At 41.7% G+C, this 68,849-nt stretch overlaps 6 protein-coding genes and 1 long non-coding RNA gene across 11 annotated transcripts; 5 read left to right on the top strand and 2 right to left on the bottom strand.

The window, feature by feature from the left end:
- Positions 1 to 25,278: 25,278 nt before the first annotated feature.
- Positions 25,279 to 26,290, bottom strand: LOC144716538 (uncharacterized). Its single transcript, XR_013584920.1, has 2 exons — positions 25,748 to 26,290; positions 25,279 to 25,615 (listed from the first exon to the last, which is right to left on the bottom strand). It is a non-coding gene; the product is annotated as an uncharacterized LOC144716538 (long non-coding RNA).
- A 1,559-nt stretch (positions 26,291 to 27,849) lies between these two features.
- On the top strand, positions 27,850 to 28,740 carry LOC144708438 (RING-H2 finger protein ATL18-like). The gene has a single exon (XM_078581764.1). The coding sequence runs from the start codon at positions 27,933 to 27,935 to the stop codon at positions 28,533 to 28,535; it is 603 nt and encodes a 200-aa protein (XP_078437890.1). The 5' UTR covers positions 27,850 to 27,932; the 3' UTR covers positions 28,536 to 28,740.
- A 2,892-nt stretch (positions 28,741 to 31,632) lies between these two features.
- LOC144708432 (uncharacterized) lies at positions 31,633 to 32,572 on the top strand. Its single transcript, XM_078581752.1, has one exon. The coding sequence runs from the start codon at positions 31,920 to 31,922 to the stop codon at positions 32,394 to 32,396; it is 477 nt and encodes a 158-aa protein (XP_078437878.1). The 5' UTR covers positions 31,633 to 31,919; the 3' UTR covers positions 32,397 to 32,572.
- Positions 32,573 to 32,603: 31 nt separating this feature from the next.
- LOC144703698 (ABSCISIC ACID-INSENSITIVE 5-like protein 3) lies at positions 32,604 to 34,718 on the bottom strand. The gene is made up of 5 exons (XM_078575967.1): positions 34,342 to 34,718; positions 34,204 to 34,249; positions 33,618 to 34,109; positions 33,462 to 33,533; positions 32,604 to 32,764 (listed from the first exon to the last, which is right to left on the bottom strand). Exons 1-5 carry the CDS (start codon positions 34,716 to 34,718, stop codon positions 32,684 to 32,686), a joined length of 1,068 nt encoding a protein of 355 aa, XP_078432093.1. The 3' UTR covers positions 32,604 to 32,683.
- On the top strand, positions 34,694 to 39,983 carry LOC144708409 (protein argonaute 4A-like). Of its 4 annotated transcripts, none has more exons than XM_078581723.1 (22): positions 34,694 to 34,922; positions 35,370 to 35,643; positions 35,732 to 35,937; positions 36,028 to 36,246; positions 36,332 to 36,468; positions 36,560 to 36,657; positions 36,729 to 36,826; positions 36,912 to 37,089; positions 37,176 to 37,292; positions 37,381 to 37,488; positions 37,561 to 37,617; positions 37,741 to 37,854; positions 37,924 to 38,089; positions 38,162 to 38,277; positions 38,375 to 38,512; positions 38,622 to 38,752; positions 38,839 to 38,968; positions 39,051 to 39,162; positions 39,237 to 39,310; positions 39,384 to 39,478; positions 39,555 to 39,615; positions 39,710 to 39,983. In XM_078581723.1, the coding sequence occupies exons 2-22, from the start codon at positions 35,371 to 35,373 to the stop codon at positions 39,869 to 39,871; spliced, it is 2,790 nt and encodes a 929-aa protein (XP_078437849.1). In that variant the 5' UTR covers positions 34,694 to 34,922; position 35,370; the 3' UTR covers positions 39,872 to 39,983. The 4 variants fall into 4 exon arrangements, with proteins under 4 accessions (XP_078437849.1, XP_078437840.1, XP_078437865.1 ...); XM_078581714.1 differs by having other exon boundaries at positions 34,696 to 34,922; positions 37,555 to 37,617; XM_078581739.1 differs by having other exon boundaries at positions 34,697 to 34,922; positions 37,555 to 37,617; positions 39,555 to 39,586.
- An 18,531-nt stretch (positions 39,984 to 58,514) lies between these two features.
- Positions 58,515 to 60,678, top strand: LOC144708401 (AP2-like ethylene-responsive transcription factor At1g79700). Its single transcript, XM_078581704.1, has 7 exons — positions 58,515 to 59,025; positions 59,101 to 59,183; positions 59,310 to 59,318; positions 59,383 to 59,471; positions 59,545 to 59,669; positions 59,826 to 59,902; positions 60,117 to 60,678. Exons 1-7 carry the CDS (start codon positions 58,844 to 58,846, stop codon positions 60,644 to 60,646), a joined length of 1,095 nt encoding a protein of 364 aa, XP_078437830.1. The 5' UTR covers positions 58,515 to 58,843; the 3' UTR covers positions 60,647 to 60,678.
- A 204-nt stretch (positions 60,679 to 60,882) lies between these two features.
- LOC144708392 (GDSL esterase/lipase At1g71691-like) lies at positions 60,883 to 63,569 on the top strand. 2 transcript variants are annotated; one of them, XM_078581693.1, is made up of 4 exons: positions 60,883 to 61,530; positions 61,608 to 61,975; positions 62,199 to 62,466; positions 63,216 to 63,569. In XM_078581693.1, the coding sequence occupies exons 1-4, from the start codon at positions 61,326 to 61,328 to the stop codon at positions 63,452 to 63,454; spliced, it is 1,080 nt and encodes a 359-aa protein (XP_078437819.1). In that variant the 5' UTR covers positions 60,883 to 61,325; the 3' UTR covers positions 63,455 to 63,569. The 2 variants fall into 2 exon arrangements, with proteins under 2 accessions (XP_078437819.1, XP_078437809.1); XM_078581683.1 differs by having other exon boundaries at positions 61,317 to 61,530; positions 62,199 to 63,337.
- Positions 63,570 to 68,849: the final 5,280 nt, after the last annotated feature.

Here is a 68,849-nt window from a genome sequence, read left to right as displayed (position 1 = left end):
AAAAACACTACACCTTAAGTATATCTTTTTGATGTACAAAAGAATAATGTATTGCAATCCTTTAGGTGCATGGACTAGTCTAGTTAATGAGTCCAATTGCCTTATAATATCAATTGGTCAACATTATTCATTATTTATATGTCAACGTATATATTAATTGATCAAAAATCAATTTAAGTCAATTAATAGATTTAATTCCCATCCTCGTGCTCTAAAAGATAAAAAGGAGTATATTGACTATCTCGCAAAACCTTAGTCCCAATGGTTACCATATGCACATAATCTCTCATCCACTTGACACTCTTAGGGAGAATTAGGGTATGATAAACAATCAAACCCTAATCTCTCATCCCAATTAGTACCGATGCATTCAAAAATTATTTTTAGAACTCTAATTTTATACAACACTACCTTGGCCATGGACTCTATAACATCACCTTCATTTAGCTATCACTTTTATAAGGGGCAGATGATTCCATCTTGACCACTTAATCATCTTTTTGAATTTCTTGCTTCATCTCACCTAAGATGTTTTGGAATTCCACGAACAGGAATCGGTAGGCTATTGTGAAAACATAAATATATATCCAAAATATGTCTTTAGTGTCTTAAGTATAAGACTTCCAAAACATTGATGTGAAAAATATCATTGATAATACTCAATATCAACATATTTTATATATCAATTCAGTGAAATCATTGATACAATCAATGATTTCACTGAATCATAGACTTCCAAAACATTGATACAATCAACATATTCTTATATATCAATTCAGTGAAATCTTTCCCCTAAAGAATACTCAATATCTACTCATAGTATCTCCACACCAATTGTTCTGTGATCGACCATACTCATCATATGAATGGACCAAATGTATTGTTATATTAAGATATTACAATGTCCTTCTTGAACATAACTGTTATTATATTAGGATATTAAAATGTCCATTTTGAGCATAAAATGAATAGGAATATTGATAACACATGGTCAAAAGACAATGATAACCGTATTATGATTTCATCATAATTTAATCAATCATTGTTTTGTATTTATGGGTTCATTATAAGCATCACACATGCATTAATAATGAATATGCGCTATCAGTTAACATTAAACAAGGTATGGACTGTGAAATTCTCTTGTTGGCCACATATATTTCTATCCTTTTTTAGCTAAATAAATTTAAAATCATGTCCTTTATATGTTCTCCATTATATGGTTCTTTGAATACCTTGAATGGGATTCATTATCTCTTCATTGTACAAGCAATACATATAACGTATCACAATATATCCTAACGACTTTAATCTAAAAGAAGTAAAGCTTAGGAGGTCCACTAAAATAGAAATAATTTCACTTTTGGAATATGAATAAATGATTATTATATTATGTTTTATAGTTTTCCCTATAAATAATCTATAATTTGATAATAGTATTAGCCCGTACCGATACCGGTATTGGATGCCTGTATCGGCACATATGCTACATCGGATACCGGAAAGGCATTTTCCGGTATCCATTTTTTTCGATATGCGGATACCGGATATCGGTTGCTACAGTGCCGATATCCGATATCGATATCCGTCTCGATGTTGGCATCCGTCTACGTCTCGACGGGGCAGATGACGATATCAAATATCAGATGCGGATATTGAAAACATATATCCACATTGAATTATAATAAAAATAATATTAATTATTAAATGTCTCACATTTCGCATAGATTAATGTGAGCACGAGAGTAACATAAGAGCTTTCTGATTGGTCACACATCTCGTTTTTTATATACAGTCGAGTATTTTTAATTTCTTCCGTATGGGATAATAGGATTCTGGTTTTGTGTTAAACTCGGAATCCCTTTATCCCATATGGAAGGAAGTAGAACTCATTGTTTCTATTTATTGGACGGCGTCCTCATGTATTAAATCATGAATATATACACAGGTCTAAAAATATAACGTTAATTGGTATAAATATTATTTTAACATTAAATATATTGTCGGACTCACTTAATATATACAGAGAAACTTTTCTGATATCTTCCATGTGGGATAACGAGATTCTGAGTTTACATTAAACTTCGAATCCTGTTATCCCATATGGAAGAAAAAAAAAATTTGCATTCTATATATCAACCGAGATTGAATATAAATTAAAACCATGCAACATGTATTAAACTAACTCGTCGTATAAGATGCGAAGGTTAATTTTTCGGTGGGACACCAGATATCGATATCTGGATATCGGTTCTGATATCCGGATATTGAAATCTGATATCCAGTATCTGATACCCATTTCATCCTCACCCCCCGAAATCTGGTACTGATATCTGTCTACCCCTCAGAGACGGATATCGTCCGATATCCAAAATCTGATATCCAGCACCGTCCCTTTTTTTCCCGGATATCGGTTGTCCGATACCGGATATCAGACGGATATCGGTTGGGCGAACCCTAATGAATAACATTTTTAAATCTTAATTTCATGATATTAGTAGGTGACAATGAGTATTGAGGCATGCAATCATGCATATTTTCACATCAGTTTATACTTGAAAGCATACACAACGATGTGCGCAGTATTGATTTTTTCGAGAATTTAAATTATAGAAATATATAAAAATTCTGTTTTTAGGAGAATTTCAGACATGGTATGCATAAAGTGAATATTTAATAAATTTTTTTTCAAAATGTTTTAAAAAATGTTAATAAAATTTGCATATTTTATTTTTATGAGATCAATGCCAAGAAATAAAAATCGAGCAAATTAAGAGCTCCACCTTAAAGGATCTTTATAGTTCAATAAATCAAAAGATGATAATTAAGGGTGGTTGATGTATTATGTGTTAAAAAGTGCATGAAAAATTAGAATGAGGAAAAAATGAAGCACATAAGAAATACTACTATCATGATCACCATGGCAGAGAAATAAGTGGGTCCATGACATGTGGGAAGAAAGCTCACTCCCAAATGTAGCCTAGAGAGTACCTTGGCCATTCAAGGGGTACATGAACATAGAAGTGTTGGGTTCTAGAGGCCTTAGTCTGGATAAATAAAATAAAACGATATACAACGGAAGACTTTTACAAAATTGAACAATATCGATAAAACCATTGAACGAAGAATCTGCGCACGGATCATATCCGTGATTTCTTGGATCTCGAAGTGAGATGAGCCGAGCTGCTCAAGTGTGCAACCTCTAGAAGTATCCACGCAGTCCTTGTCACGTTGGATCTCCTCCTTCTCACTGACGAGCCCCGATCAACCTCCATCGTCGTCGTTATGCCGTCTCGATCACATCGGGAGTGGAGAGGAGTCATGGGGAGAAGGGAGAAGAAAGGGAAGACCCCTGAACAATTCTAGAATGGGCGAATTTTTTTAAGGCCTTCGACTATTTATACTAAGTGGTATTTTTTATAAAACCCCCAAAACTTAAGTATATATTTCGACGTCCAAAGACCATTTACGTGTGCCCCTCTAGGCTCATGTATTAGTCTAGTTAATGATGGCAGCGGCCCAATAACCTCTATTGGCCTTCTAAATTAATTAACTATATCATCATATAGATTATTTAATGTCGGATCAATTTAATCCAATCGATAGGTCGAGTCTCCAACACTTGGGGTGCCAAGCTACATCTCGTGCTCTAGAATAAACAAAGAAGTGTGATCGACTCACACTTGGAACCTGTTTGTCATCGGTTACCGTGTACATATAATCCCTCATCCACTTGACGCTCCTTGGACGACTTACGGTACCGTCAACAATCAAACCCTAACTTATCATCCTAGTTATTACTGATGCATTCAGAATCATCAGAGAACTCTTCTTTGATATTTCACTGCCTTGGCCAAGGACTTGATCGTATCATTTTCCTTGAGTTGTCAACTCTTACATCGAGGGTGGGCGATCCCATCTTGACCACTCCATTTTCTTCGTGAACTTCTTAATGTACCCGAACTAAGACTATTTAGAATCCCATGATTAGGGACGTGTAGGTCATAGTCAAAGTACAACTGTACGTCCACAAGATTTCTTTGGTGTCTCAGGTCGACAGAACACTTATACAACCATGACGTGAATCAACTTGATTGACAGTTCTGTATAATACCTTTTAGGGATTTGTACAGATCAATTCAATGAACTCTTCCATTAAAGAGCACCCATTATCTATCCTTAGTGTCTCCACACTAATGGCTACGGGAACAACCATACTCATCATATGATTGAGGCAGATAGTGCTATTCTACCCAGATACTTCAATGTCATTCTCGCGTATCCTTCAAATAAGAATATTTAGAACACATGCTTAAAGACTAGTGATCTCCGTATTACAATCTCATCATAATTCATGGACTTCATTATAAGTATCACACATGCACTTTAATGAATATGTTCTACTAATGAACATGGAACAAGATATGGAATGTGTGATTGGCTTGCCAGCCACATATATTTCCATAAAAAATATCAAAAGAATTGGCCAAGGACAATCACTTATACCTGGGACCATATTTACCATCATCTATTTTATTTGTTTTTATCAATGTCTTGGTACCTTGAGATTGTAGCTTCTAGAGTATGAGGTTGAGGTTGGCACTCCAAACCTTAAAAACTTAATCTGATGATTGGGTTAAATCAATCCATATATAATTAATCTCTATGTTGATATAGTTAATTAATATCATTGACTAATAATCATTATCGGGCCGTTAAGTTTACTAATTAGAATAATACATGGCCCTAGAGGGTCACACATATAAGAATATAGAGTCATTAGTGGATATAGTTTACTTAAGGATTTTTGATGAAAAATATTAAGTATAAATAGGGAGGGTGATGTAACACGATGTGCTTGGATCGACGACATGCATTACATCATGAGGAAAGGGGAGAAAATCAAATGCAGTGAGATGGAATGGTTGATGCAAGCTTTAGCAGAAGCAATGGATATATACAATAGACACCGTTGACCTAGGGCGTAAGACCAGGTTAACGACAAGATGGGTCTAGGACAGCAGTAGGCTCCCAATGATCAGAGTATTCAGCTCGAAAGCTGATAGTATTGGAGGACAATCACTGTCTATAGGTGTCCACAACCATCTAAGCAACATGAATCTGACATCAAGAATGAAACTCCCTATCATGAGTTTGGTGGCCAATCCTAAAATAAGAAAATTCCAACAACAGAGCAGACGAGGAAGTCACTAATGAAGGTAATAATAGTAGAAAGTAGAGGGGGGAAAGACGGTGTGACCTGCGGGCCCAGGGCTCGAATGCTCACAACGACACGGGTTCTTGTATGTGGTTGGGGTAGCAAAGGGCTGACTTTAATTGTAGACAGTAGTAATACGATGCTCAAAGCGTGCTGTCTAGGTCCTACGTGCGTGAAACGCGTAGAGGGCGTGTGGAGCACACAGAGAGGCATGCGGGGCATTGAGTGTGCAGAGCGCACGGGCGTGCACAACGTTCACGGAGGTGCGGTGCTTGCAAAGTGCCCATACACGCGGGGAATGCGCGGAGGGTGCCAAACATGCCCGGAGCGTGAGGGGCGCGCACAGATCACATGGCAGCCGAATGATCGCAGGGCGAGGCGGTGGTCAGCGGCCATGAACGACAACGTTCGATGGGCGCGGCTGTTAGCCGATGGGTGCGGTGGTTGTCTTGCGAGCATGGTTGGTGATGTTGTACTAGCAGGGTGAGCTTTGGGCAGCAGCCGTGAGCGGTGGCACCCGAAAGGTGTGGCTATTGTGTGACGGGCACGAAGGCATTCTAACAGGTGTAGCCGAAAATGTTGGACTGGTAGGCTGAGTGCTGGGCGATGGCTCGAGCCTTCGCGATAGACAGCGGCGCATCAGCAATCGCTAGGCGGCGACAACGTTCATCCAATTATGGGCGGCATAGGGAAGCTGAAAGGGCACATCAGTGAAAACAAAGGCGAATGAGGATATGTGAGAGTGGTGAGCGGTGGCGGTGGTTCTTCCAACGACGGCAATGTCTTTGTGATGGTGAATGTAGCGGTGGCGACGGATCGTTCGATGGTCGTCATCTTGGAGGAAATCTAGAAAGCTGAAAAGGAAGCCTCCATGGAGGAGGAGGTGGGAACCCCTCAAGAGAGAAAAACAACAAAACTCAATTTCTCATAAGGAATTCCAACAAACATGAGGGCATACCATTCCTTTTATAGGATAAGGGGCAGTTGCCCTAATAGGCCAAAATAGGGGAGACATCCAAAGTGTCAAGGACATTTCCCTAATAACCCGAATAAAACCGAAAACTCAGAAAAACAAACGTGGGGGGCCAAAACACGAGGCCCCTCCATAAGATCCATAAAAATATGCAGAAATAAAATGAATGCTAAGGACCTATCATCAAGCTTGGTATTTGAAGCTCGCGTTCTTCGCGTCGGCTCAGGGTCCACGACGCTGCTACTAATAAGCTTGTGCTTGGTCTTCCGGATGGTCCTACATCAGAGGGGCACCCATTTTATGCAAACATACTAGCCAAAACTGGATGCGAACCTTTATCTTTTCTCATTTTTTCCCTTCAATCAACAAGAGTGTGTTGATGGTGAGAAGGTTTTCAAGGGCCACAAGAAGAGTTGGAGAAGAGGAAGTGGAGATCCAAGAACATCTTTATAGTGTGGATACTTCTAGAGGCTGGACACATAAATGACTTCAAGACACTCAGAAAGGGAGAAAGTCAATGGTCAAACAAGTTCCTCACAAGGTATGTAAAGTTTGATTTGTTTAGAGATCAATTTGGAATTGATTTAAGTTTCTACTTAGAAAACTATTATATAGTTTTTAATCAATCCCCATAAGGCAACATTGTAAATACTAATAATCACCATATTATAATCTCATCATAATTCACTTAGTGTTTGCATCAATCAATGGTCATTATTCATCATCATCACATGTGCATTATTATGAATATCAATGGAATGTTAAACAAAATGTGGAATGTGCCATTGACTAGCATGCGACATGCATTTCCATGAAATTGACTATTAGAGTTATTGATCAGAACAATAAATTGGTCTAGATGGTCACACATAAAATGTTTATTGGAGGAAATACATTTCAAGTACGTATATTCTTTTTTAACTTTAAAATTAAATGTAAAGAGAGTTAATTTGTCATTGATAGTTGGGGTGATCAATAATAATTCATAACCTTTTCTCATAAAATGATTTGACTAGTTAATGATGAGTAAGGGTGGTCTCCACAGGGAACATATATTACGGTTTAAATACTCTTTAAATGATGATTCAAGGAGATACATATAAAAAAAGAGATTGTGATATGATGAATATGAGGTGGTGAGAGGGTGATAATAATTCTTCAATAAGGAATATATGAATGATAGAGTGAGGAATATGTATGAGGATGTGGATAGATCAAATGAAAATGAGAGAGTGAGATAGATGAATACGTGAAGTGATGATGGATGTAGAAGACAAATAAGAAGATAGGATGATGAAAAAGGTGAACAGATGTGAGTGGACATGGATGGACAATGGTGAAATAGAATGGTAATGATCTAGCTAATGGATTTGACAAAAGAACAAATAGGAGTTTGTGAGATGGAGAAGAGGATGATGGACTAGATAATTTAGGGTTTTTATATGAGACAAAAGTGATGAGATCAAGATCGATATCAGAGATGGATGTAGTAGTTGAGATGATGGAAGATGGTGATGATAATGAGGTGATGAAAATAAGGAAGTAGATCTAACTAAAAGAAAGTAAAAGAGAGAAACCAATGTAAGGCAAGAGACTGACCTTAGATTCCTATGTTTTGCCAGGATCAAGGCATTTTCGTGATGCATATCAGCCTCTCCCATTCTCTATTGATCTTCTCAAAGGACTTAAGGCACCAAGAACACTCTCGTGGATGATGAACCCTAAAATATATGAAATTATACACATTTTAAGGCCATTTTGGGATCATTTTCATGTGGATTACCTTCATCTTTACAATACTTTTCATCGCATGCATTATATAAAATATTTGGTAAAACAATGAATTTTAATTTAATTTTTTACAAGTCCAATTATTTATTAGTAAAAATGTGTTATTAATTTTAATGAGATTAATGCTTCCTCTTGTTTGTAAGTTAATAATTTTGGGGGAAGGAAGTCAAAGTTGAAGAAAGAAATAAAAAGAGAGAGATAGAGAATATATATTAAAAATTGGGTTTTATGTGGGCAGAAAAGGCACGCCAGGGGCGCAGCGGCGCCCAATCCAGCCATAGGAGGGCGAGTCTCAGCGCGTGGAGCAAACCACACCACAATTTACTAAGGAACTTACACAGAGGCTGATAACACCCTAATTTCGGTCTTTATTTCATGTTATTAGCATGATTTATGCATTTAAAAGGCTTAAAATTGGGTTGTTATCATATATTTACATGAAAATAATGCTTTCAAGTAATTTCTGATTTTTCCCTAATTTTCTGTTAATTATATGAATTTGTAAGGATTTATTGAAGCTCAAAATAATTATTTTTGGATGAAAATGGCACATTAAAAATTTTATTTCGACATTTATCAACATGGGAATGAATCAGGGAATTTTCTAGAATTTTCTAGAATTTTTTACGAATTTTTAGGAATTTTATGGGATTTATTTCAAGAAGAAATGCATTTATTCTATTAAAAAAGGGCATATTTATAAGAGAAAAAAATGTATTTATGCAATTTCTAGACTTGTTGGGGCCTTTTTGCAACGTTTCGTTGCAAAAAAAGACCCTGAAAACAGCTCTCAGTCGCCATGGCAGGCTTAAAGATCCAATTTAAAATCATTCAGGGTTTATTTGAAATTGCATTATTAATTTTAGAGAAAATCAGAGGAGAGAGAGTGCCGAAAGGACATATATACAAATACCTCTGGGCGGCGTCAGATATCAATAATCTGTTTTATGAAGGGCTTTGTTGAAAAAGCGCGCCGGTGCCTTCCGCCGCGTCGACATGGCGAAATCATAGCCGTTGGATCAAAATCCAACGGATATGAGATGTGCGCTACACGCAGGAGGTAAGTAAACCGCCCGTGCAGCGCATACAACGCGCGTGCACGGGTGGTGACGTGGCGACAGTTTAATGGATAAGGTATAAAGAAACGCACCGGTACGTGCGTAGCGATGCATATGCGAATCCCGCTTTTCGATTTTCTTTTGTTTTTATTTTTTTGCAGGTGGGGTACGTGGCGCGATGAGGGAGAGCCCGCCAACGAAATTTGAAATGCGGCAACCAATAGGCTGCTGACACGTCATTGTGTGAATTAAGAAATAAATCAATTTTAATCTAATGGTTAAAATTGGTTAAAATTGATTTATTAATAACTTTTGATCCTGAAGTCCGATTGAGATGATTTTTTTATGGATTTGCTCGTCTTGATCCCCTCTTTCTATCTGTATGGTTGGATCATTCAGATCTAGCCTACATTGATAGATAAAAATTAATTACTAAACGGGGGGTAAAATGGTAATTTTCACCATGTAACCTAGGTATAAAAGCTGAATTTCGAGAGGAGGGGCTCATTCTGGAGGGTGCTTCATCACGGCTGCAAGACAGAGAAGAGTCCCAGCCTGGATCAACAGTTTTGGTATTTTTTTTCTTTCATTGTATTCAAACTTTTGTGCATTTTGAATGAAATAGGTTAAGTTGTTTGTTTCTTCATCTCCATTCTAGTCTGAACTTCTAAATCGCTTGGCTTGAGCGGCATGTACAAGCCCTGATTAGGATTGAGAGGAGAAATTGAGAAATTTTACCTGGGCATTCAATTGCATTACAAAAGAAAATTCTAAAAAAATTAGTTTTAATTCTTAGAATTCTCAATTTCCCCATTTTAGTTCTGAATTATCAATCTGCAAAAATCAACCCAACTCATTTTAAGAACCCTCTTTCAACCTCTCTAAATGACTTGTTGGATCCTTTAATTAGGATCAAAGAAGGAAATTTAGAGCCCTTAATTCTTCTAGTCTTCTCATCTCTTCTATCCCTTTCTCTAAATTCTCACCTAATTAGGGTGACTTGATCCTCATTGAAGATCAAATTCACTCTAATTAGGATCTAAAACACCAAAAATAAAATCAAATTGAAATTCCTACTTGCCTCCCTTGGACGACACTCATACTTATCACTATACATATTAAGTAGAGTTTTATAAATTTTATTGCATAAGCCAAAAATTCACAACGACAAGGGCTAAAAAATTTGCGTAATTTTCACCCCTATTTTCGGCTTATCAGAGGCCCAACACAAATAGCCCATGCTTGTGCGTGGATGATATATCATTTTATTTCATTCATCATTTTCTAGTGAAATTTATATAATTTTTATATTTTCTAATAATTTATGATATGGGATTAGATTTTCATGTTTCTTTCAGCTTCACACCAGGCTGAGCCGACAAAGGATGAGATTGATCACAGCCGGACATGCAGGTCTCTCTAGGGAATCCCTTTGACCTGAAGTTCACTTCTAGCACAACCTTAGTACAAGAACAGTGTAGGAACAAGACTTGAATACACAAGCCTTGCACTACTTGAAGGAGCCAAGTCCTGAATCCATAAAACTAGCTTCTTCGACCCTTGAGTCCACAAGGGGTTATGCTTGAAGCCATAAACACTAAAGCACCCTCTAGCAAAGAGAACACTAAGAGGGAACAAACAACAGTTTCAACAAAACAATAGACTTCATAATGATCCTTCAAGGGTACATGGGGGCCTTATATAGGCCACAAAAAGTGCATGGTCGTCCATAATGATTTTACCCATGAAAGGACAACACAAAACATTGAGAAAAATATTTCAAACAAGCTAAAACAAAGGATAAGCAGCCTGACAGGCCTAAGCAGATATATCCTACAGATTTTCAAGCCTGAAGAAATTGTGAGGAGATTTTTGTGTGGCTCAAGAAGATCATGATGCGACAGAATAGAAGATATGCATCTCTGACAAGTTAGACCAGAGATCCTAGAAGAAGAAGAATCTGTTAGAGGACTCTGTGTGATATGAATATGTCAGTGAGTCGTGTTAGAGAAAATCTGTCAGCGGATCCTGCTACAGAAAATCTGTCAGGATTTTGAGAGGCTATTGGTACTTTTCTGCAGGTCATGTCAGTTCTAGAAGAATCTTCTTCTTCGACCACAAGTTGCTAATAGGCTTAGGAAATGGGCTTCTAGGCTACATCAACTCCTCAAGAAAATAAATAAAAATATATCAATCATTTTTATCTTTCCTAGATCTTATAGCATTACAATAATTCTAGAAAATATTTTAAATTAGTATTTATCATTTTAATTATTTTCCTTTGAATTTAACTCAATATAAAATTATAAAATCCATATACATATATTTCCTTTCTAAAATTAAATAAATTTATTTTAAATCATATTTACCAATTTTCATTTTGTTACATTTTTCCTTAAAATAAATTCCATACAATCAAAAATATAATTTTAAATTTTTTTTTGAGTTTTGAGCATATTTATTTCATTAAAACCCTAGAAAAAAATGAAATTAAAATAATGCTTTCTTGTGGATCAATCCCTTACTTGCCCTTTATTATTTATGGATCACTAATGGAAAATCATTACAAAAATTGTTTCTTAAGTCTAAGTTAAAACAACTACATAAGACCCTACATTTTGACTTCTCAATAATACACATACTAATTTTTTGGTGTGGAATTTCATACTTAATGTCTCAAATGCATAGTCATAGTCATCAAATGAACGAAATGTTTTTATTCATGCAGCTACTGCATTCCTAGTACCTAAAAAATGAACTTGCACTTACTGCTAGATCAATATTTACTATTCCTGAATAAAAAAATGAGTCATTTGTTACAAATTTAGACCACCATGATGACAGTATTTTGAGTACATTCAATAGAACTCAAGTGCCTGGAGTACCTCTAGAGTACAGTGGCAAGACAAGAGATTTACTTAAAAAGAGTTGTTTTCAGCTCTAGAATAATATCCTCACGAAATCTCAAGCGACTAACATAGTTTGTAGCTCAGCATCTGATGCCCACTAACATAGAGGTACTTCAAAATACTGTATTGCCAATTCATAAAGAACCTACATTATGTGGAATTATGATGCTGGATGTCGTCAAGGACGTCATTCGGTCAGGTATCGAGACGATGCTCTGATTTTGAAATGATATCGGATGTCGTCGATGGCATCGGCTGACGGGTAATTCACTTGGAGATGTAACTACGTGATGTGAAATAATCTAGGCGAATGTAGGTGCAAGCCCCGACTCGTGGGGTTCGCCGAGCTCCTAGCTCCGAGATGGGCGACCGGTGATGGTGACCTTCTGATCCTCGTCTCAGCGACGATGGCATCTACGCCATCAAGCAGAATAAATCTGTTGGCACTCACACGTAACGTACGGACTTGACCTGTACCTAGGAAATCACTCGTGACTTAGTTTTCTCGATGTAATCTCTCACCTAAACTAACCAGAGCACGGTGGAGTGCAGCCAAAAATACATTGAAAGACATAATATAACTAACGAGCATAAGGAATGACATACCTCGTTGGCGGATACATTCGTCATTGGTGTCTTTGTCGATGCACGGGCCAGTGCGGGAAGGTAGGCAGAGGCGTGCCATTGACAGACATGACTTGGCTTGACTGGCGGTGGTGTTGCAACGCAGGAGCATGAAGCCGGAGGATGGAGGCGAGGAAGAGAGGTAGAGACGGTCAACGACGAGGTGGCTCAAGCAGTCAGCTGAGTACAGGGGGCAACCTTGAGGTGGGTCGGCATGAGCAGAGTCTGGCAGCGAACACGAGCGGCGACCGACAGCTCGTGTGCAAGTGCGGGTTGGTGCACGAACATCGGTGGTGATGCAGTGCTGTGGATCAATGGTGCCGCGAGCGCTGTGGCTCAAGCTACACACGATCAAGCATATTGTGCACGAATTATCGTCCAGACCATTCAGATTGATGTAGTAGAGAACTCCCTTGGCACAGGCACATATGATCAACACTAAAGGCCGGAATCAGGTTGGCCGGCACAGTGGAGCACACTCACCAAAAGTTGGCGGCTGTGTTCTCTAATGCGTTCCCAGTCGGTGTTGTAACGGATGGTGGGGAAAGCGGTTTGGACCGGCTGACCTTCCAAAACGACGCTCGTGCAGCTTGCAAACCCACGTAACTTCCAGCCCATGTGGACTACACGTCGAGTGCAACTTGGTAAGCGCGTGGTGATACAACGTTGGCCCAGTTGACCGATCGCAGGTGGTGCAGATTGTACCAGACAGTGCCCATGAGTGACATTATGCGACAATCAAGCCCCGAGTAACGTCGGGTACAGATTGATAGAACGCCGGGTGCAAATTGGCGAGCACGTGGCAGTGAATTGTTGACCCAGCGGACTGGATCGCAGCAGCATGGATTGTGCCAAACGGCATACCGAGCAGCACTCGTGCAGTGATCAAACCGCGTAAGACGGTCAGGCGCTAGGGGCGTTGACCTATTCACGGGCATCACGGATCGGCGTCCGCAAGTTGCACTTCAATCCGCGGGAGTGTCAACTGGCGGAACCAACCGCACGCAGTGAAGACTCGGCACCGGTTATCAAGCTTGGTGGGGACACTACAAATCAGAGCTCGATGACTGACGACGACTTTCAGGAGGCTTCCACTTCCTCCTATTTCATGCCCTCTCCTAACTCTCTCCCTTCCTCTTCTTCCTCCCTCTCTTCTCCTGTTTTTCTTCTTCTTCTTGGTGAGATCTGGACCTGGAGTAACTGGGAAAACAAAGAATTCCAGATCTGAGAACATATGACGCTAGGCTTTGCCCAACTGATATCCGTCCAATATCCGGTATCGGACAACCGATATCCGATATCCAGGAAAAAATGGGATGGGGCTGGATATCGGATATCAGATATCGATCAATATCCGTTTATAAGGGGTTAGACGGATATCGGTATCGGATATCGGAGGGGTGAGGATGAATAGGGTATCGGATACTGGATATCGGTTTTCCGATATCCGGATGTCAGAGACGGATACTGGATGCTGGATATCGGTTTTCGATATCCGAATATTGGAACCGGTATCGAATTGTTTTATTTTATTTGAATCTCAGTTAATATATAGAGTTTAAAATTTTTATTTTCTTCCATATGAGATAACAGGATTCGAAGTTTAATATAAACTCAGAATCCCGTTATCCCACATGGAAGAATTTAGAGATTTTTCTTTGTATATATTAAATGAATCCGATATTATATTAAATGGTAAAATTATATTATAATACATATTCGATATATGTATTGGCCCTTATATTTGGTCATTATTTAATAAGTTATCACAGCGTCCAATAAATAGAAGTAAACATTTCTATATTCTTCCATATGGGATAAAGGGATTCGGAGTTTACCCTGAATCCGGTTATCCCATATGGAAAAAAATAAAAATGTGTGGATGTATATATTAAATGTGAAGACTTAACACTTAATAGGTTCTCTCCTAACTCTCTGACCCACGATAAATAGACCTTTCGCTGAATAATTATCAATTAATTATATTTCTAACTATACTTTTGATGTGGATATCGAAAACCGATATCCACAACCGATATCCAGTACCGTCATCTGTCCCCTTGAGACGGAGACGAATGCCAATGTCGGGACGGATATAGGTATCGGATATTGGCACTGTAGCAACCGATATCCGGTATCCGGATATCGAAGAAAATGCATATCGGAAATTTCAATTTCCGATATCCGATACAGCGTCCGTCCCGATATCGGCATCGGGACGGGCAAAACCTATATGACGCCCATCATGGCCTTATATAGGGCCATGATGGGCCCTTACAAGAGGGTCCATTGGCCCATTAAGAAGGGTCAAACTTGGAGGGTCCTTTAACACAAGGACCCTCCTTAGAGCAACATTAAAAGAAAGAATGATTCAAAAGACAAATAGATGGCTATGACGAAGATGAAAACGATGAAGGTCAAGATGGGGACGAAATGATAAGACGATGACGAAGACGAAAAAAACTGAAAGAACGATATACTGAAAACACGGCAAAGATATGGACGTGCTTTTCACCTGGGGTTGCTTGAGTCCAGTTGCCTTCTTTTACGCCTTAGCGTGCCGGTCGGGGGGGACACGAGCCGACTGGAGTGGATGAAGACGATGAAGACGGCTTCGAAGACGCGTCGACGACCTCGGGCAAGTACTCTCCATCACATTACGTAAGAGAATCCAATCGCATGCAAGCGATGTCAACTGAATTGCATAAGAACAAATGATATTTTGTTCCTCAAAATCCAAGCTGTTATGTTATCGGTTGGAAGGGGCAGTATAAATTAAATATATACCTACAGGAGACAATGAAAGATACAAATACGGAAGGTCACGGTTTGACAAAAATACGGTCAGACATGGCCGAATTGGACAGTTGGTCAGCGATTTTGGGGCTGACCGAACGTTCAGTCCTGGTTCAGGTTTGCATGTAGAACCAGACTGAATACCACACCTCTCCCCCTCTCATATTCTCTCCCTTGCGCACTCTCATTCTCTCTCCCTCTCTACCCCTCTCTCTTTCCCTCTCTCTCTTGCACCCTCTCTCCCGTTCTTCCTCTTTCCCCCTCTCTCCCCCTCTTATATTCCTTTTCTCTCCCTCTCCCCCTCTCGTTCTCCCTCACTCTGTCCCTCTCTCTCCCACTCTTCCTCTTTTCCTCTCTCTCTCGCCCTCTCTCCCAGTCTTCCTCTTCCCCCCCTCTCCCTCTCTCTCCCTCTCCCTCTTTCCCTCTCTCCCAGTCTTCCTCTTCCCCCCCTCTCTCCCTCTCTCTCCGTCTCCCTCTTTCCCTCTCTCTCTCGCCCTCTCTTCCACTCTTCCTCTTTCCCCCTCTATCTTCCCCTCTCCCGCTCGACCTCTCTCCCTCTCTGCCCCCCACTCTCTCTGTCTCGTTCTCTCTCACACCCTCCACCTCTCTCACCCTCTATCCTGCCCTTCCTCTATCCCTCTCTTCCACTCTCACTCTCTCCATCTCGTTCTCTACCTCTCTCCCTCTCTCCATCTCATTCTCTCCCTCTCTCTCACCCTCTCTCCATCTCTTTCTCTCCGCCCTCTCTCCCTCTTGTTCTCTGCCTCTCTTTCACACCCTCTGCATCTCTGTTCTCTCTCTCTCTCTCTCTCTCTCTCTCTTTCTCTCTCTATCACACTCTCCCTCTCTCCCTCTCTCCCTCTCTCTCTCTCACCCTCTCACCCTCTGATGGGAAATGCCTAGCATTTCCCTCTATCATCTTCTCTCCCTTTTCTTTCTCTCTCTCACATTATTTTCTCTTCTCACTCAGCTTCTTTCTTTGACTTTTCTCCTCATTTTGTCTCATGTTCTTTTTATCTCTCTCCTCACTCAGCCATTTTATTTGAGTTTTTCTCCTCCACCTATCCTCTTTCTTTATATCCGCCCGCTCATCCTCTTAACCGCCCAGTACTATTGACTATTCCACTACTCTTTTCCCTCTCTAATTTTCTATATTTCTCTCTTCCATATATCTTCCAAATTGACTTTTCTCACTAACTCTCTTCCTCACCTTTCTCCCACAACCTTCTCCACGTAAACCCGCCAATCTCACCTCTTCCATCTACTACTTGCACTTAAACTATTCACAGTTTATTTGCTCTGTAACTGCTTGTTTTCTTTTTATTTAAAAGGGCTATGAGCATGTCTATATGAACACTTTTGGTTGAGAATTAATGGGAAGTTTGTTTATGAGAAAAGAGTGATTCTCTGGTGATAACCGCAATGGAACGGCTGTGGCAGCTTCTCCTCTTCAACATCAATCAACTCCTCTTGGGTTTCTCTTTTTCTTTCTCCATACCTTATCTTCTCCATCATTTTCCTTCATCTCACCCCCATAATCTCCATCTCGCTTTTCATTTCCTCCCTTCTTATCTTCATCCATTCTCATGCCTTATCCCATGTACCATGTAAGCTTATTTTCACACTTCACCTCCACCATTTTCCTTCATCTCACCCCCATAAACTCTCTCCATCATTTTACCCCGCTCATGTTACGCATCAACATCTTCTCGTGGCGACCAAATCTTACACTCCCATTATATTCGCTTCCCACACCTTCTCCTCTTGTCATTCGCACCCTTCCATGGAGCTGCAAATCAACATCAATCAAGGCCATTCAACAACAAAAAAATCAAGCTATTGGCTCTCGCCTCTGAGGTACCTTGTGACATCTTAAATTGGAGATAAGTGTTGGCTCATGATAATTTTTGATTTTCTCTAAGTGGTTTTTGACCTTATGAATCCACATGCTAAACTTTGATTGGGTATTTTGAATCTCCTACTTTCATTAAGTCAGGGATATCATATTTATTCACCAATAATTCTTGCTGAATCCCTGCTCCACCGACTTAGTCCCCTTCTATAGGATGTAACCCATTCGGAGAACCCTCAAGAAATACTTAATTAATATTATTTTGGTGTTAATTTATGAATTTCACAAATTCCGCTTCTGTGTGCCACATCACCCTCTCTCCCTCACACACACTCTCTCTCCCCCTCGCCCTCTCCCCCTCTCCCTCACCCTCTCTCCCCTTCTCTCACCCTTGCCCCTCTCCCTCTCTCTCTCTTGCCCTCTTGCTCTCGCCTCTCGCTCTCACCCTCTCCCTCTCTCTCTCACCCTTTCACTCTGCTCTCTCGTTCCCTCTTGTTCTCTCTCACCCTCTTTCCTGCTCTCACTCTCCTCTCTCCCTCTTGTTCTCTCTCACTCTCTCTTCCCACTCTCACTCTCCTCTCTCCCTCTCCTTCTCTCTCTCACCCTCTCTCATTTTCTCCTCTTCCTCCCCCACTCTCTCCTTCTCTCCCGTTCTCACTCTCTCCCTCCTCTCTCTAACACTCTCCCTCTCTCCTTTTCTCACCGTCTTCCTCCTTCATTATCTCTCTAATGCTCTCCCTCTCCCATTCTCATTCTATCTCTCTGGAACTCTCTCTCACCTTCTCTCTCGTTCTCACTCTCGTTCTCACTCTCTTCCTCTCTCCTTCTCTCCCTCTCCCCTCTCTCTCTCTCTCTCACATTTTCACTCTCTCATTCTATCTCTCTCTCTATCATTTTCACTCTCTCATTCTATCCCTCTCCCTCTCTCACTCTTGTTATCCCTTCCTTTTTCACTCTCTCACTCTCTCCCTCTCTCCCTCTCTCAATCTCACACTTTCTCTCTTAGTGTCGCCCTCTCACTCACCCTCTCACTCTCTCCCTCTATATTCTCTCTGTCTTGCACTATCTCAGTCTCCTTTTCTTCCACTCTCTCCTTTTCTCACTCTCTCACAACATTGGCAACATTGTTCTGATGCCTGTGAAATCAAACATTTAGTACAACATTGGCAATACCGATTTGTAATCTGTGATATTGGGACAACTCATTACTTTCTTGGAACTTAATGTATAAAACATTACCAAAGGTTTATATTATCTCAGAAAAAAAATCTTGTTAGTTTGTTACAAAGCTCTCATATGGATAAGTAAACCAGTGTCTACCCTGTCCATTATCATGCTCTACCACAAATAAAATGGGATCGGTTGAAGATTCTCTGCATAGAAAAATTGTATAAGCCATTCAATGCTTAATACTTAAAAGACCTGACATTGCATTTTCCATTAATAAAGTTTTCTAGAAAATGAATAATCTGAATTCAGATGATAGAATTACATTGAAACATTTGTTTGCTATCACATGATCTACTTATTTATAGAAACTCAGATCTTACCACAACTGCATTAAGTGATGCAGATTAGACAGGCGATCATCCCGACATATGATCTATGGGAACATATTTGGTGTGTAGTACTCAACATTTATTATCATGAATCTCTCAAGAACAACCTACAATAGTACGTTAAAGTACAGAAGCTGAGAATGATGCTCCAACAAAATCCAGAGTCAGAGGTTTTTATGGCTTAAATCTTTACTCAAAGAGATTCTATTAGTAACCTAGAATTTTCTGGACTCTTCTAGAATCGTTTAGATGCTTCTACAACCATCAACACGCCTCTAAAGCCTTCTAGATGGTTCTAGAATCTTATGGAGTCCTCTAGATTCTAGAAGCTAATGTATCTTTCTAGAAGCTTGTGCGTCTTTCTAGGTGTTCTATAAAGTTGTGGAAACCTTTTGGAGAAGGAGGTTTCTAGAAGCTTCCAAGGAGCTCTATAAAAGGAGGTGTCTACCTCATTTTGTGGAGGAATTCTGGAGGAGGAATTCTGTAGAAGTCCCAGAAGGAATTATTGAGAGCATTCTGTGAGCATCCTTGGAGGATTCAAGCTTAGCTAATTGGAGAGTTGGAGAAGAGTTGGGGACAAAGCATCTTGCAAAGAGGCTTTTGGAAGAAGGTGATACCAATGGTGTATCTTCTTGTTGGTTAGTGCCTTTGGTGAACTTGTTCTCTTTTCTCCTTTTGTACTTGCTGTTTGTGAACACATATAATCCCATTCAAGAAGGTTATTTTCTCCAAATCAGTGTGTGGGTTTTGTTTACTCTGATCCCTATACGCTTGGTGGAATCTTGAGCTCGGTTGGAGACATACTTTAGGCTCCATTAAACTAAGATCCTCAACACATATCACCACAACTTCACCCATTCTATGGTTTGATAACTTCAGAGCAACCTATTTTGATGGCAAATCCAGTATTTTATGCCATGATGAAGCATATTGAAATCTACTTCTATTTTTTATGAGAACAGGTTGCTGCCAGAAATCTTCAAAAATTTATCAGTAGTAAAGGGCTGCTCACGGACATTATTGGAAAACCACTCTCCAAAAACTGTCATCACCATTACCTATTAGCTCGAAAGGGGGGCGCTTATTGAGGAGCCCTACTCTCGCAGCATCAGACACGTCAGCCTCGGGATCAACCGATAAGATTTAACATAACAGTATAAGACTATTATCGTTACACGTATCCTATACTAATAAGAATAGACGGTAAGGATTCAATATAATGGAAGAGGGCTACGATCAAACATACGAAAATATTAGTGGCTAGGATTTAACCTAGACAGGATGTTAAAAGGGAGAAGATTTAATGGATTTAGACAAGAGACGACAATAAGCCATTACAACTTACTAGATTATTACATATGAACCAATATGTAAGATAATTCTTGGGAAAATTCCATAACGAGCAGAACTGCCCCTGTGTTCTCTCTCTCTCTCTCTCTCTCTCTCTCTCTCATCTTCTTTCTCGTTTTCTTCTTCATCTTCCATATCATAGTTCTTCTTCCTGATCATTGCAGAACGCCGTCAGTTTTCTACAAGTGGTGCTCAATCTGGTACCTAAACTAAAGGTCTCTCGTGAAAGATAAATGGAAAGAGATAGTCAGGAAGAAATCCAGGCAAGCCGATAAAGCTTTTTTGAAGAGGACAAGACATGTGAAAGAGAACATCATCCAAAAATATCATTTTTTTTCGAAAGAGAATTTTTCCATGAGAAGGATGGAGTGAATGGGAAGGTGAAGTGAGGGAGATTGATGGAAAAGGAAGTAGACCCTCCTCACTATCTAAACCCTGGCCGTCGCTGTTTATCGACATAAATATTGGCTCTGGTATCCCATTGAGTGCTTTATATGCAGGGGAAGAGATATCTCATACCTGGAAAGAGATAGTATTACGGTACTGTTCGGTATTGTAGATAAGACTTGCACTTGCTTGACATTATCTCTTTCCACGACTTCAACGCTCATTTAACTTGGAAACAAAACTAGCTAAATTGATTGTTGTGCTCGTGGACCCGCCGAACCGTTCGGCCCTACGTAGACAAAAAAAAATCAAAAGCTGACTCGTCAGCTAATAAAGAGGGTCCTTGAAAACTTCATTCGTATCCTCATTTTTCAAGGTCAAGAAGAATTACATCTCTACGCTCCAATTTTATTTCTTGTGAAGAGAGGTAGAGAGTGAGGATTACATAAAACTCTCCTCTGTCGCGTTCGCGTGCAACTATCTATCTTCTAGTTTTCTCTCTGCACGCTGGTACTCCATGGGAAGGTCGAAGTTGCGGACCGACATTCGGCCATGACGCAGAGAGACCGAGAGGGTGCTGCGTAAACATAGATATGGTTTTGTCCTGTATGTTTATTCGTAAACATAAACGTAGAAAAGTCTCGGTTGAACACGACTCAGTTTCCACTTGATTTCAATGTCTGATTTGACTTGTTGACATTTATCCAATCTGACAACGCCCTGATCGTTCGGGCAAATCAATGGCTGGTTTGATTTCTTCAAGTCACTACCCCTCAACAAATGATCGACACGAAGCTTGACATTGGACATACTCACATCTGGGAAGGGCAGGGAAATAGAGAAAGAGATGTCGTCTCGGCGATCTCAAAGTCGTTTGACCTTTGAAGGGGTACCATACGGGGAATGGCAGTTCTTGGTTGTAACGACATCTCACACCGTCATAGCTCTTCTCCCGCGAAAAACGCAAAAGTTGACTATTAAAAAGTACTGTGATGTTAGTTAGCTTTTATGACCCATCACTAGCGTTAATCTTGGCCCACGGTGAGTGAAAGAAAATGAGGCGAGGGAGATAGATGGAGAGACCGAAGGTTACAATGAAGATGAGCGGAAGGCCTAATTCGCATCAGCCAGACCTTATCTGTTCAAAAAATAGAGAAGGGCAGAGAAATAGACGAAGAGATGTCGTCTCGGTGATCTCAAAGTCGAGGGAGATGTCGTTAACCCTCATGACCCATCTCAAAGTCGAGTGAATCTTGACCCATGGAGAGGGAATGAAAATGAGGCGCGAGAGAGATAAATGGAGAGGCCGAAGGTTGCAATGAAGATGAGCAGAAGACATGATTAGCATCAACGAGACCTTATCTGTTCAAGAGTTCAAAAATACATTGACTTTGCGACAATTACCCTAAAGAAGGGAGGCCCTGGTAGTGCCTTTCTTCATGAGCATGAAGTTCATCAATTAGGGGAGACTCTTCAAGGGATATTCATCACTAGTCTCCAATCCGCCAAAACTTGCGGATATGGGACGTGACTCATATGAGGAACGGGGAGAAAGATAATTTTTTGTAGTCAACTTTCGCGTTTTCAACGGGAGTTAAGTTATGAGCATGGGAGACGACGTTGCACCACGAACCGCCTTCCCCTCTATCTCTTCAAAGGTCAAATGACTTGAGATTTCCTAGACGACTTCTCTTTCTCTATTTCTCTTCCCTTCTCTATTTCCTGAACATATAAGGTTTGGCTGATGCGAATCAGGTCTTCCGCTCATCTTCATTGCAACCTTCGGTCTCTCCATTTATCCCTCGCCTTATTTTCTTTCACTCACCATGGGTCAAGATTCACGTTAATGATGGGCCATAAGAGCTAACTAACATCACCAGAAATTTTAATAGTCAACTTTCGCGTCTTTCCCGGGAGAAGAGCAGTGAGCGTGGGAGAGGTCGTTACAACCAAGAACTGCCGTTCCCCGTATGGTACCCCTTCAAAGGTCAAAAGACTTTGAGATCGCCGAGACGACATCTCTTTCTCTATTTCCCTGCACTTCCCTAGTTCCCTTTCCTCCATTTCGGGTAGTGACTTGAAGAAATCAAACCAGCCATTGATTTGCCCGAACGATCAGGGCGTTGTCAGATTGGATAAATGTCAACAAGTCAAATCAGACATTGAAATCAAGTGGAAACTGAGTCGTGTTCAACCGAGACTTTTCTACGTTTATGTTTACGAATAAACATACAGGACAAAACCATATCTATGTTTACGCAGCACCCTCTCGGTCTCTCTGCGTCATGGCCGAATGTCGGTCCGCAACTTCGACCTTCCCATGGAGTACCAGCGTGCAGAGAGAAAACTAGAAGATAGACAGTTGTACGCGAACGCGACAGAGGAGAGTTTTACGTAATTCTCACTCTCTACCTCTCTTTACAAGAAATAAAATTGGAGCGTAGAGGTGTAATACTTTTTGACCTTGAAAAATGAGGATATGAGTGAAGTTTTCAAGGACCCTCTTTATTGGTTCAAGGGTCAACTTTTGTTTTTTTTTTGTCCACGGTGGGGCGTACATCTCGCAGCATGTACACTGGTGCGTGAATGAAGCTATGCACGTGCCACGGTCCTTGGGCAAGATAGACAAGTCAACTATCAGAGTTGACGATTAGGGACGGATAAAAAAATGAGAAAAAGCATGGGCAGAACGATGAAGGAGAGGGGAAAAACGTAACCAATGTGAGAACGATTAGAGAACGGCACAACCACCCATTAAGTTATTCTTTTGTTTCCATGTTGTGGAATGAGATAAGGTCAAGCAACTGCATCTTTTATCTCCGCATTATGTCTCTATCCTTGCATTATGTATGATGTTTCTCTCCACCCACTTAGAAGTTAGAAGCACCCAACGGGATTCCAGAGCCGACATTTATGTCGATAAATCGTGAAGGCCATGGTCACACAGAGTAAGTCTACTTTTTTTTTGTCTTTCTCTCTCTTCCCCTTCCAGCTTTCCATCCTCCATCAGAAAAGGGTTATCTTCCAAAAACACCATGGTAGAGGAGGCTCTCTTTCACATACCATAACCTGTTCACATAAAGCTCAATCTATACATCTATCTATCAGGGGAGAGAAATAGGACTGGTAGGAGGTCGAACACCACTTTTTTTGCCAACAAATGACCCTTTTTTATTAGGCATTGTCATAGTTGGGCATACGTAAAAGCAAAATAGAGCAATAGACTACTGCTAAAATATCTCTTCCTTTATGGGAATATTCGCATGACATATCATTATCCATCCCTTCTCTTTCCGTCCGCATGTCTCCCTTCTCTCCATTGTCTCCTTAACAAGTGTGGATAAACAACTTATCTTCGAACATAAAAAATTTGGTAACTTTATGCCATTAAAATATTAGTTGATACATCTTTCCCCTTGGATCCATCAAAAATAAAATGTTGTTTGCGCTGGAATGAGGAAATACCTTTTCATATTGTTTTAAAAAATCAAAAGTTCTTCCAAAATTTAAACTTAGACATTCCATTCAATTATTGAAAGGGGGGATAAAATATACTTGAACAATATTGAATCTTGTTGGGAACTGGGAACCGAAGTATTCGATCTTTTAAACCTGACCTGTGGGAGATGATCGAGATGAAAAATAATAATATGCTATAAAATATGGCAGATCTTACTTAGCGTATTTGATCGAAAGATTGATAACTAAAATTAGAATACGGATGAAATATTGAATGTTCTGCCAAAACTTTGACTTATTAATTATGCTTCTTTTGATTTAAGGATTTCAATAATTTCCTGAGTTGTCCAGCTTTCCAATATGCTCATTCTCCTTATTTTCTTGAAACTTTTCAAAGGTTCAATTTGAAGAAAATATATCTACCTGTTTTAAGCATGGGACAGTAAATGAAAAGTGGTTACCTCTTTCAGCTTTCAAATGCCATAGGAATAGTTGTATCATTAGTTTGATTGTAAATAGCTTAATAATTTAATGATTAATTATTCATTAAAAAACTCAACTTATTTATAAATCAGAATTTTATCTACTTATTTAAAGGCTTAGGAGAAAGGGAATCATGAGATTGAGAGATATGACTTATTTCGTAAAAAAATTGGTTTCAGTGGCAACTATCTAACGGGGAATTATTTCTCGATGGCCAGAAATACTAATGAATATGAGCGAAACGAGAACCTGAACCATCAAAATTGGCAGCTGACTTTACTTATAGAATTAGTCAACGGTAGAAACCATGACAAAATAATGATATAATAGCTGAAGATCAACACATGTATGCACATCAAATTCTAATGTATTTCAGGCTTAAATTAGGTTTAAAAATATCAAGTTTTTCGGTATACGGCACTTGCTACAAGTTCCAAATTTTCTCTTTCCAATATTATGACCAATAACCAAACTAGTTGTGAGACCTTATGAGAACATATTTCCTCATTTGAGTGTAAAAGAATTGTATTTTTTGTGAATCGAATGAAACATGCGCAATTTAATATTTTACTGACATGTATTTAGCTTGTTATCATTTTAATGTTTGCAAAAAGTAGTTAATTTATACATGTTGAAGGGAGAGAAGCGGACGGAAAGAGAAGAGATGGAGAAAGATATGTCATGCGAATACTCCCACAAAATAAGAATTATTGTACCAATAGTCCATTACTCTCCTTGCTTTTTCGTTTGCCCAACTTTGACAATGTCTAACAAAAAAGGTAACCTGTTGCTCTCTCTTGATAGATAAAGCCATAGAGATAGATCGAAACATTAATGAATAGATTGGGATCTATGTGAACAAGGCTCGGCATGTGAAATAATGCCTCCTCTACAATGGGAAGAGAAGCCTTTGTCTGTAGGAGGATGGAAAACTGGGAAGGGGCGCTCAGAGAAAGACAAAGAAAACAAAGTGGACTTTTTCTCTATGTGACCATGGCCTTCACTGTTTATCCACATAAATGTCGGCTCTGGAATCCCATTGATGCGTATAAGTAGGTGGAGAGATGAATAATGCCAAGAGAGATGCATTATGCTGACTCTGATGGGCGCAAGAGATAAGGGTTGCACTTGGTTGGCCTTATCTGTCCACAACTTGCTAACAGAAAACAAAAAAGCTTTATGAGTTGTTGTGCCCAAATGTCTTGGCGCACAGAGGATGGAAAAATAGAAAATTGATTTACAAACCAATTAAGAGGGCCCTTGAAACTTCAAGCTCAAGAAAACTCACAGTGCTAAAATTTATTTGTTGAGCAGAAAGGCACAGAGTGAGGGACGTAAAACTCTCCTTTGCTGCGCCCGCCTGCAACTCTCTCTCTCTCTCTCTCTCTCTCTCTCTCTCTCTGTTTCTCTAAACCGTCGAACTGGACGCAGAGATAAATGAAGTTTTCGGAGAGAACCGAGTCATGGACAAAGAAATCCAAGAAGGAGATATGGCTTTGCCCTGTACGTTTGGAAATCCTCTGTTGAACAAGACTCAGTTCCTTCTTGACTTGAAGGCTCGCTTGACTTCTTGACAGATCCATTCTGACAACGCCCTACTCGCTGGGGCAACCCAAGTCGCTACCTCTCAACAAAGAATTGACATGAAAGTTGACACCGGACGCGGACCTCACACACGGATGCGTTATGTACTTTATCTTATGTGTAACGTGCGGGCATTTTACGACAGGTTTCTATGAATCTACCCGTGTCTGATTACTGTGAATCGTCTACTCGGGGTTGGATTCCGAGCAGAAGATCACCGAGAATTCGATGATTTGAACAGGTCGGATCGTGGGGATCCGCGGAATTATTTGCATCAACACAGATATCCGGCACAAGGAACTCAGATCCTATGAAGGATACCTATCCAGGAGTTATGATGGCAAAGCATTCATGTATAATGGAATCATCAAACATATGATCTTTTGAACTCTGTCTGTAACTGACATGAGGCTCCCGGGCACTTGTTGATCTTCGACGTATCCATATCAGTGGAGCGGGTGACTCAGTTGGAACAAGCGAGAGAGAGAGAGAGAGAGAGAGAGAGAGAGAGAGAGAGAGAGAGAGAGAGAGAGAGAAAACAAGAGAGAGAACGAGAGAGAGAGAGAACAAGAGAGAGAACGAGAGAGAGAGAGAGAGAGAGAGAGAGAGAGAGAGAGCAAGAGAGAGAACGAGAGAGAGAACAAGAGAGAGAACGAGAGAGAGAACGAGAGAGAGAACGAGAGAGAGAACGAGAGAGAGAACGAGAGAGAGAGAGAGCAAGAGAGAGAACGAGAGAGAGAACGAGAGAGAGAACGAGAGAGAGAGAGAGAGCAAGAGAGAGAACGAGAGAGAGAACGAGAGAGAGAACGAGAGAGAGAACGAGAGAGAGAACGAGAGAGAGAACGAGAGAGAGAACGAGAGAGAGAGAGAGAACGAGAGAGAGAGAGAGAGAACAAGAGATAGAACGAGAGAGAGAGGGAGAGAGAGAGAGAACAAGAGAGAGAACGAGAGAGAGAGAGAGAGAGAGAGAGAGAGAGAGAGAGAGAGAGAGAGAGAGAGAGAGAGAGCACGGCAATTGGCGGTCTGACGACGTATGCCACGCTCATTGCCCATGTCCCGCAAAAAATAAAAAGATGGTGGCACTAAAAAAATGAGTGCTGAGGATAGTTGGCCCCCGTGACGTATGATTTTACGCCTATCTTGACTCAAGGGAGGCAAAGAAAATGAGACGAGAGAGATGCTTATGAGAACAACGATAGCGCTATGAGGCTCTGAGGACTTGACTAGCACCGGCGAGACCTTATCTATTCGATAAACTAAGCGTAAATTGGACCTCATGACAAATTGACAATTACCCAAAAGAGAGATGGGCCCTGTTGTCACTTTCCCGAATCCTGACGCCCTAAAGTTCATGAATTTGGTACTTATGATGACGCCGATAGCCTTTTCTAAAACGAATCAGAAACCGTGGGAAGAGGGAAGGATCTCTCTTATGGGATACACTAGGAGGCGGACTCCCAACTATCACGTATGAGCCAAAACTTGGAGAGATGTGATATGCGACTCATATGAGAAAGACAAACGAGTGACGAGATAGATTGAAAGAAGAGGGAAAGAGGATAATGGGGGACTCTCTCGCCTTCTTCAATTTGAAGGAGATTAGTTGGCCCGTCAATTCGCTAGGTTTAAAACCCATTATCGTGGAAGTTGAGATCGTCAGTCACCCAATCTCGCTCCTCCCACGCTTGATCTGATATCTTTCAACTGGGGGAGAACGCGCCCTTGAGGAGGGGGAATAGAGGAAGAGCAAATACGTGCCTTCTTCAGCGTCCATGAACGAGCCCATCGAATCGGGCCCCCCGGTTATCGTCATTACTGATGGAGCCCACGTCCAGATGGTACGCTCTTAAATGAGTAATTAAGCCAGATAATCTCCTTTGCCCGCTACCATGATCCGATTTCAAAAAGTTGCCCAGAATCGGGTATATATGGAAACGAAGAGTAGTCGGTTCAGTGGAGCAAACGAGCAAGGAGAAATGGCGCCCGTCGTCGTATCAATCCTGCAACAGTTCCCCGTCTTTCCCCTTATTCTCCTCCCCTTTATTCCTCTTCTGCTACAGTTGACGGACCGCGTGGTCCGGTGCTTCATGGGGGTGGTCTGGGTGCGGTGCGAGGACCAGCTCGTCTGGGGCTCGTCCCGGTCCGGCGCGGGCTCGGCGGAGCCCGAGCCCGGGCACGACGCCATGACCGCGGAGTGCGTGAACTGGCTCTTCGGGAAGAAGCACGGCGCGCGGCGCTACCACGGCGGCGCGCCGAGCCAGTGCGTGATCTGCCTCTGCGACGTGGAGGAAGGGGACGAGATCCGAGAGCTGAGATGCGACCACGTGTTCCACCGGGGATGCCTGGATCGATGGGTGGGATTTGGCCGCGTGACCTGCCCGCTCTGCCGGGAGCCGTTGATTGGGAAGGCGCCGGCGGCGGAGCTTCCCTGTCATGTGGCGGTGGAGTCGGCGGAGCTCGCCTTCGACGTTGGGCCGCCGTCCCCTTGCTGAGGAAAGGGGTTGGAAAGTTGAGGTTTTTCTTCTCTGGGTCGTGTTTAATCTTCGCTCCTCGCCTGTGGGCGGTGGAAGCGTTGCCGGGCGTCGTTGCCCGGCCCTAGATGAGGTTTCCTCTTGTGAAATGTCTACGAAGAGGATCTTTTGTATATACAGTATGCTTTTAGACTCCTTGAGGAGAAAACAATTGGCGCCCAAACTACTTCTGTGGTCTCTCTCTCTCTCTCTCTCTCTCTCTCTCTCTCTCTCTCTCTTCTTTCTTTTTATCTCTCTTTTTTTTCTCTCTCTATTTCTATCTTTTTCTCTCTCTTTCTTCTTCTCTCTTTTTTTCTCTCTGTCTCTATCTCTGACGCTCTCACTTTGTCTCTCTCTTTCACTTTCTCCCTGTCTCTATATCTCTATCTCTCTTTCTCTCTCTTTCATTTTCTCTGTCTCTGTCTCTATATCTTTCTCTCTCTTTCATTTTTCTCTCTTTCTCTTTCTTTCATTTTCTGTCTGTCTCTGTCTCTGTCTCTGTCTCTGTACCTTTCTCTCTCTTTCATTTTTCTCTCTTTCTCTCTCTTTCATTTTTCTCTCTTTCTCTCTCTTTCATTTTCTCTGTCTCTGTCTCTGTCTCTATCTCTTTCTCTCTCTCTCCCAGTCTCTAATTCTTTCTCTGTCTCTCTTCTTCTTTCTTTCTCATCCACTTTCTTCTCCTTTCTCTTTCTTCTTCTTTCTTTCTCATCCACTTCTTCTTCTTTCTCTCTCTTCTTCTTTCTTTCTCATCCACTTTCTTCTTTCTCTGTCTTCATCTTTCTTTCCTTTTCTTCCGCTTTCTTCTTCTTTCTCTGTCTTTCTCTTTCTTTCTTTCTCTTCCACTTTCTTCTTCTTTCTCTGTCTTCCTCTTTCTTTCTTTTTCTTCCGCTTTCTTCTTCTTTCTCTGTCTTTCTCTTTCTTTCTTTCTCTTCCACTTTCTTCTTCTTTCTCTTTCTTTCTCATCCTTTTTCTTTTTCTTTCTTTCTCTCTCTCTTTCCTTCTCATCCACTTTCTTTTTCTTTCTCTCTCTCTTCCTCTTTCTTTCTCATCCACTTCTTTTTCTTTCTCTCTCTTCCTCTTTTTCTTTCTCTTTCTCTCTTCCTCTTTCTTTCACCTCCTCTCTCTTTATCTCTCTTTTTCAATCTTTCTTTCTTTCTCTCTCTCTCTCTCTCTATCTCTCTCTCTATCTCTTTATCTATCCCTATCTCCAAAGTGGACAGTGACGGTGGTCAGATCTGGAGTCACATGAAGACATTTTAATGATACTCTTGACTGGAAGGAAATAACCTACGGAAAGGACGATGCCATGGCCTAAGCCGCCGGACGAGGGCCGTTCGCTGCCGTTGCAACCTCTTGCCGGGACGTCATCTTTTATCCCGGAAGAGAAAAAAACTACTAATAACAATTTTTTTCTACAATTTGTCCGTCGGGTGATATACCCAGTTGAACAATAAGTAGATTTTTTATATTGCTAGTGTAGAGTCTGAGGTACGAATGATTATCTTATCGTTAATTTCATTGAATAGGCTAGTAAAAGAACGTTAAAAAATCGTCCCGGACGGGATGAGAGTAAAATTTTCTTCTTGAAGTAGTCCACCGCATGTTACGCCGACCTAAAGCATAATTAAACTTCGATGTAATTTCAATGAAATCTGAGGTCCGCGGAATTATCTTATGATTCCTTTCATTGAAGAATGAAGGTAAAAGAACTTTACAAAATCATCCCGGACAAGATCAAAGTAGACTTTTCTTCTACAATTTGTCCACCGTATGGCACGCCGAGCTGGACAATAATAAACCTTTTCTGTAGTTTCCATAGAATCTGAGGTCCGGAGGAATTATCTTACTGGTAAATTTTAGAGAGAGAAAGAAAGAGAGAAAGGAGTTGGAGAGAAAAAGAGAGAAAGAGAGGGAGAAAGGCAGACAGGGATAGATAGAAAGAGAGAGATAGAGAGTTAGAGAGTGAGAGAGGGAAGAAGGTAAAATAACGTTCCAAAATCGTCCCGGACAAGATGAAAGTATACTTTTTTCCTAGAATTTGTCGAACGTATGGTTTGCTAAGCCGAATTATATAAGCTTTTACCGTAATTTCCGTAGAATCTGTGGCCGGAGGTATTATCTTATGATTCCTTTCATTGAAGAGGGAAGAAGGTGAAATAACTTTCCAAAATCATCCCGAACCAGATGAAAGTAGACTCTTTTTTCTAGAATTTGTCCAACGAATGGCCCTGCCGACATGAACAATAATAAATCTTTCACTGTACTTTCCATTAAGAGGTAAAAGAACGCTCCAAAATCGTCCCGGACCTGATGAAAGTAGACCTTTTTTCTAGAGTTTGTCAAACAAATGGCCCGCCGGGTTAAACAATAAAAAAACTTTTACTGTAATTTCCATTAAGAGGTAAAAGAACGTTCCAAAATCGTCCCGGACAAGATGAAAGCAGACTTTTTTTCCTAGAATTTTTATCCACCGTATATGATACGCGGAGCCAAACCATGACGAACCTTTTACTGAAATTCGCATAGAACCTGAAGCCCGGAGGTAATCATCCTATCGTTGCTTTCATCGAAGAGGGACGGTAAAAGAACGTTCCAAAAATCTTCCCAGACGTGACAAAATCAAATAATTTAGCGCAACTTTCATACAATATGAGCCCCGAGGGATTATCTTATCGTTCCGATAATAATATCCTATTCTTGGGAGCCACTTGCGGTGGAATCGCTTGCAACGGGCCACCGTCTACACGTAGCCGATATAGACCGGGGACAGCGAGAGACAGCGACGGGGCTCGAATTTCCTCGCGAAATTTCCACGGCTTCCTGATTCCTTTGTCGAACTCGCTCGACACGTCTCCATCGTTCACTCCACACCCACCTCCGCACCCCCGCCAAGCACTCGGCAGCGACCCTCTAACCCCAATCTCTTAAAGAACAAGCCCGGGGGCGATCTAGAGCTGCCGTATGTGAAAGGGCAGAGGCCACAGCCTCGATCAGACTTAACCCATGAACGAAAACAAGACCAAGTGGGCGATGGCGAAAGTTTCAGGTAACGCGCCGCGGTTTAGGGGGTGCTACACCCCGCCTCACATTATCTAATCAAAGAGGTCATTCACCGCATTAAATGGCAGCATGACGAGGACTCGCGGTGCTTAATTTTTAAGGGGCGAGATACGACGATATCCTTTTGCCTTCGCGCTATTCCTGGTCGTGTTAGCTCTGGGCAGAGAGTTTGGTTGGTGGATAGGGAGAGGCTGCGAGAATTATTGCTCGATGACGACGGCGTTGACTGGGGCCCGTCTCGCGTTATCTCCTTCCCCCTATTAGTAGAGAGAGAGAGAGGCGGAGCGCAGCAGCGATTCAGCGGAGATGGCAGCGTTTCTCGTCATCGCGGCCGTTCCCCTCTCCCTGGTTCTCGTCATCGTCCTCGCGCGGCCCGTCCTGGGCTGGATCCGGTCGCTCTTCTCCAAGCAGACGGGCCTGGCCGCGGCTCGGTGGACGCGCCGCCTGCTCGGTCGCCGGCCCGCCAGGCGCGAGCCCGGCGCGAGCCCACTTCTCGAGAAGCTCGCCGCAATTCCCTGCTGTGCCAAGCCCGGCGGCGCCCCGGCGGAGTGCGCTGTCTGCATCTCCGCCGTTGACGTCGGGGACGAGATCCGAGAGCTCCGGTGCCGCCACGTGTTCCATCGGGGCTGCCTCGACGAGTGGGTCGACTACGGCAAGGACACCTGTCCCTTGTGCCGGGTTCCGCTCTTCCCCGCCGTCGGCGAGGCGGATGACGAAGACGCCCCCGATGACGTTGACCTTCCCTTCTCCGCCTTCATCCACAGCTGCTTGCTCCGGTGGTAGTAGCTTCTTCGAGAGTTTTAGAACTTAGAGCAGCGTAGAAGAAGGCTGATTTCCGGTTCCCCGCCGAATCCGAAAGTTTTCTCGGCATGGCCGGCCTTGTAAAATCCCCCCCCCCCTTTTTTTCTTCTTCCGCTTGTAAATTTCGATCTGATGACTAATCTCCCGGATTCCAGACTTGGGTTTTGAGACCAGAAATTTGGGGCAAACTTAGGTAGAGTGCGATTATATTTCACGGTTCCGAGGTTATATTATGTGCACGTGAAGGGGTTGGAGACATGGTGGATCTTTCAGGGCGGCGCGGAGCTTGTTCTTCGGAGGCGAAATCTCGGTCCGGGATTCGAAAGATTCTGCAAAATTATCTCGAATTCCTGCAAAAAAAGATGGAATGCCCTCACATGAGATGAAAAAAACCAGCAAGTTTGGACAGTAATTATCCCTTTTTTAGATGAAAGTTCAGGTTTTAGCGGCATTCATAGATTAATTCGTGCTAATCCGAATGTGGCATGTTTGTCGGAGAATACCTGAAGTGGATCAAGCGGAGTTCAAAATCAATTTGATTTACGACCCATGGGCTTGTCGACGAATGTAAGACAATTCTTAAAATGAATCTAAAGGGGATTAATGAAGAGCAATTGGCAATATTTCCATTTCCCTGCCTGATTAGAGTAATAGACTGTTGCGCCACAACTATATCTCCCAAGGGGATTATTTTGCAGGACATGGACTTTTTGCAGGACGTCTCAATGTGGTAGTTTATAAAGAACTATAGTGTCTGTTCATCTCGATTTCTTTGTGAAAATTGATCTATTCCTCCCAATGGATAGAATATCCAGGAATGGGGGGGTACAATGAAAGGTGACAAGAGGATAAAAAATGGTAAACCGAAACGCCTCAACCAAACATAACTTACCCAAATATAAAACTCAACGTGTGATGCGAGGGGATTATTTTTTCTTTAAGAAAATGATGCAACATGATTATAAAATGCCAATCAATAAGAGAGTTTTAGACGCCAGAAGGGAAATTTCTTCGCGACAGCTCTAGTTCTAAAATAAAAGATTTCACCTTTCGCTTCTTCAACATCCGATTCTCCTCTTCCAAATGAGAAACCTTGTTCTCCAACTCATTGGTATAAGCCTGACAAAATGGGGATCTTTCTCTATTGATAATTTGTTCACGGAAAGAAAAAAAAAAGAAGAAGAAAAACCATCAGAAAGTGACCTGTTTCCGAGCTCTCGATCGAGCAGCCGACTCCCTGTTCTTGATCATCCTCTTCTGCCTCCTCCCCACAATCATCTCCCCAAACTCGCAAGAACTCTCCTGCTTGGCCAGCGCCGGGGACGAGAAGGTCAGCTGAGGATCAGAGTAAACGGCTGACATTCTCTGACGATTCCACTCCCCTCCCGTTGAGAAAACAGGATCAGAGCTCGCAGTAGAGCTCACGTTGCTGGCGCCCTTCTCCGTCGCCTTCACCACCACCCCAACCTTCACAAGAAAGTCCTCAAGCGTCATCTCCCCTTCCGTCGTCTGCACTCTCTCGCCATTGCCCTTTCGCTGCCTCTGATCAAAGCTTCTCTGACTGTCGAGCCCCGAATTGCTCAGAATCTCCTCAAAATTCATGCCGTTCATCGGCTGCCCGAGCTGGTTCTGGACTTCCCCTGCCTGCAATTCCGGCCCATCAACGCCATGAAAGACCACGCTCTGGATTCCCATCTACAGTATCGAATCCCCCTTTGGGAGAAAACAAGAGAGTGCTCAATTCAGCCACAAAAGGAACGAATTCCGCGTTATAACTCTCAGAACGCACCGAGTCTACCGAGATCTCGCGCGAAAGATACCATGCATTGGGGTAGCTGAAATAGGTTTAGAATAAATCAAAATTTCGCCGGAATCTACAACCGCAGATCGCGAAGTAATAAGAACTACGATTGAATCAAGAACATACCGCCGATCTGGGAAGTATTCCCCGATCGAGGATTCTGCAGAGTGATCGATGGAGAGACCGATCTGAAGGCGACTGCGTCGGCAACTCCGCTCAACGCTTTCGTTTGTTTGTTCCCCAGTCGGGAAGCCCCAGCAAGACCCGTTGTGGGCCAATCTGTCGGCCCATTTACAGTAAAAGCCCAGGCCAGTCGTCTCGAATTCCGAGGCTACGTGGCAGCATCCCAGGCGTTCGTCAGGGCGGCAGACTCGCCCCTTGCATGGGTATTCAAAAACGGTAACGTATTTTTCACGTCCGTGGCATACCCGAAATACCCCCCTCTGAGACCTTGTCGAAGGATCGGCACCACGTGTCGGATCGGACGGACGAGATTTGTCCATCTGACGACTGGACGGTTGCTCGCTTCTAGTCGGAAGCTAGTCGTACGGTAGGGCAGGTTAGAGCCGTCGTGTCGAAAGAGGCAGTACATTATAACTACGTGAATCCGAGCTATTTTTTGTTGTTGTTCGTCGATCGGAGATTTTCTGTGTTCGCTGCTTGAATTTTTTAGCGAGCAATCGCTTGGAATATTTCTTCGTCGCAGAGTAAATGCTTAGGCTTTGATTCTTGATGTACTTTGTTTTTTGCTTTCTTTTAAATTCTTGATGCACGGCGTTTGTTGTGATCCTTACTTGGTCGTGATCTTGGCTTCACACTGAGTAGAATATGATCTGTAAGTGCTCATCACAATCTCTTGTATGTGCTCTTGTGCATCTTCTCGGACATAAGATATTGTGTCGTCATTTTACCGTTTTTCTACCGAATCGCGGTACGGTTGTCGGTTTGTGCTCGCATGTCTATTCCTGTTTACTTTTCGTTCGTCTTTCAATTAGTTTTTTTCTTTGCATTGTCATTATACTAGTTATATTTAACTAGTCAGACAATTTAGCCGACCTCTGTTCTTTTCTTTCAAGTTCGATTGTTTCTTTTTTTCTTGAAATATGTCTATCGGATGAACTTTGATTTCATTTCCCTCTTGTATGTCTTGAAAGAATGGACAGTGGCAGAAAAGACGATGAAGGAGAAAAGCCTCTGCCTCCTCCCCCTCCTCCGCCTCCGCGAATTCCTCCCAACGTTCAACCTATCAAAGCAGAATCTGTATTGGTTAGAGAATTGCCAGTGCCTTGCAAATCTAAAAGTTCTAATCCTGAAAGACTACCGATGAGTCGACCGGGAGCGGGAAGGAACGGTCAACGCATACCGCTTCTTGTCAACCATTTCACGTCTGATATGAAGAATATCGATGGAGACTTTTACCACTACAGTGTAAAATCTATCGGCTCAGCCAATCTTTTGTCGGTCGGAAGATTGATTGATCATTCAATATTTTATTTATCCTTTTTATCCCAAACAGGTGGTACTAAAATATGAAGACGATCGCCCTGTTACTGGCAAACGGATTGGTCGGCGGGTTTTGGATAAAGTGCTTGAGATTTATCATTCAGACCTCGGACAGAAGGACATTGCTTATGACGGTGAAAAGAGCTTGTTTACTGTCGGCGCTCTTCCAAAGATAAACAACGATTTTACTGTTGTTCTTGAGGACGTGCTGTCGACTAGGTGATTCATCAAAGACTCATCACCTCTTATTCATTTTTATGGGTTAATTTTACACTTATAGTCCCTGACGTCACATTTCGTCAAAATTAGAACCACGGATGCCGGGAATTTAAGCCCTGGGAGTGATGATTTTGACCGTAAGCGAAGACGAAAGCCCTTTGGAATGAAGACATTTAAAGTTGAGCTGAATTTTGCTGCAAAGATCCCTATGAAGTCTATCCGGAATGCTCTGAGAGGTCAGGAAAACGAGAAATCCCAAGAATCTGTCAGAATTTTAGACATCATATTAAGGCAACACGCCGCTAAGCAGTAAGCAGCCTAACAACACAGTATCTTTTTTTCCCCTGAGCATCAATTTTCTGAATTTTTAGATGGCACTATTACTTCTTGGCAGAGGGTGCCTTCTTGTACGGCAATCCTTTTTCGTCAATGATCCCAAAAATTTTGAAGAAATAGGCGGTGGAGTACTCGCTTGCAGGGGGTTTCATTCGAGCTTCCGGGCCACCCAGAGTGGTCTCTCTCTGAACATGGGTAGTTTTTTCGAACGCATTGAACCCCCGTGCACTTCACTCGTTGAGCTTCACTGTCTGTTTCTTCATCTAAGCGATCATTTTCCATGCAGATTGCTCGACAACCATGATTGTGAAACCGGGCTCTGTGTTAGATTTCCTTAAATCTAATCAAAATGCCCGTTCTACCTCGGAAATTGATTGGGTGAAGGTAATGCATAATTATCTTCTGATACTTGTCCATATCCTATACTAACTTGTCATCAACTTTTCAACGTACAGGCGAAACGGATGCTGAAAGGTCTCAGGGTTAAAATTTTAACTACGAATATGGAATTCAAAATTGCCGGTTTGAGCGATCTGCCATGTAATCAACAAACGTAAGTAACTAAGTTATTGGCGAGCTTTCGATATTTTGCTACTGCCTCCTGACGACTCCATCCCTTTTTTCGACAATGTTGGTAGATTTTCATTGAAACGTAAGAGTCACGGTGATGGAATAGGGGCCACGGACACTGAAAGCATCGAAATTACTGTCTATGATTATTTTACCCGGAATCGCAATTTGCCTTTGTCTAGCTCTGCTACTTTGCCGTGTCTGAATGTTGGAAAGCCAAAACGGCCTACCTACTATCCGTTGGAGGTCTGGATAGGCAACTTATTAAAAAATAATTAGTTTCCTCTTGTCAGCAGTTTAATAATATTCGTTACGGATTTTTGTTGGTTCAGCTCTGTTCCCTTGTATCATTACAACGATACACAAAGGCTTTGTCAACATTCCAACGGTCGTCGTTAGTTGAAAAATCCAGGCAGAGGCCACCTGAGAGGATGAAAATTATAACTGATGTAAGCACGCTGCTCTCCATGGGCAGACTAACGTTAACAACAGTAAAATTAAGGTCTTTGACAGTCTTTTTTTTTCATTTTCTGATAGTCTTTGAGAAAGAGCTGCTATGATGCTGATCCTATGCTGAAAGCGTGCGGCCTTTCTATTAGTACACAATTGATGCAGCTCGAGGGTCGTGTGCTCCAACCACCCAGGGTATTTAATTTTCATTCCATTTAATATTTTCGTTGAATTTAAATCGCGGTGATTATAATGTTTTAGATGAAGTTTGGGAACAACTTCGACTTCACTCCTCGAAATGGGAGATGGAATTTTAACGATAAGGTATCCATATTTATTTATTTTACATTCCATTTCTATAGTCATTAGTTTAAGTATCGATTTTTATTTTTCTTTTAAAACAGTGCTTTTTATCTTTTATATGTCTGATGCCGTGCTTTATATCAGAAACTTTATGCACCTATAGCCATCGAAAACTGGGTAATTGTCATCTTTTCTGCCCGATGCAATGTTGACCTTCTAACTAGTCACATGATGAGATGTGGGGAGATGAAAGGAATGGTAGATATCTATAACTCACTCTTCTCCATTAATTGTCAGATAGTCAGAATCAATACTATTTTCTTTCAGAATATTTCCCAACCTCTTGTGTTGGAGGAGCACGGTCGCATGGGTCGGGAATCACCGCATAATAGAGTCGATGCAATGTTTAGTACAATGAAGGAGAGGTTGAAGAGTGGCCCGCCGCGGTTCATCCTCTGTATTCTTCGAGAGAGGAAAAATTCCGATTTATACGGTAATGGGGACCAATTCCGATTTACACGGTAATACCTTGTTTTTCCTTCATTTTTATGGTTCTCCGTTACAGGCCCATGGAAACGAAAGACTCTTGCAGAATTTGGTATTGTTACCCAGTGCATCGCCGCCCCTAGTAAAATCAGTGACCAATATGTAACCAATGTTCTTCTAAAGATCAATACCAAGGCGAGAACTAAGTGTCATCCGCTTTATTTTAAAGTTTCCTTTATTACGCAACCACCAAATTTTCCATAATTGAGTTTTTTTTTCTTGTGTTTTCCAGTTGGGGGGCATTAATTCCATTTTACAAGTTGAGCATCCGCTTAGAGACCCTGCTCGTTCTGGGGTTCCCACAATCATATTCGGGATGGATGTCTCCCATGGGCCGCCAGGCCAAGCCCATATCCCATCTATTGCAGCGGTAAAAAATATCAGACAATTTATTCGCCTTTATAATTTCAATTTGGAATAATTTCTTCATCTTTACTATTTTCTTTGAGCTTCTGAAAAATAACCTCCAATTTTCTTAGGTGGTGAGCTCACGTGAGTGGCCGATGATATCCCGCTACAGAGCAGAAGTCCGTACGCAGTCTCCTAAGTCCGAAATCATCGATTCTCTGTTCAAACCAATGCCGGAAAACAGGGATGATGGGATTATCCGGTACTCCACGTTATGATCTATTTTTCATTTTTGACTTGAAAAATAATATGAATGTGGTTTTTTATTTGAAAATTCTGTAATTGCAGTGAGCTCCTGGTGGACTTTTACTCTTCGTCCAAACAAGTGCGGCCCCAACGTGTCATCATCTTTAGGGACGGCGTTAGTGAATCTCAATTCAGTCAAATTCTTAACATCGAGCTGGAGCAGATAATCGAGGTTCTTGCCCTCATCTAGTTATATTTTTTTAAAAAAGCTAAGTTAATATTTGTTCTGAGTGGATTTTTTGTGTTCGTCCTAGGCCTGTAAGTTCCTCGATAGTAACTGGCACCCCAAGTTCACTCTAATCGTGGCTCAGAAGAAGCACCACACCAAACTCTTTCAGCAAAATTCCCCAGAAAACGTACCCCCAGGTTTGACCGTTGACTTCCCTCAAAATTTTGAAAAAAAAAATTTTAATTTTCCGACCGAGTCTTCGCAATCTCAGGCACGGTGGTCGACACCGGCGTCTGCCATCCCCGCAACTTCGACTTCTACATGTGCTCTCACGCCGGCATGATCGTAAGTCGCCGTTAATTCAATTAACATCTATTTCTGCGGTGAGAATGACTTCTACCGACCTTCTTCATTGCAGGGCACGACTAGGCCGACTCATTACCACGTTCTGTACGATGAGAATGGATTCTCGGCGGACGATTTGCAAGAACTCGTTCACTCCCTGTCATACGTGTAAGCTTCTATTCTACACTTGAGGGTTTCTGCTTTCTTAATGTAGTCTGACTCTCTTATCTTGATATTTTTCCAGTTATCAACGCAGCACAACCGCTATTTCTCTCGGTGAGATTGATCTCTCTAACACACTAATGGTTTGTTCTTTCTCTTAACTAGCATTTGCTTTTTTAAAAAAAATTTTAATCTGGGTTTAGTGGCACCGATTTGCTACGCCCACTTGGCGGCCAGTCAAGTCGGGCAGTTCGAGAAATTCGAAGAAGGGTCGGAGTCGAATTCGAGCCGTGGCGGGGTGACCACGTCTGGCACTGGAATTACGCCGGAGCTACCGCCGCTTCACAAGAACGTCCGTTCGTCCATGTTTTTCTGCTAAGGTCAGTTCCTCGTTTCTAGTATATTTTGGTTGTTGATTACTTGATATAAGTGTTTTGGTTTTTTGTTATTTTTTGTAAAGGTCGTCACTGTACTTGATCATTAGTGAAAATTTACTGCCTTCGTTCTTTTCTTTTTCTAGTGTCAGTTACTTCTAGTTTTTCTTAGTTGATAACTTGGTAGGAGTATTTGGGTTTTTTGTTATTTTTGTAAAGGTCGTGACTGAACTTGATCATAGTGAAAATTCAACGCCTTGTTTTTCTTGTTTCTTTTGGTTGTTGATAACTTGAAAATGGTATTTTATTTCTGTTATTTTTGTAAAAGTTGTCACTGTATACTTGATCATAGTGAAAATTATATATTTGCTTTTCAAGTATGATCGCCATAATTGAACAAAATCTCCCGGCAGATCCTTTTGGGAAAGTATCTTGGGTTGATTCTTGGAATGATAGCTCTTCCTTGTCAAAAGATAGGATGCAAGATCTTTGAAGATTTTTTCGAAAGATAGGTATTTGCCCTTTTGGGAGTCCTTCTCTGACGTAATCGAATGAATGTACTAGAAGTAGTGGAGATGATGGCCGATCACGGCGTGTTTAATTCGATTGATCGAGTGATTGATTGACAGCATCGAATTTTTAAAGAGCATTAAAATCTATCTATTCTGTAACACTTGCGATGTGGCCTTGTCTTAACAGTCTGTCTGATGTTGAGGGGAGATGTGATTCCATCATGTCACACTTAGTTGATACAATATCAGAAATTGTTTGTAGGCATATTCCCAAACGTCATGTCCCCGCTCTCTTCAATTACCTCTAAACTTTGTTCAGTCTCAATCCGCTTCCTCTCGCCTCACGTTAATATTAAAACAATCCTATATTAATGAATTCAAATGTCCATCACCTACCACTTTAGTTTGTAAATAAATATTTCGACTTTTCGAATCAAATCCACATCTTTTCAGTTAATACCCCAATAAATGGAGTCTCCCTGGAACAAGCGCCTGTCTTTTCCAAGTTCCGAACATCAAATTTTATTCAGCGAAAAATTCAAGGAGGTTTTTCTTCTCGATAAGAGCCATTGAATGGTTGACATTTCGTCACGAGCTATTGGGATTACTTAAGGATCATTTGTAGGGCTTGATGGTCCCAGTCCTCCGTACTTTTAGCAATGGTCTAAATCTTACCTAAGGATCTTTCTGTCTACTCTCATCCGGCCCCGGTCCAATCAAGTTCACTAGTCAAAGTCGAAGAACAAAAAGTCAGTTTAAAAAATAATGACTTATCATCAACGGGAAAGTTTGTTTCAAAGTGATGTGGAGCCCATCATAAAAAATGAAAAGAAGGTTGAAGAAGTATAATTGAATACTAAAAGAAGAATTAAAGAAGAAAGGAAGATCAAAAGGAAGAAAGGTAAAGAAACATAATGAGAGATAAGAAAATCAGGAGAAAAAGGAGGAATAAAATAGTAGGAAAAACTAACGAAGAGAAAAAAAAAAAAGAAGAATAAGGAGAAGAATAAGAAGAACAAAATAAAAAATAAATAAAGTGGAAAGAAGATGGAAAGATGAACAGAATAAAAAGACAATAATACAAACGAAGAGAAAAAGAAAGCAAAAGCAGAACGATGATGAAAAGAAGAATAAAATAAAAAAAGAAGCCTAAAAGAAACGAAGAAAACTTGACATAGTATGGTGAAGAAACGTAACAAAGCTTGAAATACAATGAAACAAACTTGACAGAGTTGGAGGAGAGAACAAAAACAAGGTTAGACTAAACATTCTTAAGATTGAGAGCAAGAAAGAGGGACTCCAAGGGTGGGAGAGAGAGAAGAGAGTGTGCAAGAGAGAGAGAGAAAATCGGAGAAGGAGAGAGAGAGAGAGAGAGTGCAAGAGAGAAAGAGAGAGAGAGAACAGGAGAGAGAGAGTGCGAGAGAGAGTGAAAGAGAGTGAGAGAGTGGAAGGGAGAGAGTGGGAGGGGGAGATAGTGTGGGAAAGAGAGAACAGGAGAGAGAGCAAGCGTGCGAGAGACAGTGAGAGAGCGGAAGGGAGAGAGTGGGAGGGGGAGAGAGTGTGGGAAAGAGAGAACAGGAGAGAGAGCAAGCTTGCGAGAGAGAGAGAGAGAGAGAGAGAGAGAGAGAGAGAGAGAGAGAGAGAGAGAGAGAGAGAGCAGGAGAGAAAGCGAGAGACGGAGGGAGAGAGAAAAGCAAGGGAGAGACGCGGCCAGGCAGGGGAAACACGATCGGTAGAGGGGGAAGCAAGGATTTTTTATTTATTTATTTTAATCTGGTCCTGGTCTGGTTTGACCATCAGACCGGATCCGGCCCAAATGGCCGGTCCACCCTAAAATGGTGGACCGGTGGTCCCGATTCGGTCCGGTCCGACTGATCCCCGGTCCAAAATGTCAAACCCTAGTCATTTGTGACGAATGACGGATGACAAAAATGAAGGACGAACGATGGAAATAATTGATGATGCCAGTGCCGTTGCCCCCCCCACCCCCTTCCCGCACTCCCACCACCTCTGCACAACCCCCGTCCTGCACTCGCCTCCACATCCCCCCCCCCCTCTCGTCTCTGCCCACGCTCGCTGCGCCCTCTCGGTTCTGCCCACGCATGATGTACTTCGAAAGATGATGGAGCGCTGACGAATAACGAAAATGACGAAAATGTTTCCCCCGGATAGATATCGAAATGGAAGTCCATTCCGTTACGTCTGTCCACTCAAAACCATTGTTCGTTTTTGTCCAAAAGCTCTATTCACGATCACGTTTTCTAATAAAAAAGAATTCACCTTTTCAATTAAATCAAATTCCCTTGTCGAAGTTCTCAATTAAATTCACCTTTTCAATTCCCTTGTAGAAGTTGTATTTTTATCCGAATTTCCTTAGGAAACCATGGATTCAAACTTAGCTTGCATTGTATGTAGGGAAAGACACGATCTGACTATCAGTCAGCCTTTTTAGGGCTAACCAAACCCACCAGTCTAGATCCTGTTCACACATCTAACCGGACCGAAGACCATTATTCTCTCTCACTTCTCCCTCTCCCCCTCTCTCCCTCTGTTCTCTCTCATGCTCTCTCTCTCTCTCTCTCTCTCTCTCTCTCTCTTTTTCTCTCCCTCTCTCCCGCTCATTCTCTCTCCCTGTCATCCTCTTTCCCTCTCGCCTGCGCATTCTCTCTCCCTCTCTCTCTCTCTCATTCTCTAGTTTGTCTCTCCCACTTGTTCTCTCTCCCTCTCCTGTTTGTTCTCTCTCCCTCAGTTCCGGTCTCTCTCCCACTCGTTTCCTCTCCCTCCCTCCCTCCTTCCGTTTTTCCCTCTGTCCGGTTCTCACTCTCTCCCTCTCATTTTCTTTTCTTTGTCCGTCTCCCTATCTCATTCTCTCCTTCCTCTTTTCGTCACTCTTTCACCCTCTCTTCCTCTCTCTCTCTACCCCTCTCTCTTCCGGTCTTACTCTCTCTCTCTCTCTCTCTCTCTCTCTCGTTCGCTCTCCATCCCTCTCTCAATCTTTCCATTGCTCTCGTTCTCATTCTCTTCCACTCATTTTCTTTCCCTCTATCCGTCTCTCTATCTCGTTTTCTCCGCCGCTCTCTCACCTTCTCTTCTGACCTCCCTCTCCTCTATCTCGTTATCTCCCTCTCTCTCACCCTCTCGCCAAATCTCCCTCTCTCTCACCCTCTCTCCCCATCTCCCTCTCCACCTCCCTCTATCTCGTTCTCTCCCTCTCTCTCGCACCCTCTCTCCCGCTCTCCCTCTCCACCTCTCTATATGTTGTTCTCTCCCTCTCTCTCTCCCCCTCTCCCTCTCCTCTCTCTCTCTCTCTCTCACTCTCTCACCCCGCCCCCCCCCTCCTCCTCTCTCCCTCTCTCGCAAGGCCATCTCTCTCTCGTGTTCTCCCTCTCCTCTCTCTCTCACCCTCTCTCCCTCTCTCTCCCTCTCTCTCTCAAACTCTCGGGCTCTCCTCTCCTTCTCTCTCGCTCTCTCTCCACCTCTCTCTCAAACTCGCCTACTCTCCCTCTCCTCATCTCTCCTTCTCTCTCTCCCTCTATCCCTCTCTCTCCCCCTCTCTCTCAAACTCGCCTGCTCTCCCTCTCCTCCTCTCTCCTTCTCTCTCGCCCTCTCTTCCTCTCTCCCCGTCTCTCTCAAACTTTCCTGCTCTCCCTCTCCTCCTTTCTCCTCTCTCCCTCTCTCTCCCTCTCTCCCAGTCTTTCTCAAACTCTCCTGCTCTCCCTCTCCTCTCCTCTCGTTCTCTCTCAAGCCCTCTCATTCTCTCAACTGCTTTTTGTCACCCCCTCTCTCTGTCACCCTCTCTCATGCTTTTACTCTTGAGCCTCTCTCCCTCTAGTCCTCTCTCTTGCTCTCCCTCTCTCATTCTCTCTCACACATTCTCTCCCTCTCAATCTCTGTCTATTGAACTCCCCCTCGCCTGCTCCCTCTCCCTCTCTCCCCCTCGCTTCCCTCTCAGGCTCTCCCCCTTTCGTTCCCCTCTCTCCATCTCTCACTCTTTTCCTCTTTCTCTCTTGTACTCTCCTTCTTACTTGCTCCTCCCTCCCTCACTTTCTCTCTCTCACTCTCTTCCTATGGTAGTCTCTTTGGCTTTGCACAATCTCAGTGTCACTCTCTCGCTCTCTCATTCTCACATTCTTTCACTATCCCCCTCTCAGTCTCTCATTATTCAACACTGCTTCAGCACCAGAGGTCACACTAGATGTAGTGAGATGACCAAGTCAACTTACATTGACTAGTTAACATTTCCGATCGAAGACCGGACCATACCGGACCGAGCATGAACCTAGACCGAGACTAAACCAAACTTCAGGTCTAGGTCTTTGGTAAAACCGGTTCAAGACCGGACTGTGTCCTTCCCTAATTGTATGCAGCCACAAAGATGTTTCAAACGAAAGGCTCGAAAGGGAATTATATTTAGAATGAGGCTTCTAAATATGGTTAAATAGTAGGGATAAATCAAATGAGAGAAGGTCAAAAGGGAAAGATAAGAACAACAGTGCCTAGTATTTTCTTCGGGTAATTTAAGACCCACAATGGCCCTTGATGACATGCCCTTAGGTGGTTCACTGGAACCTAATCACCTGCTGCCTTATCTCAGTGTGGTATCATTTGGTGTTGGCTTAATTTTACTTCTATATTTTATTAATGTTGAACTATGTTAGTTGCATCTCCTCGAAAACCCCTATATCTTTTAGTAAGCCACCTATAGAATTGGATATTAAATACCAACATTCTTGGGGAATATGCTAATGTGCACATTTTGAGGAATGCTAAGATGGGTAATATTATGTTGTTTACCTTTTATGGTTTATTAAATTAATAGTGAATTCATTATAATGCTAATTCCAAATCAAACAGGTTACCATGTCTTATTCTCTCTCTCACTCGCAAAGTAAATTTATTTCACCTTTAATACTGATAAATTATTGTCTTTCCCCTTTCATTTAGCGATAATTCTTCACTTTTCTTCTCCCTCTTGGTGAAAACATCTGTTGGGGCACAAATCCCATGATAGAATAAAAAGAGTGAGGAATAAAAATGGAACAGAGGTGTGAATGTCTTAAAATGGCTTTAACTCTTGGGATTGGGGGGGGCGGGGCTGATATTTCTTAAAACCTAACCTTGATGAATTAAGAGAGTATCTTCCAAATTCAAAGACAGTAAGTTCCACAAATCATGCACACATTTTACATGGCCTCTCAATTAGGTTTAGATTTATTCTCTCCCTCCCGGTATTTGGGTTGTATATTCTGATCCAGGTTGTGGCATTAGTTCTCAATATTCTCCATTATGTGACCAAATTTTTGTTCAATTTATCAAAGCGTCATATTTTAGTCAAACTCCAAGAAGTTTGGAAAATTTTATCCACTTCTACTGGGGGAGTCTAGTGGAGTTAGTGTCAAAATTAAACGAACAAGTGCATAAATTAATCTAAATCAATAGTTAGTGAATATTTTAAGATTTCGCTAGTTATAAAAAATGATTATTATATTTGAATAAAAAATAATTAAATGATAAAATAAGCACAGAAATATTAGGACTTCTTTGACCTTATCCCCCTCCCCAGGTGATGTGATTGAAATGGTGAGACAACTATGGTGGATCAATAAGGGGGTTCATTAGGATGAAGAGGAGGGTATTTAACATATCTAGGATAGCATGGATATGGTGGATCAATAAGGGGGCCCATGTATTTTCTTTGTGACAATGTGATTTTATCCTCTAGGTTTCGATTCATGTCAATAATGATATTAGAACCTGGTTTGTCCATGAGTGGCTTGAAAAGTTTCACAATAATCATAAAAAACAGGGTGCTAAAAGAGGTTCTTGCAAAACCTTTGGTGAATCCTGTAGGACCATGTTACAATTGTGTTTAGTGATTCTTAGGCCTTTTACAAATTCTCATGAAAATTAAATGTGATTATGTTGATTGGCAACAATGGTGGTGGTAGGTACTAGCACTGTTGTGGGTAATTTTTGTTAGTACTAGTGCATCACAGATGCCCTAGGGCATGTAACAAAGAATGTATCAGGTTTGATCCAATCCACCTAATTGTGGGATGCTTATGGTTTGATGCTCCACTTGTCATGGATTCAGTCAGACATGACTCACATTAGGTGAGGCTTGCCCATGTTGGCAAACCATCACCTAGCATGGGTTGGGTCAGATTCAATCCTCATTTGACAAGATCTAGTTAGTGGGTTAGACAAAGGGCCACACTAGTTGGCCTGGCCATGTGACACACAAGTCTAGACATGGTTGTTCTGTTATTTTTTGTGTGAATTTGTGCAAATTGTTCATTCTGTTCAGTTTTCCGAACAGAAAAAAAATGAGTTTGAACAAAACATCGCACAGACCCATGTGCAGTTCTTTTGTTCACTTTGTGCAAATTTTATTCTAGTTTTGGACGAATGTGAGAATTTGTGGGAATGTGCAAAATTTTTTGATTTTTGAAAAAAAAAGAACAGAACAAAGAAAAAGGCCTTGTGCGGTTCTTTTGTGTGAATTTTTTATTTGTTTCAAATGAACAGAACAGAACAACCATGTCTACACACAATACACATGATAGGTGCTATGTGATGATGCCATTTAAGCACTTAGGGGGTTTCATGGTGGGCCAACTTAGTCACCAAGGGATGCATTGGCTGGTATATAGATACCCACAGTCCCATGGTAGTGCCACAAAGGCAGTTGTCTCTCTAGTAGGGCCACATAGATGACACATACTATGTGAGAATCTAATAAGTCTAAATTTAGGGGTTTTATGTTGTTGTTTTGATTCAGACTTAACAAAAAATATATATTAAAATTTTTCCACTTAAATACTCAATATTAAAGATAGGGTAAGTAAGGGGTCGATAAATAGAGAGACATAAATTTAATTTCAGATTTTTTCCCAAGCTTGGAATGAAGGAAATGAGTTTAAAAGTGAGAAATATAATTTCTGAGATTTTTATGAACTTTCAATCAAATTATATAATTTCCTATGATCTAAATTGGAGCAGAAATACAAAGAAAAACACTAAAAACATTGTAGACTAATTTTCATAATTTTAATTAACACTAGAAATAGAAAATAAATATTTTTTGAAATTTTGGAATTTAATTAACACCAAAAACCACTAGAAATATTCAAAATGAGAGTAAAATTTTTAAAGAATTTTTGAGATGTTAAAATCACCAAAAATTGATTATATTTACTTTAGGGAATTTTCTATTTTTTGGAATTTTAAACACATAAAAGAATTTTTCCTGAATTTTGTTTTGTGATATTAAAATGTAGAAAATAAGGAAAATACCCTTTCCAGTGATCGCCGGTGGTGGTGGTGGCATAGTGGTGGTGGAACGGCAGCGGAGCAGTGGTAGAGCGGTGGCGGAGGAGCAGTGGTGGAGCTGTGGCGGCGGCAACGACAGACCGGTCAGGCCGGCGGGTTTGGTGTGGCCCGTATAGGGCTGAGATGGAATTTGAAAATGCAAATGATGGATATTTTTTATGAATTTTGAGAGGATGAACTAGGGATATGGATGAAGATCTAGAGTGAGAATAAAACAATTCTAGAGAGGGGAAGTAGGGAAAATCAAGTGTTTAGAATGAGAAAATGATGGATTTTAAGGGTAAATGAATGGATGATGATGTGAAAATGGAAACCTAAGTTCCTAAAACCTGAATGCAAGTCTTATGAGCCCTCAATGCTTTGTCTCAAGTCTGGATCCTTACATTAATGCAAACAAGAGATGAGATTAAAATAAAACTCCAATATACTTACATTAACTAGGTTGAACAACTTGGATTCTGAAATATGCCTTGTCCTGCTAGCCAGCCACTTGTTAGAGCAAGAGTTACACTAAATTTTCTAATTATAACTAGCACCAGAAATTGAAAATAAATATTTCAGAATTTTCTGGGATTTAATTTACACCAATAACCACTAAAAATATTAAAAACGAGAGTCACAGATTTCTTTAAGAATTTGTTAGACGTTAAAATCACTAAAAAATTATAATACTAATTTTAAGGGTTTTTCCTGATTTTTTTTCAGAACTTTTAAATGCAGAAATTAAAATTTACTAATTTTTCCTGATTTGTTTTCTGATTTTTAATAATTCTTTAAATGCCAAAAACATAAAATTACCTACTTTGGCGATTGCGAGCAGTGGTAGAGCGCCCGAGTGCAGCGGAGCAGCAGCAGACCTCTCTGTGGTCGGGCTCGGGTCTGCCTATTAGGTTGGGCTATTGGACTTGGCCCAATAGTGTCAGCCCAATTAAATGCTTTTTTTTCTTTCTTTAAGGGGCCGGTTTGACCCGGTCAAACCCCTCTTGGACTTAGACGATTTTTGGCTGTCCCTAGAGAGGGCACACCCCTCTATCAGCTGCACATGCACACGAACGGCGGGCAAAGGGCAGCGACGACACACGGGCACTGCTATGTAGCACACAGGAGCAGCGGCAATGGGAGAAAATCAAGATTGTTTGAGGCAAAACTGATTTTTTAATGCGCTTTTTTGTGGGGATGGAAATGGGAAATGATGGGGTAATCTAGCGAGATAGGGAGATATTTTTGAGAGATAAAGAAACAGGCTAGAGAGAGAAAAAGTCAAAATGAAGAGATAGAGAGAAAATGAAGAAATAATGTAGAGAGAGTTCGAGAGGGAATTTGAAGGTGTAAATGAAGGATATTTTTTATGAAATTTGAGGGGATAAACTAGGGATATGGATAACGGATCAGAGAGAGAAAAATATTTGGTTCTAGAGAGAGAAATTATGGAAAATGAGTCTTTAGAGTAAGAAAATTATGGATTTAAGGGTAAATGTATGGATAATGAAGGGGAAAATAGAAATCTAGATCCTGAAACCTCAATAGAATTTTACTGAGTCATCAATGATTCCTCTCAAGTCTGGATCCTTATATTTTTCCAAGATCAGGCGTTTGTCAATGCAAACAAGAGATGAGATTAAGAGAAAACTTCAATAAACTTACATCAAGCAGGTTGAGCAACCTGGATTCTGAAAAATGCCTTGTCCTGATGGCCAGCCAGTTGCTAGACCATGTCTAGAATGAGGGGGAATGTATGGATAATGAAGGGGAAAATAGAAATCTAGATCCTAAAACCTCAATAGAATTTTACTGAGTCATCAATGATTCCTCTCAAGTCTGGATCCTTATATTTTTCCAAGATCAGGCGTTTGTCAATGCAAACAAGAGATGAGATTAAGAGAAAACTTCAATAAACTTACATCAAGCAGGTTGAGCAACCTGGATTCTGAAAAATGCCTTGTCCTGATGGCCAGCCAGTTGCTAGACCATGTCTAGAATGAGGGGGAATGTATGGATAATGAAGGGGAAAATAGAAATCTAGATCCTAAAACCTCAATAGAATTTTACTGAGTCATCAATGATTCCTCTCAAGTCTGGATCCTTATATTTTTCCAAGATCAGGCATTTGTCAATGCAAACAAGAGATGAGATTAAGAGAAAACTTCAATAAACTTACATCAAGCAGGTTGAGCAACCTGGATTCTGAAAAATGCCTTGTCCTGATGGCCAGCCAGTTGCTAGACCATGTCTAGAATGAGGGGGAATGTATGGATAATGAAGGGGAAAATAGAAATCTAGATCCTAAAACCTCAATAGAATTTTACTGAGTCATCAATGATTCCTCTCAAGTCTGGATCCTTATATTTTTCCAAGATCAGGCATTTGTCAATGCAAACAAGAGATGAGATTAAGAGAAACTTCAATAAACTTACATCAAGCAGGTTGAGCAACCTGGATTCTGAAAAATGCCTTGTCCTGATGGCCAGCCAGTTGCTAGACCATGTCTAGAATGAGGGGAATGTATGGATAATGAAGGGAAAATAGAAATCTAGATCCTAAAACCTCAATAGAATTTTACTGAGTCATCAATGATTCCTCTCAAGTCTGGATCCTTATATTTTTCCAAGATCAGGCGTTTGTCAATGCAAACAAGAGATGAGATTAAGAGAAAACTTCAATAAACTTACATCAAGCAGGTTGAGCAACCTGGATTCTGAAAAATGCCTTGTCCTGATGGCCAGCCAGTTGCTAGACCATGTCTAGAATGAGGGGGAATGTATGGATAATGAAGGGGAAAATAGAAATCTAGATCCTAAAACCTCAATAGAATTTTACTGAGTCATCAATGATTCCTCTCAAGTCTGGATCCTTATATTTTTCCAAGATCAGGCGTTTGTCAATGCAAACAAGAGATGAGATTAAGAGAAAACTTCAATAAACTTACATCAAGCAGGTTGAGCAACCTGGATTCTGAAAAATGCCTTGTCCTGATGGCCAGCCAGTTGCTAGACCATGTCTAGAATGAGGGGGAATGTATGGATAATGAAGGGTAAAATAGAAATCTAGATCCTAAAACCTCAATAGAATTTTACTGAGTCATCAATGATTCCTCTCAAGTCTGGATCCTTATATTTTTCCAAGATCAGGCGTTTGTCAATGCAAACAAGAGATGAGATTAAGAGAAAACTTCAATAAACTTACATCAAGCAGGTTGAGCAACCTGGATTCTGAAAAATGCCTTGTCCTGATGGCCAGCCAGTTGCTAGACCATGTCTAGAATGAGGGGGAATGTATGGATAATGAAGGGGAAAATAGAAATCTAGATCCTAAAACCTCAATAGAATTTTACTGAGTCATCAATGATTCCTCTCAAGTCTGGATCCTTATATTTTTCCAAGATCAGGCGTTTGTCAATGCAAACAAGAGATGAGATTAAGAGAAAACTTCAATAAACTTACATCAAGCAGGTTGAGCAACCTGGATTCTGAAAAATGCCTTGTCCTGATGGCCAGCCAGTTGCTAGACCATGTCTAGAATGAGGGGGAATGAGGGAGAAAAAGTGTATTCATACATTGGAAGAATTACTAAAATATCCCTATGGGCATTTTCTATTCCCTTTTCTTGCCATTTTGCCTCTTTTTCTCCATTGGTTGAAATCTTCCCCTTGTAATCTTTAGCTTCTTTCTTTGTAAGGCTTTTGAGAGCCCAATGGGCATGCCAGGTTGTAGCCCATCTCCCTCAGACCTCTCTTTTGAGGGCCCACAACACCTTTTGCTCCTTTCAAGTGCCTCTTGAGAATCACTTTAAGAATTACCGTAAAAAAATCATGTAAATTTGTGCACATTTGAAACTATAGAATAATCATCAGTAATAAAGTTGTTTGACTTCAAATAAGTCAAAGAGTTTAGTAAAAAGTAATCATAATGTGCAAAAATTAGAATTTACAGCTAGTGCATAAATATTTAGTTAATTCAAGTGATAACATGATAAATTCTAAATCAATAATACCAAAAAATATGAAATGTATGTTAATATACATGCATTTATCATGTTATCACTAGGTCCCCATGGGTCCCAAATATAGTGTGTCCCAAATATATTGGATTTTTTTCTAAGTATAGGTTACCTGAAAGTAATTCAGAACTTTTGCCCATGATCAATCACTCACATCCATGCCCATCTTCCCCTGTCATTGTCCGCTACTCTAATATCTTTTATAACTTAATCATTTTCAAAAAAACACCAAGCAACATAAAAATATAAGAAACCCCAATAAAATGATATAAAATACTTGAAGTACATAAAGGCTATAAACTCATGTAAAAACTTGAAAATTCCAAAAGATAAAATTCAACTATATTCACTGTTATGATTTTGAAGGTATGAAAACGTCATTTATTTTTCTTTCTTCTTATGCATAGCATTACTCACCATAATTGTTTAGGGAGTATTTGAGTGGAAACTGATTCTACATATTGTTGGTTAAGATAAATTTAAAACAATAACATAAGATCCTTTAATTTAGACTTATACTATCTATGCGTAATGTGAGGCATTTAGGCTTGTACCATACCTAAAAGCTTTCTTGAACACTAATTTTATCATAAACAAAATATCCAGTGGTTGCACGCATGGCTAGATTGGTGGCAGCCACTACCCTTTCCAATTTCTACATGAAAGTATGATTATAAATATAAAAAGCAACAATCTAATTGGTGAGGATTTTTTCTCCATCAAATAAACTTAAATTTAGTTCGTACAAATTCATGCATAGAGTTTCTTAAGTTTCATGCATTCATTTTCATACGATACAACGTTTTCTATTTTCTGAATTTTACATGATTTATGTGCAAATGAGACAATACATATAATCTCAATGTTTTGATTATCATCCCCCTTCCTGGTAAGACAGTTCTACGAAAAAGAAAAAAATTATTTAAAAATGAATTCCAAAGAAGCGCTGCAGCCACATGCTGTAGTAGGCCACAACCCCAATTGCATCGCCCCCACAGGCCAATATCATGCATCCAAGGAACATGTGGATACAAGATCCAATGCAAGGGTCTCTCATGTCATGCATGAGGAAGGTTTCTTTCCAAATTAAAAATTAATTATATTTAGCATTTATAGTGTTTGTGTTTTCAGCATCTTTCCGTAGTAAATTACTCTTTTTGAAATTTCAGAGAAGCGTGGGTTGGGCCTTAGCCAATTGAACATAACCTGATTACGGGTTGTGAGCCGTATCTTGAAAGAAAAGAGACATAAGAATATGTTGGGTGCCTAGCTGACCCGGCTCAAAGCCTGTATCTGAATATGCTTTCTGTTTAAAATAATGTGTTTTACTCTTTAATGTTGATCCTCTTAAAGAAGATATAATGACCAAGATCAATCCCCTCTTATTGTTTCCTTCTTTCTATGTCAGGTATTGAAGCAGGGCTGGTGGCTGCTGATGTGGATAAATCCAAGAAAGCCATGCGAAAGCAAGAAGTGATTAGAGGATCATCGTAACACAAGAATTTCCACAACTATGATTTAATCACAACGATTGAACCCTCTAAAATAGGGATCCGAGGGCGAGGGGTAGCATCTTCCATTTTTGCCCTTCATTGTCATCTTTGTTGTTGATGAGCCATTTTTGGTGATGGTTAGGTAAAATCCACCTCCTGGATGCCAGATGAGCCCCAATGATAATCTTAAATCGCCCATCTGGGTTCTTAGCTCAATCCTATCTTATCCTGCTAAGTAACTTCCTTTTGAAATGAAGATTGATTGTTGAGATTTAAAAGGGGGAAGATCCTCCTCTTTCATCCCTTCCGTCACCAACATTTTTAATTGGGAGGGTGACAGAAGATTCAATAGGATGAGAGATAAAAGAGGCACTAATGAAAGAAAGGATAATTGTTGACTTATCTAAAGGAAGATAACACTGACAACTAGAGATATAAAGCCGATGGAAACAATCCATCAAGGTGGTAAAGTCAACATGTACACAAAATAAGATAAAAACCTTAGTTTCACGTTTAAATTTATAAGTTACATTCAGGCATTTCATCAAACACTTGGAGATTATCTTAATTTCCAGCTATTTTGCCTCATTTTGTCCACATTTTCAATAACAATAAATATTTTGAAAAATTAACTAAATGCTCAGATCCAGATATATCTCAATTTCCCATTTTTCTTGTTGTAATTAAATAAAAACAATCTGATTTCATTATAAAAATCTAGATTAGCACTGTCTCCCTAATTTAGGCATTTCTTTAAACATCTAGTGTTATCTTTTTCATTTCATTCACTTTTTAATTTTCTTTTCTCCATTCTAACAACTCTTTCCCGCTCTAAGTATTTACTATCTTCACCCTATCCATATATGCTCAATTTGTCCCATATTTCTACCAGTATTCTCTCAAGTAATAATATTTGATTATCTCGAATTAAGGGGTTTTAATTCATTGTTGGTAGTTGAGATTATTCAATAAAATATATTTGACCGTAATTTGGAATATTTAGCTAGTGATAAGTAGGGGTCGTCTCCATAGGGACTGATGATTAATGATTTAATTCTCTTATTATAGTGATTATCACCATGAGAAGAGATAAAGACGAGAATAAAATAGTGAGCTAGTGATGTCGCGTAAAAGGATGTAATAATTTTAATTCAACTTAAATTAGTAAAAAAAAATAGCAAATAAAAGTAGAATTATGAGACATGTTACGAGAATATGGAAAAAGACGTGATGGATAGGATAGCGATCAAATGCATGAACAATGTGATGGTAGAGCGAGAAGACAAGATAATGGGTACATCACGGAGTGAAACGATAGTGAAAAGATATTTATAAACTCTAATTACGCTAACGATGATGTCAAAAAAAGAGCAACGTAAGGCAAAGACGCTTAGCTTAGATCATTATGTTCCACCAGGATCACGATGATTTGCGAGTGCCGGTACGCTCCCCTCTTCTCTTATGCTTCTGCCCACACACCTAGAACACCAAGAACAAAAATTGATGGATCTCAACACTCACTATCTTTCAATCAGCCCGCACAGGTACGAAGAAAGTTCAAGATGAATTTCACAGTGATCTAGGCCTCTATTTAAAGATCAGAGGGTATGGATGGAAAGAGGAGGGGGAGACGAAACAATGCTGATAATTTCAGCTCAATCGGAGTTGTCGATCGTCAAATATCACCCTTTGAAGTTGGAGCAATCTTAGCTCTTGATTTTTTCTCTCTCCTCATCATCATCTCTAACTCTTCCTCTTTTTCCGTTTCCGTTAAACTGTCAAATTGTTGAAATTCTGTGTCTTAGTGTCTTCTACGTGTGTGCTTTTCGGAGTGGCCATGTGTACCTATAGGGAAAAAGACAAATGAGAATGATTATATATATTAAATACATTCTATTCTAATATTCTTCACAACTAACATGGCATTGCGCCAGCGTGCACCACATCAGCACATTCCTTTCTTTTTATCCACTCAAAATTTGATAGTTGCTTGCCACATGTACACGCGCAGGCCACGTGTACACGTGGCACCATGCCGTGCTCCACGTAGTTCTCCGTCATGTTGACTATAAAAAGGAAAATATATATATATTTTTGTCTTTTTCTTCTTCAGCCCACGTGAGTATTTATTGCATAAAAAGGCCTTCTACTTCATCCCTGCGCTAGAAAATTCAAAAAATATTTCTTTAGTAAATGATTGGCTAAATGATTGGCTAAATTATGGCTTTGCTAATCGTGATGCCATAATTGCGCAGCTAAATGATTGGCTGACGCCAATCATTACCTAAGTTAATGATTGGTTGTCGCCAATGATCAGCACTAGGAGTGATTTGTCTCCGTCTGACGAATGGAACGATGACACGTGGCAGTGCAAAATAAATACTTAAAATATCTTCTAAATTTCATATAAAATAAAATGAAACCCCAAAAAATACATATAAATATATATTTAGACTTAGAAAAATCATATATTTCAAAATTTAATGTCGAAAAATTCCAGAAAAATCATATTATGTCTCCAAGAATTATATTCTTTCATAATATATTGTCGTAAAAATCCCCAAAAATACATAAAATGCAGAAAATTCAGAACATCATTCTATTAAATAGATTTTTTCATATTACGCTTGATAACATGGAATTATAAGTAATTTAACGCAGATAAACGTGTAAATATGATCAGATTAAGGTACTAAAACTTCATGTTATCAATATCCCATACTAGTATTATTAGTTTTCTACTCCTCCGTCTTTTTTAACTCTAAAATGTTAAATATTATTTAATTGGAGAAAGTTAATTTCAACTGTTACTTACACCCTAATTTTGCTTCATCAATTCACACAATGGAAAGTTTAAATCTACAAGGTGACAACATAGGGGCCGCTTACCCACATACCAATCTTCTGTGTTCTCATATTGCTCATTGAAATTGACTTTTACTTCTTGAGAGAGAGAGCAGTCTTATTAGCTAATGTTCTAGAAACTTCCGGAATGATCTAAAATTTTCTAGAATCTTCTAAATGCTTCTATAACCATCATCGGTTCATTATAGGTGTTTCTACAATCTCATTGAATTCTCTAGACTATTCTAGAAGCTAATGGATCCTTCTAGAAGCTCGTGGGTCTTTCTAGGTGTTCTAGAAAGTTGCAGAAACCTTCAAGAGAGAGAGGTTTCTAGAAGCTTCCAAAGAGCTTTATAAAAGGAGGTGTCAACCTCATCTTGTGGTGGAGTAATTCTGAGGGAATTCGGGAGGATTTCTGGATGGAATTCTTGAGAGCATCCTATGAGCAAGTTTGGTGGGTTCAAGCTTAGCTAATTTTGAGAGTTGGTGAAGAGTTGGGGACAACATAGCATCTTGAAAAGAGGCTTTTGGGAAGAGGTGACACCACGGGTGTATCTTCTTGTTAGTTAGTCCCTTTGGTCGACTTGTTCTCTTTTCTCCTTTTGTACTTGCAATTTTGGACCTTTATTATGAACATTTATCATCCCACTCAAGAAGGTTATTTCCTCCCAATCAATGTGTGGGTTTTGTTTACTCTCATCCCTATTCTCAGTGGTGGATTCTTGGGCTTGGTTGGATACATATTTTAGGCTCCATTAAGTTAAGATCCTCAACAAAACACAACTTCTCATGGCATCATGACAAACTTAACATAATTCCAATGACGAGCTCGAAGAAGTTATATTGAGGAGACTCAAAAATAAGAACAGCAGCCACCAACGATCGTTAAGATGTAGAGAATCAAGATAATAAATAAGCTAGTGCACGAACTACTAGCATAGGTCATGACAGAGGTATCAAGAATCAGTATGATCAGGTTTGAGATTGTCTTCTGCCCATTTCTTGCTTCTACGTCTTCTAAAGGAGCCCCCCCTCTCGCGCCCCAGTCCCTTTGGCGAACTGCAAACCAGACGACTTCTCCTGGTTATTAACGAAGCTAGCGTTGCTCTTTCCTATGACGCTCAACAATATTCACGGGAGAAGGGGAGCAGGGATACAAGCATTTTCGAGGCTAAGTTGTAGACCGGCATCCTACTGGGTCGCATAGACCACACGGAAGCCGAAGCTTACCACTATTCGGGGATTGGAAAGGAACATGAAATGGACAGGAAAACAAAGGTCTGTAAACTTTCATGTCGCACCGGCGATGGTGGATGCTCCGGCAGGGTCATGCAGTACAACGAAATGAGAATCCCGAGCAGCCACGCGGTTGAATCGGACGGCTGTGATTCCATGGCTTGGAAGGCCGGCGCGGCTTTTCCGGCAGTCTACGCCACCACGTGTAATCTTATTCAAAGAACCCACACGCCTTGTGGATTCTCATGCAGGGATCCTGAAAATGAGAAAGGTTAAGGTCGGGACTCGCTCGTGAGACTGCGCTGATAATCATATATCAAGTGGGAAATATTTTAGCAACCCAAATGCGAAAAAGAATATAAAACTTGTTCATTTGTTGGAGAAGCTTTGAATTCGATAAGGAAACGAGTTGTTATGACTAATAGTAGAGAGTATACTCGCCGAGGCGTGCTTGGCTGTTTTGGTCAGTTTTTTACTGACAAAAAACGTGTGCAAAGATTTTCAAAATAACTTTAGAACAAACTTTCGAGTCGTTCGTAGCCACCACGTCTCCGCGCTTATCCTTATGCCACATGAGAATATTTTTAAAAATGTCATGTTAATGGTACTCCCGGTGTGCTCTTAGGCAGCATTTCTCCCTTCCTCAGGGGAGATATCTCAACAGTTCTGACTAGATTGACGAATCGATCTCCTCCTTTCAGCAGGCATGCTTTCTCGCAATCATTTTATTGAAGGTTATACATAGCTTGTCATGGTACGATGGATTATCAAAAACATCAGTAAAATTGGGGTCACCTTAAGTGTCCTGCCAGAGGATTATGACTCAGAAGGGTCTGTTATTGGTTAACAACTGAGACTCTGCTCCAGTCCAAGTGAAGTAAGTTTAGTAATGGACGGAAAGGTGGCTTCTCTCGTTGATTAGAAACCTGCGATAAATGTTGCCTTTTTTTTGTTAGATATAAGACGATGGGCGTTTGATCTGGACCAGTAGTGACAAAGCGCACTAAGATTCTGCTTCAACAAGTGGCTCTCCTGTGAGAAGAAGAGGGATTTGTTTGTAGGGAGAATCCCTGTCCTCGTTTGCCAAGTGACATTATTTTGTATACAAGCAATTAATCCAGCCATCTTAATTGAATTTTGTCACATTTGTAAGACAACCCCACTTGAAGTCTCATAACAATTTTCTGTACAATTGGCTGACAAACAAATAGTTATTAATAAAAATAGTTACTAAAGGAAAAACTCTCTTCGGACTATTTAGGACAGGCTTAAAATTAAATTAAGAGTAGACGGGCATCTGAGTGCGGGGTATCTGTGTGCATGGAGGCAGAGGAAAGGAGAATCCCCATTGGGAGAAGAGGAAGAGCGATAGCGACAAGTGTTGGGTGAACAACTGACTACGGTCCCGAAGCGACTCATGGCCCCTTCCCTGTACTTAAGCTGGCTCTCGCAGCGCTCTTCTTGTCTCCTCGCCACCCTCCTTCTCCCCTCTCCCTCCCTCGCCTCCAGTTTAGGTGAACAACCTGCAACTCAGCCATTATTTCCTTCAAGGTGGGCGGCTCTCAGCCCACCGAAAATCTCTCCATGGGGAAGTTCTCTCCTCCCACTTCCCCCTCTTCTTCTTCTTCCTCTTCAGCTTCCCCTTCTTCTGGTTTCGACTCCGGGGAGCCCAAGCTCAAGCTAGCCAAGGAAGTCGGCAACCCAGAGAGGACTCTCTGGCCCAATAGCAACGGCCGGAGGAGCTCCATGTACAGAGGAGTCACCAGGTATGAGTTAGGAGTTTGCCCCTCGCGCCTCTCTCTTTCTTTATTCTTCCGCTGAGAGATTTTTGTTGCATGTAGGCACCGGTGGACGGGGAGGTTCGAAGCCCACTTATGGGACAAGAAATCCTGGAACCCAATTACCAAAAAGAAGGGAAGACAAGGTGAGACGAGCTATTCCGCAATCTCTGCTCTTTATCCGCATGAATGAATATGAATACAGTCTTAATCTCCTTCGTTCTCATGGGCGGCATGCGTCGCGTTCTCATTCACCCTTCTTCCGGGGGCAGTCTACCTGGGTAAGTTAATAAATTAGACATCTTTCACCATCTGCAAAGTTCGCCGCTTAACGTCTTCTTCCAGGGGCGTACGACGACGAGGAAGCCGCCGCCCGGACTTACGATCTAGCCGCGCTCAAGTATTGGGGCCCCGAATCCGTACTTAACTTCCCGGTGAGCCCCTTCGTCTCAATCTCTTATTTCCGAGTCTTCCGTTCTCTGAAACTTCGGTTTTGCGAATACCCAGATCGCCACCTACGGTAAGGAGTTGGAGGAGATGCAGGTCATGTCCAAGGAGGAGTATCTAGCGTCCCTCAGGCGAAGCAGTAGCGGCTTCTCCAGAGGAGTCTCCAAGTATCGTGGGGTAGCCAGGTAACCAAACATTCATCTGCTGCCTGTCTCTCTCTGTCACTCGCTTTGCTGTTAGAGGGCGGCCGAGGATGAGAACTGAAACCCCAAGTGTGTGACCAGGGTGAGCGATAAAAAGAAACCCGCCCAAATGAGGACTGTGTTTTTTAATGGCCGCAGGCACCACCACAACGGCCGGTGGGAGGCGAGGATCGGCCGCGTGCTGGGCAGCAAATACCTTTACTTGGGCACCTTCAGTACGTTTCCGCGCTTCTTCCCCTTCTTCATCACGTAGAAATCTTCCGTCCCCTCTGAAACCATCCCAGACGAAACTAAGACGGAACGGGCTTCCGTTACAGGGCCTGTTGTATACTTATGTTTCCATTCATACACGAGCTTGAGTTGAGACAGTTGAATGAGCACTTTCCTTGCTCGTTGCTGAGATATAACTGCTCTGGCATGTGGATACAGGCACGCAAGAAGAGGCGGCGAGGGCGTATGACCGGGCGGCAATAGAATACCGCGGTGTGAATGCAGTCACCAACTTCGACATTAGCTGCTACCTTAACGACGGTGGACAGCCTCTGCAGCCGCTGGGCCACCATGGCCGCCCGCAGAAGCAGAAGCAGCGGCAGCAGAAGCAGCAGCAGCCACAGAAGGAGCTGCCGCGGCAGGAACTACAACTACACCCACCGACGCCGCCCAAGCTCGTTGACGATCTTCTCACCGACGCTGCCTCCGGCGACCAGACCTGGGAAATCCCTCTCGAGCATGTCTTCGATCCATACTTCTCTTCCGCTTCTCCCTTCGTAGAGTACGGTGATCTTGAAGGGCTCTCCGGCGCAGCGAGCTTCGAAGACGATATCGAGTGTTTCTTTGAGGAACTGGAGAATCAGAGCTTGAAGGACTCCGCCACCGCCGCTGCTGCCGCTGGTGGCGATAATGTCGACCCCTCTTCTTCCATTAGCGCCTACGGGTTGCCACTCAGCATTTGTTCTTGAGTCGAAGAGGGGGAAAAGGCGCGATCTTTGCGTTCTCGCGTGGGGGGTTTTCTAAATGATTTGAGAATAAAATACTGTCTATTTCTAATGGGTTAGATGAACGCTGAGGCCCTTTAGATTGCAGCCCGCGTATACTTTGTTTTAAAATTATAAGGATGGGCTGTAGCTGAAAGTTTTGGTGGAACGGCCAAACGGGTGTCTTCTATGGGGTTCAGGTTTGATAAAAAAATTGGTCAAGAGATGAAAAGACGCAATCTTTGTCGTTTTGGCGCTATGGGTTTCTAAAAGATTTGAGAATAAAATATTTGTCAATTTTTTTATCAGAAAGAGGGGTCCCAATAACTTATAGCCAGAGTATAGTCCGTTCGAAAATTGGGGAATGGAGGAAGGGGCGCGCGATCTCCGAAAGAATTAAGGATAAAATATTACCCAATAACCTATCCGTTACGGGGGCCCCCATAAGTTGCTGGAAGAGTCTTGTTTGTTAGAAAAAATTCGGAAAGGACGTGTTTAATGGGCTACAGTTGAAACTTAGGTTGAACATCTTTCTTCTTCCCCGAAATTCTTTGCATAAAAAGTCGGAAAAATGATAAGAACCGATTAATACTTTCTTAACGATGGATCAAAGTCTTTATAGAAACTATTCAAGCGATCATCTGCAAGAAGAAGCAAGCCCGACATGGAAAGTTTCTTGATTCTACTGTTTCTCGTCGTCTCCCCGGCCGCGAGGATCTCAACAGCAGCGTCTCCGCTCTTCATTCTGGGCGACTCCTCCGCCAGCTGCGGCGACAACGCCTTCTTTCCCCGTCCGATGGAAAACTCGTCCCGAGTTTTATGCGACGGCAACGGAACATCGCGCCACCGTCTTCTTCCCGATCTCATCGGTACGTCAAACGCCCTCGTTCTTGCGTTTCTTGATCAGCGAACTCGCTTATTCATTCACGTCCTCCTCGCTGCCCAGCGGAGAGAATGGGTCTGCCCCCCGTTCCACCGTCATGTAGAGCGAATGAAACTGCGAACGGGATGAAGAACGGCCTCAACTTCGCGACAGTACCGGCGACGATCTTGAGCGGGGGTCACTCTTCATTTTCCTCCGTTCAGAGTCTTTCCTCTCAAATTCGAAAGCTCTACGATGCTTTCCAGCTCCTGCAACTGCAGACCGGCGCCGCGGCGTTCGACGAGATCCTCTCCTCCGCCGTCTTCTACGTTTCCTTTGGCCGGGACGACTTCATCGACCTCTTCTTTCTCGACTCCTCGGAGCTCATCCCAAAGTACGGCCGTCGAGGATTTCCCGCTATTCTCGTCTCTCAGATGTTACAGAGCATCGAGGTAACGCAGTTCTCCGCCAAAGTCTCGGAAGTTCACCTTCAACGTCATCTTTCCTCATTAAAACTGACGATTACGATGACTGTTGATGATGATATCGATGAGTTAAACACTTCCAGACGAGCGTCGTTGACGTTGAAGGTGACGTTGAGGATGGGTCAACGTCACCTTCGTCTTGTCGTCTGCTTTGAAATAGGGTTAGGGTTTACTGTCTTGTCATCTTCAGGGTCTCTACCACGCGGGAGCGAGGAAGATTGTTGTGGTTGGGGTATTGCCGCTTGGGTGCACGCCGCGTGTGATGTGGGAGGCTATGGACGGCGAGGGGCTGGACGAGCGGGGCTGCGTGAGAGAAGTTAACGAGCTGTGTATCGACTACAACGCGCGTCTCACGGAGGGGCTCGAAGGACTCAACGCCCGTCTCGGGGACGCGGAGTTGGTATTCTGCGATATCTACGCTGGGATGATGGAGATCATCGCCAACCCGGCCGCCTACGGTACGAGCGTCCTTCACCTCTTCATCTTCTTTGTCTTCTTCGTCATCTTCTCTCGAAATCTCTCCCTCTCTCTCCCTTCTTATGTCTCCGGTATTTCTCTCTGTATCGCTCTGTATGTGCGTGTGTGTCTCTCTCTCTGTGCCTTATGTTTCCGGTACCTATCTCAGTCTCGCTCTGTATGTGTGTGTGTCTCTTTCTCTCTCGGCCTTTGTGTGTCTCCGATATCTCTCTTTCTCTCGCTCTCTGTGTTCGTGTCTCTCTCTCTGCCTCTGTATGTCTCCGGTATATCTCTCTGTCTCGCTCTCTGCGAGTCTTGCTCTATCTCTCTCTGTCTCTCCAGTGTCTCTCTCTGTCTCTATCTTTCAGGTTGTCTCTCTCTTTATGGCTCTCTATCTCTCTCCCTCTGCATCACCCTGGCTGTCTCTCTCTTTCTGGCTCTCGCTCTCTCTGGCTGTCCATCTCTTCCCGGCTATCTCTGTGGCTGTCTTCTTCTTTCAGTCTCTCTTTCCAGGTATCTCTGCGGCTGTCTCCTATTTTCAATCTCTACCTTTCCAGCTATCTCTGCGGCTGTCTCCTTCTTTCAGTCTCTATCTTTCCGGTTATCTCTGCGGCTGTCTTACTCTTTCAGTCTCTCTCTTTCCGGCTATCTCTGTTGCTGTCTCCTTCTTTCACTCTCTCTCTCTCTCTCTCTCTCTCTCTCTCTCGCTGAGAATCGTTTTGCGTCCTGCGTGGAACACAATGGCAACAAGGGTTCGCGGACGAGAAGAGGGCGTGCTGCGGGCTGGGTGGGTTTGGGGGAATGGTGGGGTGTTTGACGGCAGAAATGGCGTGCGAGGAGCCGCGGAAGAGGGTGTGGTGGGACCTCTACAACCCCACGGCAAGAGTCAACGAGCTTTTGGTCAACTGGTCGTGGACGGGGGTCCCTCCGTCGATCTGCCGTCCTCGGAGTTTGAGGGAGCTCGTGTCGTCTTCCTCGCCATTGGATTAGTAACTCTTCTTGTCCGCGGCGGAGAATGCGGAAAATGGGCGGCTGAGAGGAGACATTAGCTGCTTGAGTCAGCACTGTTGATTTTCCCAACCATTCATAGAGATTACCAAGGATCTCTCACTCTCTCTGTGATTTTCCTCTGTTCCTCTAAAAAACAGAGGAACCTCTCTCTCTCTCTCTCTCTCTCTAACTCTCTTTCTCACTTTCTCTCTATTTACTTATCTTTCTCCCCCTCTCCATCTCTCTCTTTCGCACGTTCTCTCTCGCTCTCTCTAACTCTCTTTCTCCCCCTCTCCATCTCTCTCTTTCCCACGTTCTCTCTATTTTTCCTATCTTTCTCTCCCTCTCCATCTCTCTCTTTTGCACGTTCTCTCTCGCTCTCTCTAACTCTCTTTCTCCCCCTCTCCATCTCTCTTTCCCACGTTCTCTCTATTTTTCCTATCTTTCTCTCCCTCTCCATCTCTCTCTCTTTCGCACGTTCTCTTTATTTACATATCTTTCTCTCCCTCTCCATCTCTCTCTCTCTTTCTCACGTTCTCTCTATTTACCTATCTTTCTCTCCCTCTCCATCTCTCTCTCTCTTTCTCACGTTCTCTCTATTTACCTATCTTTCTCTCCCTCTCAATCTCTCTCTTTCTCACTATTTTTCTATCTAACCAATCTTTCTCTCTCTATACTCCCGCTCGCTCTCTCTCTCTCCCTATTCCTCTCCGTCTCCGTCTCCCTCTCTCTCTATTCCTCTCCGTCTCTCCCTCCCTTTCTCTCTATTCCTCTCCGTCTTTCCCTCTCCCTTCCTCTCTCTCTCTCTCTATCCCACTCTTCCCACTCTCTCTGCTTCATTCTGTACCTTGTTTGGCGGCTCTCTCGGTGTCATGTTATATGTGCCCTTCCATCTTTTGACTAGTATGTCAAGCGAAAAATGGTTATTTTTTGGGCAGTCCCTGGATTTGGCTGTTAGTGTATCAGGTTAACGCTGCAAGCCTGCAAATCGACAACTGTAGGCCTTATACGCTCCAGACTGAAGAGGGCCCTGCAGACATTGGCAGTCATCAATGAGATAATATTCGAGTCCAAGTGTAACCCCGTGGGCTGTGGGTAGGTGTAGGCCCGCGCAAGGAAACTTTGGCAGGCATCTTCTCTTCGTCTCTTAAAAAAAATATAATACACTGAACGAACAGATTTCACGTTGAAATGCGCGATTCCACTCCTCGTTACGCGTCTTGGGGTCCTTTCGATCAACGAGCCACCGAAATATACTCGTCTAGTAGCCGATTACATGTCAATCTCATGCAGTGGCTCAAAGAGGCCGCCTCTTCTCCAGGGACTAGTTAGATGGAAGACCCGCTCAAAGAGTCTAACGGAAACACTGTGGTGGAATAGAAGAAGCTCTACGCTGTCGCGAGGACCAGCCATCCTCTGTCGGTGCTAATCCTGTCACTCATGGAGACGCGGACGATGGAGAATGAAGATCAGGGAAAGAAACCTGCCACGTTGCGGTTGCTCCGTTCAACACGTATTTCAGGTCAAAGTTCTAAATCCTCTATTTAGAATCCAAGTTCTTTTATGTAAAGCAGAGGTCTTATTTTTCATCTCTCTCCCTCGCTCAAATTCTTTCCCTTCTCTGGCATACTTACTGAAGAAGTGTCAGCAACAGTGAGAAGCCAGATCAGCGACTCGAAGGTTCAAGTGGATCAATAGGGTTTCAAATAAATATTAGCTTGCAAAAATTGAACACGCATCCCTAATGAGATTAGCTGCCAGGATTCAATAGGTTTAAAGATAGGATTAATATTGATGGTTAGGATTAAACTTAGATTGGAAATAATTCAACTGTTGGATTTGCATCTGGATATAGCTGTTGTATTAAGTTATAACAGCTACTAGGATTAGGACATAAGAGTATTTCGAACTATAAAAATATAAACCAATGTAATAACAAATATAAACCACTGTAGCGATCTGTGTTTCTCTCCTCCTCTAGTCTCTTCTTGTTCTTGAGCCAGATTGATTCTCTTCAGTTACCTCCAAAATGAGAGTGTTGATTCTTCCCCGACATGTTCAACTCGGTGTTCACCTTTAGCAGTTTAGTGATTAGCATGCTTTCCTAGACACCGCTAGCAGCTGATGTGGGCCAATGCATTCAACATCGATGCCATTCTCGTCATTGTTGATCATCCTTTCTCATCTTTAGCTTCTATCATTCTGCCTTCGTCGGCTAGAGGCAGTCAAAATTTTCTTTTAAGCTTCACCATTCCAGGGCGCATTAGCAAATCTATGTTGCTAGGATTGTCTCGTTCCTATCATTTTCAAGATTCCCATGATTGGTGGACTACTTATTCGGGTGGTAAGAAGTTGTTTTGAGACATAAAACGGGCACTCTTCAGGGGCCTTCAGTGACCTATAGATACTTCGAGGTCTCCTCCTCTAATATCATGCCTCTATATCTCCCTCTCTCTCCGTCTATCTTTGTTTTATATCTCTTTTAGACTGCCTTTATCTCTTTCTCCACACGCCAACGAAAGGCATGCTCCTATCTATTGGCTGATGTTGAAAGAAATCCCAAGATGTTATAGTGATGTGCAGAAAATGCCTATCTCGACAAGACAATAAGACAATGTAGAGAGTTGCTATAGTCCTCTGTTACCTCACTTGCATGATGCCAAAGTCCTTAGCATGTTGTGTTAGGGTACAATAGAGGAGCTCCACCTTTAACTCCCAAGAAAAGGGAGTAATCACTAAGGAAAAATCAAATACATAACCAAGTATAAAACAAACTGGGAGAGAGTGGAGAGAATGAGAAATTAAATGGGTCAAAAGAAATGCTCGACCGTTGTCTTACATTAGGTTATATTGGGGGTAAAAAACATTAACAAGGAAGAGGTGGGTCCTAGTAGCTGTGTGCCCCCCTTTTAGATTGTTTACTGATCAAACCCACCTCGCCTACATTCTCACTAACGCATTCCCAAAAAACTCCTCCTTGGCAGACACATCAGTCACTCTAGGTAGTCTTGTTGCTCCACCACATTGTAGGTGCTCCCTCTCCTTCAAGGTACCTCCAATATGCATCAAGTCTAAACAATGTTTGAACTTCTTTGCCATGATAATTTTCACTACCATATGAATGAAAATCAAGTCCGAGAAAACCTTCAATAGAACAGTCTCTTCAGAATTCAACAACTCTTGAATCTAATGATACTACCCATCAATTTGCTTCAATAACCACTATTCAACAACTCTTGACTGTTTGTCACACAATCAAATCTGGAACTAAAAACAATGTTCACAATGAAAACGTGTGGGTCTCAATGCTTGGGCATGAACACTGAGTAACCTTCACGTGTGCAGCAGAAATCTCTTTGGAATGCTTGGATGGCTTGAGGGTTAAGGAAAAAGGTATGGCTAGGCCCTTAGTAGAACACTGAGATATTTCATTACCAGATGACTAAATTTACATCATTGGCCGTAGCCATTACATAAGGCACAAGGCTAATACAATAATGTAGAGATGAGGCGTAGTCCACACTGTTGGGTAGCAATGCTCAACACATTGGGGCCCACATCCCTACGTGCTGGCTAGTGGGCATTGCTGCTACAAGTGTGCCCTTGGGCTGAGTGCCGCACGTTGGTGGGCCATGGCACTTAGTATGTCTGGTCAGTCGTACTATATGCCCAAATGTCCACCCCCATCATCACCATGCTTGGAGTCCGCCTTGATGCTCCATGCGCCTCCAGCAATCGTGATGACACCTCTCCTTCTTTGGTCCACATTGGCACTCCTGTGTGTGTTGCCTCGCAACTGTCTCATCGCTCTGCATGCAATAGCAAAACCCCGTGACATCTACACGTCTTAGCTCCTTGGAGGGATATACTCCACCTTCAGGAATACCAAGATCTATGATCAAAATCTTCAACTACATGGCCTTATCATCAACATCATTAGCTACCATGTAACCAATGCAGCTATAAATTGAGGTGTCTACTTCCAACTTACAGGTTCACCCCGAAATGTAAACATGTAAGAGGTCATGAATCTTTGATTATCTATGTCTCCTACAAAATCAACATACACAAGTAGTAAAACTAATCTACCATTTTGAAACATATATCACATGTCAGTTGTTCATTTCATAAACTCCAAATGCCTTTTTCCCCACTTTAATCATAAACATGTTCATCATCCAAGGACATGAGTACTAACTGGTCTGGTATATACCATGGCATTTATAAGAGACCAGAAATCATTGGCATAGGGTATTGATTTTAATTTAACAACGTCTTCATCAACTTCAAGACTATGACCAATGGAAAACCAGAAATAATTACCTAGAGGATTATTCACTACTTAGCATTACTAAAGCCAAAAAGTTCCCCAATCTTATCAAGATATCACTTCTGAGTCAGCAATATATCACCTTTCACGCGGTCTCTGTAAATCTTCATTGCAAGGATCTTCTTTGCTACTCCAAGATCCTTTATCTCCAACTCCCTGCTTAACAATGCCTTCAATGATGTAATATTCAACAAAAAATTTAAAGAATAGAACATGTCATCCACATAGTACAAGGAATATCATCCAAACTTTACTGAGAAATATAATTCTTGTCGTTTTGATGTTCACCCTCCATAGGTATCCATGAAATCTCTTCTTTACACGAACCAGTCAGCCAAAAATTTTAATTCCTCTTTATCTAATCTGCGCAAGAAGCAACATTCAACGGGAAGATAAGAAATTGAAGGGACTCAAAATGACTTGCATGTGTATGAAATGAGGGTGTTCCCCGATATTTATAGGGATTCAGGGAGATTTTTAGAAACAAACCATGTGAAAATTTTACGGAAGACCGAGTATCCAAGAATATTTAATAAAAGTCTCCTTACTTGGAGTATTTCCACCAATGCCCAAAAATCTAATGTTTGTAACCCTCTAGGCCAATGTATTAATCCAGTTCATAACTTTAATAGTTCAATGACATTTATTGGCTGACCTTATTAATTAATTATATTACATATAGATTTATAAATCAAGGATTGATTAAATCTAATTGATTGGATAAGTTCCCAGCACATGGGGTGTCAACCTGCACCTCGAACCCTAGAAGATACACAAGAGTATGTCAATGCTCTCATAGAACCCTTTACTATCACTAATTCCCATGGCTGTCATGGAGCCTCCTTCATTTGCATTAGCCCATAGAAAGACTTCCTCTTCCTGCAATCAAGGTTTTCTAACCGTAGTACAATGAAGCCTTTAGCTTGTTTTATGTGTATAGCTTCCTTCAAATCAATATGAAGGAATGTTGGCTCTACATCTAGCTGTAGAAACTTGATGTCCTCATGCACAAAAATTGCTAAAATCATAAAAAATAGATGTGTATTTGATACAAGTTGACAAAAT

This window comes from Wolffia australiana, chromosome 1, assembly GCF_029677425.1.
Source record: "Wolffia australiana isolate 7733 chromosome 1, ASM2967742v1".
NCBI classification, from domain to species: domain Eukaryota; kingdom Viridiplantae; phylum Streptophyta; class Magnoliopsida; order Alismatales; family Araceae; genus Wolffia; species Wolffia australiana.
This window is presented reverse-complemented; position numbering and strand designations above follow the sequence as displayed.

Bases quoted from the DNA above. Each gene is read 5' to 3' on its own strand.
- LOC144708438 (XM_078581764.1), top strand. From the start codon at position 27,933: ATGATCCGATTTCAAAAAGTTGCCCAGAATCGGGTATATATGGAAACG.
- LOC144708432 (XM_078581752.1), top strand. From the start codon at position 31,920: ATGGCAGCGTTTCTCGTCATCGCGGCCGTTCCCCTCTCCCTGGTTCTC.
- LOC144703698 (XM_078575967.1), bottom strand. From the start codon at position 34,718: ATGGACAAATCTCGTCCGTCCGATCCGACACGTGGTGCCGATCCTTCG. The intron at 34,250-34,341 runs GTATGTTCTTGA...AACCTATTTCAG, and splicing joins GAATACTTCCCAGATCGGCG to CTACCCCAATGCATGGTATC. The intron at 33,534-33,617 runs GTCACTTTCTGA...CCATTTTGTCAG, and splicing joins GATCGAGAGCTCGGAAACAG to GCTTATACCAATGAGTTGGA.
- LOC144708409 (XM_078581714.1), top strand. From the start codon at position 35,371: ATGGACAGTGGCAGAAAAGACGATGAAGGAGAAAAGCCTCTGCCTCCT. The intron at 36,827-36,911 runs GTAAGTAACTAA...CAATGTTGGTAG, and splicing joins CTGCCATGTAATCAACAAAC to ATTTTCATTGAAACGTAAGA. The intron at 39,479-39,554 runs GTAAGCTTCTAT...ATATTTTTCCAG, and splicing joins GTTCACTCCCTGTCATACGT to TTATCAACGCAGCACAACCG.
- LOC144708401 (XM_078581704.1), top strand. From the start codon at position 58,844: ATGGGGAAGTTCTCTCCTCCCACTTCCCCCTCTTCTTCTTCTTCCTCT. The intron at 59,026-59,100 runs GTATGAGTTAGG...TGTTGCATGTAG, and splicing joins ATGTACAGAGGAGTCACCAG to GCACCGGTGGACGGGGAGGT. The intron at 59,903-60,116 runs GTACGTTTCCGC...ATGTGGATACAG, and splicing joins CCTTTACTTGGGCACCTTCA to GCACGCAAGAAGAGGCGGCG.
- LOC144708392 (XM_078581683.1), top strand. From the start codon at position 61,326: ATGGAAAGTTTCTTGATTCTACTGTTTCTCGTCGTCTCCCCGGCCGCG. The intron at 61,531-61,607 runs GTACGTCAAACG...CTCGCTGCCCAG, and splicing joins TCTTCTTCCCGATCTCATCG to CGGAGAGAATGGGTCTGCCC. The intron at 61,976-62,198 runs GTAACGCAGTTC...TGTCATCTTCAG, and splicing joins AGATGTTACAGAGCATCGAG to GGTCTCTACCACGCGGGAGC.